The sequence below is a fragment of the Ixodes scapularis genome, unplaced genomic scaffold (assembly GCF_016920785.2).
Source record: "Ixodes scapularis isolate PalLabHiFi unplaced genomic scaffold, ASM1692078v2 PGA_scaffold3__209_contigs__length_174095766, whole genome shotgun sequence".
Classification (NCBI taxonomy): domain Eukaryota; kingdom Metazoa; phylum Arthropoda; class Arachnida; order Ixodida; family Ixodidae; genus Ixodes; species Ixodes scapularis.
In genome coordinates, this window is record NW_024609868.1 from 65,066,514 (window position 1) to 65,136,860 (window position 70,347).

At 44.3% G+C, this 70,347-nt stretch overlaps 3 protein-coding genes, 1 long non-coding RNA gene and 2 other non-coding genes across 8 annotated transcripts; 4 read left to right on the plus strand and 2 right to left on the minus strand.

Moving 5' to 3' along the window:
* The first annotated feature begins 1,451 nt into the window (after positions 1–1,451).
* Positions 1,452–35,431, plus strand: LOC115315832 (guanylate-binding protein 2). The gene is made up of 22 exons (XM_042292469.1): positions 1,452–1,606; positions 1,721–1,809; positions 2,091–2,252; positions 6,859–6,919; positions 6,983–7,131; positions 8,633–8,719; positions 11,525–11,639; positions 12,542–12,618; positions 13,779–13,872; positions 16,104–16,183; positions 16,322–16,459; positions 17,773–17,831; positions 18,733–18,862; positions 18,974–19,138; positions 20,055–20,145; positions 20,244–20,335; positions 20,539–20,607; positions 21,186–21,260; positions 21,418–21,503; positions 26,525–26,624; positions 32,994–33,140; positions 34,240–35,431. The coding sequence occupies exons 1-22, from the start codon at positions 1,513–1,515 to the stop codon at positions 34,429–34,431; spliced, it is 2,352 nt and encodes a 783-aa protein (XP_042148403.1). The 5' UTR covers positions 1,452–1,512; the 3' UTR covers positions 34,432–35,431.
* A 3,716-nt stretch (positions 35,432–39,147) lies between these two features.
* On the minus strand, positions 39,148–44,711 carry LOC8051659 (endoplasmic reticulum chaperone BiP). The gene is made up of 6 exons (XM_002433611.4): positions 44,522–44,711; positions 43,680–43,825; positions 42,832–43,096; positions 42,147–42,519; positions 41,434–41,705; positions 39,148–40,380 (listed from the first exon to the last, which is right to left on the minus strand). Exons 2-6 carry the CDS (start codon positions 43,811–43,813, stop codon positions 39,448–39,450), a joined length of 1,977 nt encoding a protein of 658 aa, XP_002433656.3. The 5' UTR covers positions 43,814–43,825; positions 44,522–44,711; the 3' UTR covers positions 39,148–39,447.
* A 90-nt stretch (positions 44,712–44,801) lies between these two features.
* On the plus strand, positions 44,802–48,375 carry LOC115315833. Its single transcript, XR_003917810.3, has 11 exons — positions 44,802–46,006; positions 46,388–46,434; positions 46,621–46,675; positions 46,845–46,880; positions 47,061–47,116; positions 47,290–47,318; positions 47,473–47,529; positions 47,699–47,733; positions 47,894–47,954; positions 48,115–48,147; positions 48,328–48,375. It is a non-coding gene; the product is annotated as an uncharacterized LOC115315833 (long non-coding RNA).
* On the plus strand, positions 46,910–46,995 carry LOC8051658. Its single transcript, XR_003917812.2, has one exon. It is a non-coding gene; the product is annotated as a small nucleolar RNA snR60/Z15/Z230/Z193/J17 (small nucleolar RNA).
* Positions 47,147–47,230, plus strand: LOC8051661. The gene has a single exon (XR_003917813.1). It is a non-coding gene; the product is annotated as a small nucleolar RNA snR60/Z15/Z230/Z193/J17 (small nucleolar RNA).
* A 4,502-nt stretch (positions 48,376–52,877) lies between the features above and the next one.
* Positions 52,878–57,578, minus strand: LOC115315834 (glutaredoxin). Of its 3 annotated transcripts, none has more exons than XM_029975166.4 (4): positions 57,312–57,578; positions 56,679–56,822; positions 53,127–53,231; positions 52,878–53,067 (listed from the first exon to the last, which is right to left on the minus strand). In XM_029975166.4, exons 2-4 carry the CDS (start codon positions 56,772–56,774, stop codon positions 52,954–52,956), a joined length of 315 nt encoding a protein of 104 aa, XP_029831026.2. In that variant the 5' UTR covers positions 56,775–56,822; positions 57,312–57,578; the 3' UTR covers positions 52,878–52,953. The 3 variants fall into 3 exon arrangements, with proteins under 3 accessions (XP_029831026.2, XP_029831025.2, XP_029831024.2); XM_029975165.2 differs by lacking the exon at positions 57,312–57,578 and adding an exon at positions 57,133–57,243; XM_029975164.3 differs by lacking the exon at positions 57,312–57,578 and adding an exon at positions 57,053–57,241.
* Positions 57,579–70,347: the final 12,769 nt, after the last annotated feature.

Sequence of the window (70,347 nt, forward strand, 5' to 3'; positions counted from 1 at the left end):
CTAAAAGTCTGGTCGACAAAAGTTCGCGACACCCCTAATATATAGACCTTTTCCACAAGGGCGCCGCTATCTTGAATTGTCGTCACTTCCAGTATGGGCGACGAAAAAAAAGTAAAACGTTTCAACCTGTAACTAGTAAAAAAATAGAGGCGAGCCAAAACGAGAATGTGTGACGGTTAGGCTTATATACTAAATGTCTTCTATTGGCGTGGCAACGGCAAAGTTACGTTTTCGCCCATACTGGAAGTGACGTCAATTAAAGATGGCGGCGCCCTTGTGGAAAAGGTCTATATTATAGTACACTGTACTGCTACGTCACGACTACGTAGCAAGTTCCCCAACGTTGCTAGATTACCTCCCAAATAGGCTCCGCATGCATCCACCAGGCGCACTTTGAAAGATCGTTTATTTAGCTTCAAAATTAGTTTTCTTGTGCCTTTCAACGGAAGACAGTGGTGTTTTTGAGGTTAGGGTGCAACATGCAACACATTCAAGCTAGAAAATGAGCGCTGGAATTTCGTTTCCCTAAAATTCGGCGCTTATTTTATGGCCTATATGTGTTCAAAGGAGCAGTATCACATCAAACATCTTGTTACAAAAGGTCACGAAAAGGAATTTTAAAACGAATTAAACAATTAGCTTAGAGACCTGGTGGATGTCGCTAACGCCTCGCTTGTAATGCCCATCTTGGAACCTTGACAGCTAGTGACGGTGAGTGTCTCGCCTCCGGCCACGACGAGAGAAGAGGGGAAGGAAAAACTCCCGTCTTCTCGAGAATCCCTTTTGAGTGTTCCAAAAGTAGCTATTGCCGCCCCACAAGATTATAGAAGATTAACCCGTCACTCAAAATTCGTACAAAAGCAGCCGCTTCGGTGGCTGGAACGACTAGGCCATCCCCTCGACGGTAGCTTCGCCGTAGCTTTGCTCGTCCCGAGACGACCTACGTCACGATTGCGTCGGATGTCACGTGCTCTAAGCTGGGCCTTCTCCGGGCAATCGCTAGAGTGGGCCGCTTATAACAAAAAATACTGCCACCAGGCTTAAAATACAAACGTGCGATTGTCATTTACGGATATTGTGGATTATATTCAACCTATTTTTGAACACAACCGATATATTTCAAATTTCGTTGAAGTATCGCTTGGACGCAAGCTATTTGACGGGCTTATTGAAAAGCATCCAAAAAGTTTCAGTACCGACAACAGCTTAGAAACGTCCTTGCAATATTCGTCGCCCTACTCCGTTTGTTGTTCGTTTTGTAGTAAAATAAAAAGAAAAGAAAAGAGAAGGATGTCAAACCAGATTTTCGCCACCTTTATTTCCGTCCTACAAGGTTAAAAATATGCAAAAGTCTGCATGTTATCACTAAAAATCGCTACTGATGACAGCGCTTAAGACTAGCAAGCGGCGAAAAATCAAATGACCGTTTCTGAGGTGGAGCTGGAGTACATGAGATTGTCTCACCGGATATTTCAAAATTAACATCTCTTTGCTGCTTCCGCACTTCGAAGCATGGCGACCGCGGCTGGTTCAAAAATATTTCAGAATATCCCTGTACCTATCTTATTCATACTTATTTCCTGCTTGGTTTCATTCGGAAAAGCAAGTAAGCCTGCTGAGATGAGTTCGCGTGCTGCGTTTATTCACTCGAACCAGACATTTGGCGTAGGATGCAGTCGGCAGTCGCATTCGACCCGCTTTATAATTCCTGCATTTTCAGATTTCAGACAATTTGCGGACGAGCCTCTGCAACTAGTTAAACCAGACCTAAACCACAAAAGGCTTGTGTTGGTGAAGGAAAATATAAAGGTAAGGAACTTAACTTACATTTCGAGGCTTCGGCTTCATTCATTCCGTGTTCGACCGCCGATGATGACAAATCTCTGCGCAAATTTGAAGAGTCTCTGCCGAGAGTGTCTTCCACGAAGGAAGATCACCGCATTGAGGCTCTTTGTGAAGAGTTGAAAACGTCTGAGTGTGGCAAGCTATCAAAGAAAAAGAAGAAGAAAGTCACGATGTGGCGCGTTTTATTGCTCTATGGCGGGTCTTCCACAATCTGATTCATGCTTCGTGTGGGGTCTTCCTCGCAGGTCGTGTCTAAAATTGAGGGGCCCGTGGCGACCATAGCCGTCGTCGGGAAGTTCCACTCCGGCAAGTCTTTCCTCATGAACCAACTGATGGGGAAGACCAAGGGATTCGGAATAGGCCCCACGGTCCGACCTGAAACGATGGGCATCTGGATGTGGGGACAGGTAGTCATGATGAGTAAAGCTATACGCACTCCGGAGTGCACTTCGGACGGAAATGGCTATACGCACTCCGCGGAGAGCTCATACCGCTTGGGCCACCCTTTCCGAACGACGCGTGTATCACTGGGGAGCTCGTTAACACAGCCCCTCGCCTGCGTTCACGCCGCTTCGCGGCTGCAGTATGCGGCTGCTAATTACAAAACTTAACCAGTACACGCCGCTTCGCGGCGTCCAGCCGGAAACCCAAGCCCCGCTGTTCCCGATCGCACCTACGAAAAGGGAGTCCCATACCATTTAGTTCTGTGAAGTTTCGTCGACAATAATGAAACATGAGGAATTACTGTTACGAACACGCTCGTTTCGTACTTAATCCGTCGACAACATTTGGTTTTTTTTAGTGTTCATCGCAAAAAAGAAATGTCGTAAATATTGCCAAATGCCTCGACAAAACAAAATGTTCGAGAAAAAAAAAAAAAACAGGCCCACCGGTGGATCGAACCTGCATCCACTTGCGTATAAAGCGGAAACTTTAACCCCTATGCTATGCCATCTCTTTTTTTTTTTTTTTTTTGGCAAACGAAACAAGTTTAGTTACATGTTATTTGCAGACATCCTTGCAGTAGGTTCCGCAAACATTATACAAGACCAAATTGAAAAATTCCGGAGACGAAAGCTACTTCCTCCGACCATGCGGCAAAGCTTCACGGTACTTTTCCCGAAGAAATCTAAACAGGGCCCTATTTCCGAGGTCGGGGACTTTCGGCCCATCAGTCTTCTTTGCTCTGATTATAAAATCCTGGCCAAGATCCTCGCAAGGCGACTTGACACAGGGCTCAAATCCATCATAGAGCCCCATGAGACTTACAGCCTTCGCGGGAGGGAAATATCCAGGAACCTCCACATCATGCGGGCGATCGGCGAGGCGACGGCGGAGGGTCACCAGTCCCTGGCGGTCCTGCAGCTGGACCTGCAGCAGGCCTTCGACCGGGTGTCCCACAGGTTCCTCCTGGCGGCGCTGGATCGATTCGGCGTGGGGGAGGAGCTGCGGGGGTGGATCGCGCTCTGCTACCGAGACATCTCCACGCGCCTTCTCATCAACAGTCAGAGGGGAGGTCCCATCTCCATCGGGAGGTCGGTTCAGCAGTGCTGCCCCCTCTCGCCCATCCTCTTTGCGCTGCAGTTGGAGCCACTCTGCCGGGCAGTCAATGCGGACCCATCCATCTCAGGTTTACGGCTTGGGGACAAAGACGTCCGCGTGCTGGCCTTCGCAGACGACGACTCGTCTATCTGCTCGTCCAAGGTGCAGGTGCAGACCATCCTGCAACACGTGGACCGGTTCTGCGCTGCCTCAGGGGCCATGATCAGCAAGTCGGCGGGGGCGTGGCTCGGTGCATGGGAGACTATGCCAAGAACTTTCGGAGGTATAGGATGGAGCACTTCGCTCGACGGCTACCTGGGTGCGCCTCTGGACCCGCAGCGATCAACGGCCGCAGTGTGGAGACCGACCGCCAACTCCGTTGCCGCCAAGCTGTCGCCCTGGCGGTGCAGAAACTTGTCTTTCTTCAGCCGAGCTCACATGTGCAACACAGTCAGCTACCCCGCCGTGCTGTACAAGGCTCAGGCCATCTGCTGCCCGGGCAGCCAGGACGGAAAGGTACACCGGAGCTGGGCCATGTTCGTGTGGAAGACTGCCATGGAAAGCACATGAAGTAGCAACCTCTTTCTGCACCAAGAGAGCGGCGGTCTGGGCCTCGTTAACATTGTGCTCAAGTTGCACGTGCAGTGTTTTCTGCTCTTCCGGGATGCGAGGGACCCGACCTTCGTCGCCGTGCTGCACCACCTTGGATTCTCACATCTCGGGAATTAGAGGGTGAGCACGAGTGGCCGTACGACCAAGAAAGCCGCCCTGCGGTTCTACAAGGAAATTGCCAGCTCCATTGAGTTTCTGCAGGCCCAATTTTCCTGGGAGTACCTGGTGACCGTCAGAAAGAGGCGGCTGTACTGGGATGCCGTTTCCGCATCCTTCTTGCCACCGCTCTACAGACAACCATTGACGTCCGACGACGCGGCGCAACTTTACAAACTCGTGCGAATCCTCCCGTCCCTGTGGCGACAAGGGACTTCTTCGTCCGGATGCGCATGGAGGTCCTTCCAGTTAAAACCTGGCTCAATCACAAGGGGTTCTTCATGCCATAGTCCCTAAACTGCAACCTTTGCGGGGCGCCCGAGACCATCCAGCGCGTCCTAGTCGAGTGTAGTAACGCCTACCTCTCCTGGGACGAGATGAGGACGACGTTTAAGCTCCGGGACTCCTTCGAAGTAGAGTGGAGCGCTTTCAAGTATCTGCAACTCGAGGAGAGGAATAAGACGGAGGTGGTGCACATGATGATGTTGCTAGGCCTGCACGCCATCTGGCAGTCGCGTACCTCAATGGTGCAATGCCACCTCGACGCGCTTCCAACCTGGAGCTACTTCGTGTCCACGTTGGGGTGGGTGCTCTCGGTGACGTCGTGGCAGGTGAATGCGGGTGATTGGGAGTGCATCAAGCGAGAACTCGAGGAAGGGCGTTGCCGATGCGTGAAACGACGTACGTCAAGCGTGGGAAACTGGCGAGTTCCTGTGAACTGTAGGCGCGTTGGCGTTGGCTGAGGTGCATGGTGCGCAAAAGTGGACCGTGGCTATTCCCCCTTATAATTGCACGTCTATATTGTTCGATTTATTTATATATTTTTTTCGTACAGATTGTATAACTGTTGACGCGGTCTCATACTGTATCGTTTGTTTCCTCTGAATAGTTTCCTATGCTATGCTATCGCTCAGAAAACTCGTTGTGACCATTTGTTTTATACGAGTTTAGCGGAGTGCATATAGCCATTTCCGTCCGAAGTGCACTCTGGAGTGCATATAGCTTTACTCAATAGAGTGTGATAATATTTATGTGCTTACTACAATGTGATTCTGGGTGGCGTGCAAGGCTGTGCAGAGAGGTTAGAACCCGTACGCGAGCACGTCTGCCAGCCCGCCACTGAAGAGGTAGGGTCCACGAACGTTTGTCTTTCGTGGTTCGCTTGCTTCCTGGTGTTTTTTTTTACATACCTTTTTTACGCTGCCTTGCTCTTTGTGTTTTTGTAAACAATAAACAATTTTCTCAGCGATATACTCGACATATCTTGTAGCAATACAGGTTGTAATCACATTTTTACTGGCAGCAATGTACCCCTCGGGTTCAACTAAACGAAAGCTGAACAGTTTTTTTAATCACAGTGTCTAGAGTTACGTCCGAGAGAACCCAACGTCGCTGTACATAAATTTTTTTTAATTGCATCCGACGTAACCCTAAAAAAACAAAATTAAAGTTATATCCGACATAATGTAAAATAAAAATTAAAGCTACATCCGAAATAACTCCACTTAAATATTTTGTTATGCCTGGCGCAATTCTAGTTTAGTACTTAAAATCATGTTCTGACTGTCCTGTTGTGAAATCTCTAACGTGAGGGTCCATGCCTTCACCACTCTTCAGTGGCAACTTGATTTAGCGTGTAGCCGTGACACAAACGCACTGGGGGTTCTCCGCTCTTTGACCGTGGTATTGGTATCGCATGCAGCAACCAGTTACCAAATCGTTACAGAAAGTTTGAGTATGTAACCTTCTAAGAACTGCAAAAAGAAAAAATATAATGTTGCCTCTTTTGCGTGTTGAAACCAACTGAATGCAACGACTTTGTCCAGCCCCCTCTGCCACGACGTCAACTAAGGCCCCGGCTGAGGGGCGTGGAACTACGTGATTTTATGATTACAACATCGTAACTTCATTTCAGTTTTGTTTGAATGATCTGACAAAGCGGGACACAAGACCCAGTTTCCTAGTACGTGGGACGTAACCTTAAATTGTATTGTAGGTTACGTCAGACGTAACTTTAACTTTTGTTTTTGGGTTACGTCGGACGTAACACTAGGCACCACATTTTTTTTTTAATTTTAAAAAGCTGTAAGAGTAAAAATTACATCAGATGTCACCGATTATGTGTCGACACTTTTTACAGTTAACGGGGGGAGAGAGGTTCATTGCAAGCCGTGTGGCAATCGGTGCAAGTGTTTTCTAATATAAACTTTTCAGTTTCAGTCCTGCCCAATTTTCGTGCAGGAACTGAATTCAGGAGCCAAACTATAGAGAGTCATTCCTGACTTCTTTGAGCTTCCCTTTAAGTTGCTATTTCTCTTTTCTTTCTTCCTTACTCATCAAACACTGTGTTGCTATATGATTGTGGCGAGTAGTATAATACGAAGCTATTAACTCTGAATTTTCTGAATAATGGAGAAATCTTTAGAATTATTGACCTAGAAAATTGCCAACCTTACCTATGAAGAAGAAGTAGGAAGAATATAAAGAAACTGACTATGAAGGCCCAGCATGTGCCATAACGACCACATATCATGGCACAGGCTACACGTGCGATTTATGGTGACCAAAATATTTTTCTTCCTCCTTTTCTATTAAAATATCTAGTTGCGAGTCAGCACTCTGTTCTATCCGGTGTGTCTCTTCCCTTTATGTCCTTTTGCGCTGTGTATTTTTTTATTATGTACAACCTTACCTCGTTTTCAGCCACTGAAGGTCAGGCTACCCTCAGGGCAGAATTTATCTCTAATCTTCTTGGACACTGAAGGCAAGTGGTTTTATATCTTGCATCTCATAGAGCCAAAGTTAAGCCTAATGAATTTTGTTGCAGGCTTTGCCGCAAACAATGTCTCTGAAAACTATGATGCCAAGATTTTTGCTGTTGCAACCCTTATCAGCTCGCACCTGATCTACAACTCAGTCAAGATAATCGACCAAGCTGACATTGACTACCTGGAGCTATTGGCCAGACGCACACAGGCAGGATACCTCCTTTTTATGTGATTAGATTTCCTAAAACGAATCTGCCATCAAGAAACATGCTCCACCCCCGAAAGATAACCCACCCCTATGTTTGGCACAATTTGATATTGTTTTAAAAACACCGTAAGATAGTCAACTTTCAGTAATTCCAGGGCCCTGGCCAATTCTGACCTCGGCAGAAATAGTGTTACTTAGCCACGACGGGAGATAAGCGAGCATTGTTGAGTGGGAAGGTCAGTCACTAGTTCCATAGGTCACAAAATCCAAAACTACAGTGAAGTTCTGAGAGAACACCCGGCCCTGGGAGATCGCCCATCCTGTTTTTCTGGCTAAATATCTGTAAAAATAAGAATTCCCAAACATCGCCTACCCCTTGATTCTTGTTGGACGTCGCGCGATGTTTGACGAGAATCTCATCAACTGCGCAGTTTGCTGTACCGGCACGTCTAACAAGCGAGTTCATAGCAGGTTCCCACGTTTTTGTCTGCGATCTGCGCACGCGATATCGGCTCTCTTAACACGCGAGTTGTTCCCACGTGTATGTTCCACCGTGAAATGCGAATCTGCTGCGTCTGCAATCTGGTATCCGTTCCCGTGACATAAAATTTGTAGCGGATTCCCGCCTGTATTTGCATCGTGAAATACGATTTTGCTGCGTTCGCAATCTGTGTTACTTTTTCCCTTAACATAAGGGTTTGTAGCGGATTCCCGCATTTTTGTCCGCGATCTGCGTGCACGGTATCGGTTCCCGTGACGGGCCAGTTCGTAGCGGGTTCCCGCGTGTTTATTGCACCATTAAACTTGAATCTGCTCCGTCCACGATTTGCGGTATTTGTTCCTGTGAGATGCGAGTTCTTGACTGGTTTCCGCGGGGCCTTCGCACCGTGAAGCTCGAATCTGCTGTGTCCACAACCTGCGGTATCCTTTCCCGTGACGCAGGATTTTGTAGCGAATTCCTGCGTGTTTATTGCATCGTGAAACACGAATTTGCGGTATCGGTTCCCGCATTAGGTAGTTGTAGCCCGTGCCGGGGTGTTTATAATTAATTTTCGATAAAGTTTTGCTGTGGCATCCCCAAAGATAGCCCACCCCATGTTTTTTGACTATTTATCTCTTTAATTTGTGTGGGCGTTCTTTCGAAACATTACGGTAGCATTTTTTTTCTCATTTTTTATTTGCACATTGAAAGTTAGCTTACTCCTTATTTTAACATGATTTGCCTTCGATTTTAGGTGGGCTATCTCTTGGGATATTACTGTAGCCTCCAAATGAATGAAACTTCACAATAAATGTAGAGGATTATTTTCAGTTTAGGTAATGGTTACTTTACCATATAACCATATGTAGATGTCATTCTCTTTTTAAAACTTTTGAATTGGCAGTTAGAATGAGTCATTCATTGTTGTGTTATGTGGACATGTCATTTGCTCTGTGTCAGTTGTTATACCTGGGAGGTGTCGGTTATTAGTGGTCCATCATTGGTTTTTCTCTGTTGCAGCTCTTTGCCTTGCGGTCGCAATTGTCTCGTGCCAAATGGAACGACGGTTTCGTCCATGATCTGCTCAGCTTTCCGCCACTGCTTTGGGTAAGTTTGTGAAAGCAATCTTCCTGTTTAATCTGTGCATTAGTCACGTTTAGTTCTTTGCACTGGAGGCGCTCGGATGTACTTGGTTTCATTCACAAGTGGATAAGCAGACAAAAACGAGCAGAACATATCCAACAAAGTGAACATCTTCTAAAATATTAATTTTTTGCTAAAAGTTATTAGCCTTCCAAAAGAAAAATAGAAGTGTTTTCTCGTCCTTTCCCCACCTTTCATAGGTATCTTCCATAGTCTCCTAATCGAGCCTCACTATTTGGTGTTAAACCCCCTATTTCACAAAGAAATTTATCTTTTATTAATGTATTGGGATGTACCTGCTATAATGCTTCAGCACCGTGGGTTTTTGTAAATAATTAAATAAAACTCGCGGGCACCCTTACTTTTGGGAACGTGGCAAACTTCTGCGGGAATGTTGACAGGAGATGAATCCAAGCTCGGTGGCATCCTCCATCTTGAGGAAATCAAAAGAACTTCACTTGGGACACTTTGATTGTACCATTGCGCATCGAGCTCCCAAGAGCACAACACTGGTGCATTTCTAGAGCGTAGCTCTCACCCAGTTGCTCGCTAGTGATCCAAGAGTCATCGCGCGCCCACCCAGAAACAAGCGAGAACAAGATAACCTGGAAGTATTTCTCACCTCCTGTCATGGCGGCCGGAGGCTGCCCGAATACCCTGTTAAGAAAACACTTTCTACTTGAAGATAATGGCAAGAAGTGTAATGAAGGAGCAATGCACAAAGTAATAAAACCCAAAAGAAACCCCCCAAAATGCAATCACCAGAAGCCAGATTCACGAACAGCTTCTTATTTTACAACAACTTAGCTAAGAAGTTTCCTTTGTAAGTTAAGAACATCGTAAGAAGAGAAGAAATCGGTGTTCACAAACACGCTTTGAAGTCAGAGGAGAAAAGCGACGTTCTTGTACGGAAAAACTAGAACTTACCGGTGCTATTGCTATAGCGTTGGCGTCTTTGAAAGCACAAACAACCAATCGGAGAGCTCGGCATGGTTTGGAGCACTTACATTTTTAACAACAAACACAGACGGCCTTTCCACCACTGATTGTCTGGGGTCCGTGTCCGTGCACGGATATGTCGACGCTAGCACAATTTAAACACGCCCGAATGCCAAGGCCGGGATGCATAACCGCTTCCGTTGACTCCTACGAACTCAATCGCTACGAAGTCAACACAACTGTCATCGTTGGTAAAAGACGGCCCGTGCCAGTCGTTTGCAAAGTGACGTAGATAGAAACAAATCGCCGCAACGTTTCTCGCAGCCTCGAAGATGCAGGAGTGATCCGACGTTAAAAATATATACGTTCGAACTACGAGAATGTCACCAAGAGCCACGTAAATACCTCTTTACACTCGAAGCGGACGCGCGCTTTTGATTGAGGTGCTAGATTCGTGGTGTTGGACCGCGAATCGGTAAGCGCTTCGGAACCAATCTTTTGCGATTGCAACTCTATAGTGCCGTGACACTCGGCAAAGAGAGGTTGGACCAACATTGAGTTGCTCCCACAAACTGTTATAGCTCGACAGTGACGTGCAGTTGTGTCAGAATAAAAACGGCATACTAATAACGAAGTGTACATACCGTGTTGCGAAGGTAATCCATACGGCAATTATTTGAGCTCTATATCACATAAAACAAGGAGATAAAATCAATGTGAGTCACTTTTCGACGACAGCGTTCGCCACCGCTGCCTCGGAAAACAAGATAACAATGGGTCCGGGGAGGAGATTAACCTCTTAATCTAAAATTGAGGTCAGCGATCAAACTATAATACGGGAAGGGTCCACAAGGGTCGCACGGGCATATTCCATTCAGCACGCCAGCCGGTCGTGGGCATACGGTCTTGGCCAAGGACCGTCAGAGCAATGTTGTGCCGAGTCGGAGTTCCTGCTAGGCCTATACTGCCGAGCTCGCTTGGTCGGGGTCTGTGGAATCGTGGCTGTTGGAGCTTTTTGCGGGTGTTTGGGGGTCCAGCATTCTTGTTCGTTGTTTCGTCGTGGTCTGTTTCAAGTACTCTTTACTTTTTTCCTGCTGCTTGAAGTCGGGACGCGCGAGAGGAGCACGTAGAAAAGTAAACATTTATTGGTCGTCGCGACCAAGTGACTGAGCGACGCTGTCAGCCATGCAGATTTGATCGTAAAAAGTGCGTAAGACAGCTCCGGAGCTGTCGTAGGATACCGCCGTAACCTGCGCAAAACTTACGATAATTTTTTTTCGTGAATACGAATTTGTTCTTACGTTTTGTCTTACGCACATTTTCGGCGTAAGATTGTTTCGTGAATCTGGCCTCAGTTCTAGAAATTTGCTAGAGACCCGGGGAGACAAGAAACCCAGGTCTACTTGTAGTAGGCGAAGGGAACTGGTCGTCACCCTGTGAATTGCGTGGGTTTGCATCTGTTTTCTTTAGCATCGGGTTCTACTGTTAAACTCTCCGCAAGGAAAGTGACACGTACAGGCATTTTGCTAACTCTTTGCATTCATTTCTCAAGTTGTGCCCAACAACTCATTAGGGGCTATGTGAAGCATGAAAGGCAATCTCATAGCTCGGTTTGTAATAAGCAATGTCCAAAGTGAGGCGCTTGTGAGTCAAAAATGAATGCCTCGTGCCTTTTGCAACGATGCACAAAGGAATCAAGGGCACGTGTGCAACTAAGACACCTTCCTTATTTCGCTGCTTGAGATCGGGGTGCTGTTCAGAGCTCTCGCAAATTGTTAAAGGCGGTGGTGTTAAGTTATAGACTGTTCCCTTTCCCGTCTGGAAGTGCAGGTGGTGCAGGACTTTGTGCAGACAACTCTTGACAATGAGACACCTACCCAGTGGTTGCACCGGCTCATGGAAACTCACAGCAGAGAGAGCGAAGACTACAAGATCAGCCTACTTGGTGAGAGAAGGACGCATACTTTTTATGTGCAGATGCCTTCTTCATCATCTTCATAAACTTCTTATGCCACCTCCATAAAGTTCTCATGCTTGCCCTTGTAGGTTGGCCATTTTCTTAATCTTGATTTCCCAGCAGGCTATTAATGTGAATGCTTTAACTGTTTCATGGAGCGAGCTGACGTCATCAGTTGGAAGCGCGGAAACGGCAGATAGTTTCCGCGTGCCTTCGGTTCCATTAGCTGGCGCGCGTCGACGGGACTCCCGTTGGCCGCTGCGTCATGGCCTCCAAGATACCGAAGCGCGCGCGCGCTAGTACACAGCAGAAGACAAAGGGAACGGACGAGTGGCTTGCATGCTTTCGCATTCAGAACTCGTAAGAAATGCTTAGGTGTACCTCGAGCTTTTTTTTTATGCTGTTGCAGGGGCGGATCCAGAACTCCGTTTTGGGGTGGACGAAAAAATTTGCAAGGATACTATTCTCCCATTCGACTGAGTGGTTCTCCAAGTTCAGAGTACAAGTGTGCCTGCTAGGTTGCGACCTACCCTATTCTGAACCCTCATCCTTAAGTACCGAGCCTTCTACCACCTGGCAGGCCGGTAATCTGTTTTATTTGGGGGGAGGGAGGTCGGGTTGGGGGTCGGGGGTCGGGGGTCGAAGTCGGGGTCAGGGTCGGGGGTCTACCCACTTAAAATTGCCCTCCGAGAAGGAGGAAGGGGGGGGGGCGACTTAGTTTTTGGGGGGGGCGGCTGCCCCCGTCGCCCCCTCTTGGATCCGCCCCTGTGCTGTTGATGGCAAAATGTACCCAGTTGAAAGAAAGATATAAGACGTAACTATGTTAGTGTGTGTTCATGTCGTGCCTAATAGGTGTCTGTGGTACAAAGTTTGTTTCCTTTGTCCTCCAGATATTTTTAAATCGCTGGAGTGTCACACTCTCTTTTTGCCTGCCGTCAAGCGCCTTCTTCTGACTGATTTATCCGAGGTAAGAGCATAATGACACTGATTTCTGTCATACTTTTTAATAAAGGCTCTTTCACACTCTTGCAGCCGAGTACGACCGAGAGTGACAAGACCGGTTTTTAATCCTCTTACGACGTCTTGGGACCAGCTCCGCAGCAGTGCACTTGATCCTAAGATGTCGCAAGAGGATTAAAAACCGGTTCTGTCTCTCTCGGTCTTACTCGGTTGCAAGAGTGTGAACGAGCCTTAACTGCTTACAAAGTTGAGGAGAGGGGGAGGGGAGGTTATTTAAGATTGGTCTATTCATGCCCTTCGTCGTTAAGCAATTACTTTGAAGTGCCTTCCTGAGCTCACCTGTCTAACATAGTGCTGACGTTAAAGGGGCCATGAAGCGAATTTTCGGCTGGAATAAATTAATTTAGATTGGGATTTTACTAATAGCATATTGTTTAATGGGCAAAAGAAAGAAGGTAGAAAGGCAAAAGCCTGCTTTTCAATACAAATTTCTTAAAACAAAGCGGACTATTTTTTCTTTGAAAGCTCTCTGCCTTTTCAGTGCGATACATCTGCAGTGCCCAAGTACTGAAATCACGTCAGCCGGCCCCAGCTCACGCATTGGACACAAGCACTGCATCCCTGTGCTATCTGACTGTACTCCGTTCACCCTTGAGCTGACAGTGCAGTGGGAGCTACACGCTTGCCAGATCAATCAGCTGCCTCCCTCTCATCACCTGACCCCATTTTGTGCACGTGGGTATACGTGAGGAAGCTTGATCATGTGGCAAAAAGATAGAAGTGTGACTGGCCTAACGAGCACGTAGCTTCCACAGCACTGTGAGCTTATGGGTAATGGAGGATAGTTGCGTGCAGTAAACTCGGCCCTGTACCTTTGTTAACACTGTGCAATTTGTGAGTTGAGGAGGAAAGCTAAGAACGAAGAAATAGAAAAGTCATTTCATGGCCCTTTAATTTTTTCGCTTACATTGAAGGCAGGAAAGAAAAAGTAAGCTTTTACATCATCTTGTTCACAAAAGTTGACAAAACAATAACATTAGTATGCAGTAACTCTTTGTATTCACAAATATCTCGCTACAAAATCTGGCAAGGTGCCCATAAGTATTTGTTAATAATTTTAGTTTATACATAGGGTACTTTTTCACAACAGTTTTTTTCTGTATGCAGGCCAGGGAAGAAGACCTCACAGAAGAGTACATTGAGGAGAGAGATGCTCTTTCTAAAAAGCTCCTTGCAACCTTAGTGCCAAAGACAAAGAATGGTATCACTGTGTTTCTATTGCTATTTATTTATTTTTTTTCTAAAAAGAATGTACAAGACTTTTTGCAGTGCAAAACTCTGAAACTCTGTCCAAAAGTGTAACCCTACCAGAGATGATAAAGTGTGAAAATGTTAGTCATCACTTTTCATTCAAGTATGGTGCCATGCACAAAAGATCAATTGTTGGGAAATACTTTAAGTATGTTACACTAAAAGTACTACCGTAGAGTACAGTGCATCCACCCATTCTACACTAAGTGCCCATTCCCAAATTTGTAAAATCTGGGAAAATACGCACAGTACATTTATATGTAAAAATGATGACCGGACAAGCGCCCATCCCCCTTTTTTTGCACTTATTTTTGAATTTTGAGTGGGTGCTTGCTTGGTATTTTGCGGCATTTTTGCAGAAAAAGTATTTTTTGCCGAAAAAGTACTTAAAGTATTTCTTCTGGTACTTTTCAGAGAAAAGTATAACTCCAGACTTCAAAGTATGTTCCCCAAATGTGGTCTTGTTAAATTTATATCACAAAATTATGCTTTGTCAACTCTGAAGAAATTCTGGGAGGAATATTCTACTCTCACCAAAACGCGAGGAGACGTTTTTCTCTTTTTCTGCGGGGGACGACTCTCCCGTTGCATTTCAAACTCTTACTACTACTCGCTTGGTCAGCGGAAGCAAGGAGGTTATCCTTCACTTGAGCATTGCTTGCGGAAGCTACTGGGCTGTTGTCATGCTCTCTTTATTAGGAAAGGCTGTGTCAAAAAGTACTTATTTATTTTATTTACAGAAACAACCTGCAGCGCCGAAGCATTATAGCAGGGAAACACAAAATAAAACACATACTCACGAACATAAATGCAATGGCAAAATACAATAAGTACTGTTAAATGAAAGAACACGCACAAACTCTTTGAAAGGTTATTGTATTTATAGTACTTTACTTGAAGTACATTGTGCTTGGCATACTTTTTTATTTTACTACTTTACTTTTTCTACTTAAAGTACATGACCTTTCATTTACTTTGTACTTTATGTCAAGGACTTTTTAGATGTACTTTACCCAACGCTGGAGACGTTACAGGAAGGGTTACCTAAAACAGCGCACAAGCACAGGAGGAAGAAACTAGAACACAGCTAAGAGTGCTTACTTCCAGCTTATGTATTGTCAAAGAAAAAGAAAGAAGCTTCAGACATAAAGCCTACGTGTACCCACAAGGTAAAAAGAAGAAAGAAGAAAAAACGGATACATTACTAAGTTGCGGTAGAAAAGGAGAAAACGAAGACATTATGAGGTCACAACAAAAAAAAAGAAAGAAAAAACAGTAAGAAAAAAAAAAAACATTTGCATAAAGTACAGGCCGGCCCCGCTGGCCTGATTTTCGGATGTTGTAGCCTTCTAAAATTTCTCTAGTTTGCCAATTTCAAAATCGTTCTAATATTGTTTTGTCCGAATACATAATTTATTTATTCACAATACCTTACAGGCTCTTTTCCAGAGCATTGAGTAAGTTGGGAGTCAGCACTTTTTCCTGTGTTCTATTTTCTTCCTCCTGTGCTTGTGTGCTGTTTTGGATATGTCTTCTTAGTGCCAGGTAGCTTAACTCTCTACATTATTACAGAAAGTTTCTGAAAAGTTTGAATGAAAGAGTGGTGCTTATAGAACCTGTGAATAAGTGCAGTATTATACCAGTGAGGGACACCATCTTTTCATTTCAAATTTTTTTTCAATTGCTTCAACTTGTTCCTTATGTAGCATTGCGGGATGAAAAACTTTCACATACCCAGTGTTTTTGTCAAGACTCGAATATTTCTAAAATGAGGGTGGTTTAGAAGAAAACAAACTTTCCAGGAACAAACTGCCAGCCACAGCAAGTGTCGGGGATTGCAAAAAAAAGATACTAATTTGCAAAATATCTAAAAATTATGTTTTAATTAGGGAAAATAAACATAAGGTTCCAATTAGAAATTTGCTGCGTGTCATTGAAAACCCTTAAATCTGTCAATTTTAGGACGACTTGAAGCATGTGGGAAGTGGGGGTTGCACTAAAGTTAGCACTCATGCAGCAGGTGCAAGGTGGACGATGCGAAAACATGGATGATATTCTTATTATTTGTGTTTTCATGTATTTGATTATTTGCTCCATTATAATTAAAAAATTTTACCCCAGAACCCTGCCTTGGTTAAGATGAAACCACCCTAATGTCTTCGTAATGTATACCTTCTTCAGGAAGACCAATCACAGGAGCTGAACTCGTCACACTTTTTGAGGTCCTTGTGGAGGCCTCTAATGATGGCTCTCTTGCTGATGTGAGTGAAGCTCCTCTGCTTTATGTATTTGTGGCAGATAAGGGCCAGTTTCTGAGTCTTCATTTTGTTTGGGATGCATGGTGCAGTTCTTTTTTGTCGCAAACTAACTTGGCCATCTCAATAAAACTGCACGAATAGGTACCAAGCCGTTGGACTTCCTTTGTCGAACGAATAATGGATTCTTCTACCGAAGACTGCACTCACTTCTATGAGTCTGAGATGCAAGTCCTTTTTAAGAAAAACGACGACGGACCTGTCAAAGAAGGTGTCCTTGTGGTGAGTGAATGTTGGCATGGCAAACTGCAAAACTCTGGCTACACAGTACCCTTATTATTGGCCCTAGGGTGGTAGGCCCGACACACACGCTGCTCAAAGAGGGTAGTTTCATGTCTGGAAACTGTAGAACACTTTTTACGGAAACTTCATGCATAAGCTGAAGGGGATTAAAGACCTCGCCATAAAATGGTCAGAAGACCTTCTACCGTCGAATACAGTACTGGTATACAGTTCTAGACATTAAACTCGCCCTCTCTGAGCAGCATGTGTGTTGGGCCCACCACCCTAAGGCCAATAGGCCCTTGTTACCATACGACTCATCCCACTCAAAGCTGGTTAAAAAAGGAATAGTCAATTTGTGTTTCATGAGCACCTTAAGGTCTTGCTACCATGCCATGCGCTCGAGTTTAACTGAGCAGTATGAGCGCTTGCTGTGTGCCGGTTTTCCAAAGGCTGTGCTTGTATCTGTAGCAGAAGGTGTCCTTAAGAAACTGCGAAGGGGTGTTAGTACACGCTCAGATGCACTCCAAAAGGAGAGACAAAAGGTGGCAGTTGTGCCGTACATGCCCAAAACAGCGCACAACCTAAAAAAGATAGCAAAACTTGTAAACACAAAAGTTGTTTTATCTGCACCTGAAAAGCTCGCCGAGATGTGCAAATTGACAGACCCGTTTCACAAAGCACCGGCGGGCAGCTTAAAGAAGCACAGGAGTCCCTTCGTCACTTGCGCAAAAGGTGTAGTGTATCAGACTCCACTGTTATGTGGAAAGAAATATGTTGGCCAGCCAGGCAGGTATTTTAATGACAGAGTAAGAAAGCACAATCAGAGATTTCGGAATGGCCATCTTTAGTGTCATTGTCATGACTGCGGGTGCAAACATTTATATGCCACATGTACTGTTCTCGCCAAACATAAAGACAAGACGGAGAAATAATTGAGGCTGACATCATCAAAAGTTCTGGCATCAGCGTGGCCTCAATTGGCTTGGCAGAAAAAGAGATAGCGTACTTGCAATCAGTGACGGGGCGTCGGATTGGTTGAGGGTTTTGCAGTTGCGCAGTGTGAATGCACAATGTTCTCTGATTAAGCAGTTGAAAGTTAGCATTTTGTGTTGTCTATTCTTCCACTGTCCATGTTCTAAAGTGCAATCATGTTTTCGAATTCACAATACCAATTTGCCAAACAATCAGCACTTAATCATTTATTGTGAAAGTGCATTTTCCAAGTTTTATGTGGGAATTCTTTTTGTTTATTTTAATCTGCATGGTAATCATTTACTTTTTTTTTTTCCTGATTTGTTTCATGATCTTAGGAGTGGCATGCTCAAGCAAAGAAGAAATCATTCACTCTTCTCACACAGTTGCTGCATGGGTAAAACACTTTATACTTTTCTTGGTTGGTCTTGTTTTGTGAACAGTCGTGTGTAGCTCTCTGTAAAAAGGCAAATTTGAAGGGATGCTGCACAAGTTTCTTTCGGTTTCCTAAAAGTGTTGTATTTTTGCTTGATTAAAGAATTTTTAGGATTAATAGCGTTTATTTTTTAGCATTCCTTCCTACTTTTGAGGCGGTGTCGTCAGTACGGTTTGTTCATTTTGTGATTAATTTGTGGGACAAAACATTACTATTTGTATAGATTAGGCCTTGGACAGTGTTTTCTGAGGCACCTTTGCTAAATGCATCCACTAAAAAGATTCCTAAAAATCACTTTAGCTTTTCCCCAAGATTGTGGGGAGGTGTGTGTGAAAGGTAGATTTTCCAGCACGACTGGCTGTAGAATGAAGAATTTTGATGAAAACGTTTAGACCTGCAGTTGTTATTTTGCTTAGTGTCTTCTTCAGTGAGATGCTTATACAGCTCTTCTGAAGCTGTCCAGGGTTTTCCTCTTTCTATGGTCACTGGTAGGGTGAGGACGGCAGAGGGGAGTTTCGATCGTCCCTTCTCCAACACGAGCTTCAGTCCTTCGATAACGCTTCGGCGTCTCGTGCAACTCCAGCACGCGCGTGCTGGAGGCCAGGCACTCGAAAGACACGCCCTGCCACTTTCATTCTGTTGGGGACTGTAGTACCCCCTTTCAGCCGTGCCAATTTATTTACGAGTTTCACGTGCGGTTCTAGAGGCGCGCTCAGACAGGTGTTTGCAGTACAGTCCTCCTTTCTGTTTAGTTTTAGCATTCTAGTTTTTAATGGGGAACCCTTTTTGTCTAGCCTAGGGTAGTGTACAGAGGCAACCTGATGCCAGGGTTCATGGTAGTATCAAACTGCTGCATCTCCAGGTTGTCAGATGCCCTCGAGTCGGCAAGCACTCAGCTAGGAAAGAACCTGGAAAGCCTTCATGCCAGGCAGCGAGACTTGAACTCCAAGAAGGTTCGGCTCTTCTGCTCCAACCAGGAACAGAAATATCTGGTCAGTATTGCCTCTCCAGAATAATTGACCCTCTGTATTGAAGCAACCTCCCACTCGTTCCTTCCTTACTTTTTTTTTTTGTAATTTTTTACATGTCCACGCATTGTGTAGCTCACTGCTGAAGGTCATGCCAGGGGCATTGCCCTCCCCATCAACTCTGCCATACTTGAGCGAGACCTCGGTGCCTACGCAGAGAGTCTAGTCACGGACTTTGCCAAGGAACTGGATAGTGTTCTTGAGGAAGAGGACAAGAAGACATACACCAGATCACTCAAGGTTTGCTCCTGCTTTGGTGCTGTTGTTCTCGTATGAAAGCTCAATCGTGCCTCGATGCAAAACAAGACATCTGCTGGAGGGTCTTTACAGTGATGGCTCGTAGCACACCTTCGAGTTAATAACGTAGACCCGCATGTACGACCTGCGGAGGCAAGAAACTGGGTGGAAATTGTTGTTTCAGCATAATAACAAAGCCTGTCCAGATAGCAGTGGTTGCTACCTTCCCATGCCTTCCTTATATTGTTGGGGTGAGAACGACAGGGCATCTCTTTGGAACACCCAACGTCCAGCACTCGCTTGTTACCTTTTGCCATACATTGGCTGCACGCACACGCTCTAGGTTCTTGAGACGCCGCTGTCAAATGTAGGGTGCTCGCGCTGGAGACGGGACAACCGCGGTTCTCGCCCTGCCGTTCTCACCCTTTCGGTGACCATAGGTTCTGCTGTGCCGTTTTTGAGCAAGTCGATAAAGTGGATCCTAAATGTACGAAATTGTAGCGCTAACCTGTTGCAAGGAACACTTAAGTTGCTAGTTCCAGAAAGGTTAATGTCTAACATGTAAAGCTGTGTTAGATACACTGGTATTTGTGGCAAGTTCTTATATTTCTTTTACATAGTGTAAAAAAGGCTGTTTATGCACTCAGTAATGCCAATGTTTGCCTTGTTGGCTCCATAGCTGCCCGATTTTGCTTTTATGCTGCACTGACATCAGTAACAACTGCTTCATATACCCCAACAATGGTTAACCGGACAAAATGTAAAAACAAACTCCCTATACCTTGTACTTATGCCCCTTTCCGTTGTAACGTTTTTTGTGTTATGATCTCTAATTTGTGAGGGCTTCTGCTCTAATGCTGTTTTATATCCATTTTTTTTCGCCCCATTTTCCCTTCTGACTTTTTGGGGTGAATCGCAGCAATCACTTGCGCATTTGATCGATGCCACCCAACTCCAGAATGAGCGTGCCTTGGAAGCTGTCTTTGAGAAAGCTGTGGCTGCAGCGTCTGGTGAGAGAGTGCCACCTATTTTTTTAATGAGTGAGATGTGACTGAAATGCTCCACGTTTGAATAAAAATGGATTGTGTATTCTCCTTTCATTTCTCAGATACCTTCTCATCTAAAGCTGCTGTATCAGAAGCTCTAACTGATCAACAACTGACGAGAGCAGCAAAAGAAGGGATGGACGCTGCTTTTCAGGTACATGCTTGTTTTTGTTATAGATGCCATGTTTGTGTCACAACTCTTGAATTTAGGCCATGCTAAAAAAGGGGCACAGCTTCAGTTTAGTCTTGGGAAGGTTAGTGTCTTATTTAGACAGCCTTTACCATTTTCTTGGTGTTCTATCTCATTTAATGTTTTTCGACAATTGTTCTGATTTGAGTTGTACCATGGCTTTATAGGTTTTCGATTCGGAATGCAAGAGGTTCTCAAGCGAAAAGAAGTATGGTCTTCATGAGGCACTGCTGAAGGTGAGTTTTTATGAGCGGTACATTTTGCAGCGGAGCTGAGTGCTTGAACACAAACCTGCTGCTACCATTGGTTTATGGCTTTGTGGCAACAGCTACCAAGCTGGAATGTATTTTGAGCAATCTGGGAAAGTTCAGTGAGGAGGAAGGGGAGGTGGGGGGGGGACTTGCACTGTGCATCCAGAATAAGGCTCGCGAAAATGCTAGATATCCAGTCATTTTTCCTTGCTTTCATTTGATGTATATAGTAGTATGCATTTTAATGCAGTCTTTTTTTGCATGTGCCTATGTGTTTGTGGTTTTCAGCTTTGTACATCCCAAGCTCTGTAGCTAATATATAATTTCTGGTCAAACAAACATCATTGGGCCGAGTTTTTTGCCTTCTTGTTGCCTTGTCTTTCTTTAATGGAGGCACGGCAACTGGTGGGCGCTGTTCAGGCATCTTTTATTTTATGGATATTTAGCCAAAACAATCGGCTGGGCAATCTCTCTAGGCTGGGCATTTGCTTGGGATTTTTTTGGTATGGTGCTTTGGAGTATGTATTCCAAGACCTAACTGTTCTTTTCTTCTTTGCACTCAGGATGTTATAAACCGTCGAATGGAAGACCTTAGAAAAGAGAATGATCAATTTATCTCAAAACTGATGGCTGATACTGTAAGTCTTGTTTTTTGTATAGCGTTTGACTTTCTGTCTATGCATGTCCAGAATTTTCCTGCATATCTTTAAGAGAAATGGGGCATTGAATTCATTACTTAGTTCAGTCGAGCATCACAAGTCCACTCTACAATGTGCCTGTTGTCATTTCTTTCAGACAAGGAAACTCGTGGAAAGGTTTGCTGAGAGAACTGGACCGCAGCATCTGTCCTTACCAGTGAATGATACTGACCTTGATCTAAGGTACCTCCACCAGTACATTGCTTGTGGTAGTTCAAGGGAAACTCCTCCCACCTCTTTCCACTTCAGCAGAGCGAATGCTGGAGAGGAGGTCATCTCCTCCCCAGCGTTTGCTCCGCTCCGACTATTCGGAACTCCAGCGCACCGCTCGCCCTCTCGCGGACGGAGATCAGGAAAGCGGACGGAGATCAGGGGAGCGGGGACAGCAGTGGCGGCAGCGGCGCGGAAACGGTGGCAGGGGCTGTTGGCCTTGGCGCATGAAGCCGTTTAAAGGCCGACGACCAGACCCGAGATTCTGCAAGTAAGAAGATCCTCCTCACCGTGGGGAAGGAGGAAACAGGCCAGGGTGGACAGGGTAGAAGGGGGGAGAGGAGGAAGCGGGGGAAAATTGGAAAGTGCGATTTGGTTGTCGGTCTTTAAACGAAAAAAAGTGAGCGTGTTAAAATAGGGATTCTTGTGCTCTGCCTTGCAACAGCGTTGTACGAAGGACAGGGATGTATAATTTCTAGGGGTGTGCGAATAATCGAAATTTCGAATACAAATCGAATATTTTCCTTATTCGAAACGTATTCGATTCGGAAATTGCATATTCGGAAGTTCCCGAATATTCCGCAATACTCGGGAAAAACAGCGAATATTTGCACACACTGTGAATTTTCGAGTAACGAATAATCTGCCTGCCATGCATTACCCTATGAATATGTTTATTCACTGAGAAAGGCGTATCATGCGTGCGTTTTTGGTCTGCTCTGTTTCTATCTGTCCGATGGCAGCAAGACAGGATTAGTTTCGTGTTTTTTTTTTTGCCAAGCCCTTTGTTGTGGGGCATTTTTATAGCAATATGTGATGTAATTGCACATTTTATAAATTGATACAGTACAATGAGCCTCGAGAGTGAAATATAAATATAAAATAAATCTCGAGTGTTATCTAAAAAAAATGTTTGGAAATTAAAAAAAAAAAGCTAGGTGCGAGCAAAACATTGCATCGCCATTGACAACAACTCCTGCCACTTCCGCGCTGTCAAAACTATGGATGTCAGGAACCTGCCCAGGTTCGAGCCGACCAAGTTAGACTTTTTCGAACTTTCAACGTGATGTTTGACAAAGGTTCGAGTGAAGTTCAACTTTTGTGCGCATGCACAAACATAAAAAAAAAAGCTAGTTGACTCTACCTGGCGGAGGGAAAGTGCAATATTTGTTCGGTTTATTGGCATCACTGATTCACATTAATAACTAATGAAAGCGTTAAAAGTGCATATTTTCACCTTTATATTGTGTAAACATTAACCATTTTATGAAATATAAAATAGAGTACTTTTTAAGTTATTTGTTTCCCAAAATTTGAAATATTTGTGTAGCACCTGGGCAACACTGTCCGTAAGTCGAACTCCTTCGAACTTTAGTGAAATTTCACAGGTTTCCCGAGTGAAAGGGTCATTCTACTGGTGGAAATGTTGTCACGGCGCGTAGGGAGCGCTTACTTTCTCAATACGTTGAGCAGTTAATTTTCCTACATGATAATTTGTAATGAGTATCTCTAGAGGTATCTTTAGCCTGCCGCAGTCAAGTAAAATGCAGTTGCGTTGATTTATTTTAAAAGGCAAAAAAACCTACTGTTTGCCATAAGTAGGAGAAAACTCATCGCCAAACAGTATGTCGAGCTATACACATCGTGAATGGGTTTGCGTTTTAAGGTTATTACAAGGAACATGCACATTTACTCTGAGCACTTTCAAAAGACAGAATACCCGTACTTGCTTTTAGGTAATTACAAAGAAAATGAAGAAATGCTCGAAGAATTTTAAGCGCGTCTGTGTTAGACAGCCGTTCGGGATGAGAGCTTAGAACGGTCACTTTTGGTGAGAGGGGCTGCAACGTTGCAAATATCAGGCACAAAAAATGTATGGTATATTAAAATATTTATTTTTGACAGAGTCATAAATATAACCCCTAAACACGCCGATTATGTTAAAAGGCAGGCATAGCGTTACTGCAGGCTACCGGCACGGCCACGCTCCTGGCGCACGCTGAAAATTGTGCTTCAAAGGCGCTTCCGGTTGTAATGCTACACTGTACGGTAGCCCGCGGTAACAAACTTTTGTATCAATAACCATAGAGCAGTTTGATTACATGTTGCAATACACTAAAACCAAGACGGTGATCAGCGAGTTGCGAGCCTGTGACACAAAGACAGCAATACTGTGAACGCTGTTCTTCCGAAGCTCAATGGTCACCGTGCATGTGTGGGTCACTTTTTGGAGCACTAATGGCCAGGCAAAGTGCAAACATAATATCTTCATCACCCTCGAAAATATTCTGCCACAAACAGGGACGTGGCCTAAAATGCGCTCACCCACCATAGTGCTTCGCAAGTTGAGGTTTCTGCAACTTCTAAATATCAGCATGCTCATTTTCCTATCGTACATCAACATCTCCGTCACCTGTAATATGATCCCTCCCTAACCGCTTCGCATTTGCAGACAAATCATTTTTAGCGCACGGGAAATCCTGGGGAGTCTATCCCCGTCTCTTTCGCCACCTTTGAACTACCGCGTTGGAGTTGCGAATAATCTTCTAGGTCTAGTAGAGGGATAAAATGCATGTCATTGTGGAGTGTTGTGTAGTCTTAAAACAATATTTTTTTGTCTCGGGTGATAATATCAATAGTGTATCGATGCCATCATGCAGGCACAAAGTTATCATGTATTTCGGGTAAAGAGTTCTTTGTAGTGTCAGAAATGATCGGCAGTTATGGATTGTCTTGACTCTGACTTGGTCAAAGTCAAGACATAAAATTACTTGCTTTTCAGCAGTCATTTTTTGTCAACACTGATAGCTGCTTTGCGCACATGTTTTAGTACACAAAATCTGTAGCAAGCATTTTTCCTCGACTAAGATCTTTATATTATCTAATAAAACCTCCATTTCTTTTTCTATTTTACCATTCTGGCGAATTGCTTCAGTAACTTCACCAATCATCAATCGAATGCAAAACGTATCTATCAAATTCTGTGTAATCAGTTCGAACAATGAAAGTATAGAGTTCTTCATACATTTTAATATGGAAAGAAAATGAGTCTGTTTGAGTTTTTCAATATTGATGCTCGTATTCCCCATCTCGAAAAGGGATGTGAATCAACCGGTGTTGTGGAACAAGTAGTATGAGCTAACATTTTGCATGTCATGGAACAGAACCATTTAATGTCTGATGTGGCTCCCATCTCATTACTTTATTATTATTCACAAAGTAATACCAGGCTGAGCAATTTTGCATCTGGCATGTGGCACAGGTCATGCACTTGTGACACAGTGCTCAGGGCTTTTGGGAGAAGCTTGGAGAGTCCGTATCCATGAAGTCAGTTTCCTTATCCAAAGCAAGATCATTTGCAAAGCCTCACAAATGTGGACTGTTCTATGTCATCTTGTTTGGGTAATGCTGCCGACTGCATTGCTTTGAACATAATTTAAGTTTGTTTTCTGCAAAGTTCTATGTAGCCAGACGAATGCTACAACGAATTAGCCCTGCCATGTCAACACGTGACAGAAAGAGTGCTCAGGGCAGAATCTCTCTGCAGCCAAGCTGTGGGAGGAGAAAGAAAAGTTGGGCTAGTTGGTATGGGTGCATGGTAGAAACAGCAGAAACCAACTCTTTCCTTAACATATGAAAAAAGGCTGTTATGAGGTGGCCTCAGTAGAAAAAATTGTTTAGCTGCAAATTTGGCTACTAAGTGTACTGAAGCATACCAAGATGTAGCTAAAGGAATTTTCTTTTCAAAAATGTAAATGTCAAACAAGATATTGATTATATATAGGGCTGCAGGTTTTCGGATAAATCCGAAAAACACCCGCTGGTAAAATTTTTGTCAATTCGGATTTATCCGATAAACTCCAGATTGTTATGTGCCCATGCCACCCCCCACCCCCCCCCCCCCCACACACACACACACACACACACACATATACACACAGAGCAAAAAAAAATTAATCTACGTATATATATTTCTTTTTTTACAATTTGAGTAGCGTAGGATCAATGGTCCTGGGAAAATGACACCATAATTATCTTTCAAGCCTCGGACTGTTGTCAAAAGGGGGTCTTACGGCTTGTCTCGTCAAGGTTGGTTCAGGGAAACAGGTCATCGTACCATTCAAGTCGGGACAAAAGCCACTCTTTTGGTTTCCAGTTCGGGCCATGGGATTTGGGATTTAGAGAAAGGAGAGGGTATGTTTCTGGGGGTAACAGTGAAAGCTATGGACCGTAAAGGTTGTATAAAATAGGGAAGAGGGGCAGTTGAAACTTCTCTGTTACATCCTTAACCACTCCACCTCGCGCGGCCGCGGGATAGATTGATGGGATGATTACGAGCTTCCTTGTGGCTACCTCCGTCAGTTTATTGAGTTTAAGGTATCGACGTTTATCGAAGCCACACTTGTGTGCGACTTTTGTCGTGGGACAAATTAGTATTGCCAATGACGGCAATGCCAAATTCAACTGAATTTGGCGTTGGCGTCAAAAATACGGGAGGCGCACGTCACAAATGGTTTGGAAGACCCAGCAAGGTGGCCAGCGATTACTTGCAACTTGCTGCTTGCGACATGAAAAATGGTTCTTGGCATAGCTGCGCGAAGGTGAGTACGCAAGACGCAGTTGACCGCTCGCATTGCACTCTCATATTTGTAAACAATAATACATGTTACTTTTTGAGAAGAAAGCTTTATTTCTTTCTCAAGTTACAGCATTTCGTGCGTGAAATAAAACATTTTGCTGTACCTTTGTGGCACTACAAGTGTGAGATGCTTAGGTTTTGGGGTCACAATGGGGAAACACTTTTAACACTTCCTTGCGTAGCATGAGCCGACGCAAGCTCTAAATTTAGAGCTAGTGTGCACTAAAATTGCCTATGTTATTCTAAAACTCCCTATTTATGGTTCTAGGTCGAGTCTATTTAAAAAATCTTTTCAAGATGTGTTTTAATTTTCATTCATGCAAGTTTACATTTTGCATGATTATGCTTTGCTTAGGCTCCTACAAGAGGCCCGTACCTCGCACGCAGAGTTCAGACGCTCCCTGGATGCCTTCCAGACTTCGCCCGAGTACAAAAAGTCTTCACAAGAGCTGCTGGTATGTGTATGCAGCAGTTGAACCTGTGCAACTGAAAGAAGTCTAAAATCAAATTTGTAAGATCTGAGAAAATATGCACAGGACGTTTATACATAAATTTTTTATTTATTTATTTATATACCTTAAGGACCCCCGTAGGGGGTATTACATAAGGGGTGGCATGCAATAAACATCAACAAAAGGGTACAATGTCACAAAAGTAAATTATGCATATAGAATAAAACAAAATCGTCAAGACAATTAGTATGCAAACAAAAACAAAAAACAAACAAGAAAACTAAAAATACCTAGAACGCGATTGCACGTATTAATTCTTTAAATCTAATGAGTCATGAGTAGTTACAATGTTCTGGGAGAGCCCGTTCCAATCGGAGGCTGTACGTGAAAAAAATGAGTTCTGAAATGTGGTGGTTCTTGCTTTTGGACGCTGTACATCAAGATTGTGACCCGTGCGACGGTTGAGGCCTACAGAAAGAACGATGTATGATAATCGGAGGCACGGGCTGTAAAAAAATTTTTGAAAAAGAGATAAACTAGCTAAACGGCGGCGTTCAGAGAGGAGGGGGAGATTGGCACGGGTTCGAAGAGATGTGACGCTAGTAAAAGAAGAATAATCTGAGTAAATAAAACGTAATGCTCGACGCTGAACTGATTCAATGTTATTGATGAGGTAGGCTTGGTGCGGATCCCAGATAGCAGATGCGTATTCCAGTTTAGGGCGGATAAGGGATGAGTAGGCAAGTTGTTTTATGTGAGGAGGGGCCAGTTTCAAATTGCGCCTTAAAAAACCTAGAGAGCGATTAGCAGAAGATATGGTGTGACTGATATGAGTAGCCCAAGAAAGATCAGATGTAAGATGAACTCTGAGATACTTGTAAGAATTAGTTTTTTCCAAAGGAACGCTGTTAAGGGAGTAGGAAAAGATAGAGGATTTAGAGCGACGTGTAAACGACACAAGCTTGCACTTATTGACGTTGAGACACATCTGCCATGTGTTGCACCTTGCTTGGATGCGGTTGAGGTCATCTTGGATGAGTATGTGATCTGATGGGTTAGTCACTTGGCGATAGATGACACAGTCGTCAGCGAAAAGACGAACATGCGATGTTATTGATATAGGCATGTCATTAATGTAAATTAAAAATAGAAGGGGTCCGAGGACCGATCCTTGAGGAACACCGGAAATGACTGGAGCAAAAAAAGATGATGACTGGTTAGCGGTAACAAGTTGCTGTCTGTTAGTTAAAAAGTTAATGATCCAGTTCAGAATCGAGGAATCTAAGTTGAGTTTAGAAAGCTTGTATATGAGTCGTCTATGAGGAACCTTATCAAACGCTTTGGCAAAGTCCAGGAAGATAGCGTCAGTCTGAATGTTTGAATCAAGGTTAACATGTATGTCATGAGTAAACGATGCAAGTTGAGTTTCACATGAAAAATCTTTTTGAAAGCCGTGCTGGGATGGGTTGATGAAACAGTTGTCTGACAGAAATTGAATGATGTTAGTGTAGATGATATGCTCCATTAGTTTGCATGATACGCTTGTTAGGGAGATGGGTCGATAGTTAAATAGGGAGTATTTGTCACCATTTTTGAAAATCGGGACAATCTTTGCCACTTTCCAGTCATCAGGCAGAAGACTACTAGAAAGAGATTGCGAAAATATTTTAGCTAATATCACCCTCACCAAGTCTTTCGTGTTTTTTAGAATTTTTGCATTTACGTTATCCATGCCTGCTGATGAAGAGATTGACCAGAAAAGCGCCCATCCCCCAGTTTCTTGCAATTATTTCTAAATTTTGAGTGGGCACTTGCCTGGTATTTTACAGTATGTTGAAGCAAGACACTACTGCCTCTGTTGTGCAACCATCTTGTGCATGAATTACGTGGTGCTTTATTCAAGCCTCACAAATAAAAAAAAAAAAGCCATGAAAGCTACAATAATGTGGTTCGTGCAGGTGAGTTGTACGGCCAGGGGGGCATATTCAGTGGTGTCACTAGGGTCGGCGACACCTGGGGTGCCCTCCGCGACACCCTCCCCTCCCCCCCTCTCGTGGCCGACCGCAACACCCCCCTCTTTCACTGCCCAGCTGCACCCCCGTGAGCGCTGCACCCAAGGAGGTGTGTGACACCACAGGACATATCTAGCGGCTAATTGTCACGATAAGTCAGATAATTAACTAAAATTTGTTGTAATCAGTGAAAATAAATATATTGTTCCAGATGTAATCCATTCACCCTTAAGCCGAGAGTAGAAGCTGTGCCTTCAGCGCAAGCTCGCTGGCTTCTGCAGTGCTTTGGTTGCGCGTGCCTATACGTTCACACTTGTGTTAGCAAGGGCAGGAAGCTTGTGCTGAAGGCAAAGCCCCTGGTCTCACCTTAAAGGGACACTGACGGGGTATTTATGCCCGCCAATGTTTTTATTTCTACATTACATTTGAAAGCCCAACTACCCAGAACACAATTTGCGGCGCGAAATTCATTTTCTTTTCTGCCCAAAAACCGCCGATCGAGAACTTGCCGGTTTAAGTCACGCTCACTCTCTTTTCCGTCGTCAGATGCCGTTTTCTATGATTTGGACACAACCACCAAAAATAATTAGTCATGGTCATCGAAGGCACATATTCAATATTAAAATAGAAAAAAAAATATGATGCCAATTTTTTGTGGCTTCTAAGAAACTGCAAATACATTGACTGAAAAAAAAAAAAAAAAAACTGTTGCAACAGCTATGTGACGTTCGGTGACTTTCTCCTCTATATTTCTTCTTGCTTTACAGGTTCGATTTTGAACAGTTGCGTTTTTTTACTTATTAAGAATTAATCTGATGTTGGAGCAAAATATTGACTGTGTAGTCTTCTGACACCATAATAAATTGCCTGGCGAAAAATAAAAAAAAAAAATTTTTGGGGGGTGTTAGTGTCTCTGTAAGGTTAGACAGAATATAGAAACTTGCTGAGCGTCATTGAAAACCACGAAACAATTAAATGAAAAAGATTTGGCGCATGTGAGGCATAGTGGTGCACTGAAGTCACCACTCATGCAATAGGTACACGGTTCGCGGAGCAAAAATGTGGATAATACTGACGTGTTCTTGTCATCTGTGCTTTTGCATTGCCAGCCTTGAGCCGGTTGCACAAATTGGAATGTTAGTGCACAACCATGCACTCAAAATCTTCCTAAAATTGACCCAGTTAGTGGTTTTCGACGGTACTCAGCAAGTTGTATGTTTATATGTTTATTATCTCTAATTAAAAAGTTAAGGGAGAAATTGTAGTTAGTTGTCCAGCCTATTGCGACGATTAGTTTTTCATTTATGCCCCTTTGGTTGTATAACTCACCTGCAGAGACCATATTATTAGCGTAGCTTCCACGACCTTTAACGCATAGAGCTAGAAGCTTCTGTCGCAGAAAATCCGGTGTTGGCGTCGGTGTGGCCATAAAATCCCATAATGCAGTGTGCACTGCCACCTGTGACTTCACGTGTGACATCACACGTGGCTGTGATGTCACGACCCTGTCAACCCGCTAAATTTGGCGGGAAAATTTGCAGCTAAATTTAGAGGAAAAATTTCCCGCCGAACCTAGCAGAAAGATTTCCCGCCAAATTTAGCCGAAAATTTTCCTGCCAAATTTAGCCGAAGAGAGAGATAAAGAGAAGGCTTGCGAAAGAGGAAATAATAATGTGTATGTCACAGCCAGAGTCCAGAAGTTCATCATTAGGTGGGGAGGAGGGGTTAACAGCTGATAGAAGGAAATATTAAGAAAGACCTGACTAATTTAGCTGAAAATTTTCCGCTAAATCTAGTTGGTTGATAGGGTCATGGCATCACAACCACGTGTCACATTGTGCGTCACGGGACATATCACACATGACGTCACGTGACATGACATGACACGTAACGCTACCGACTAGACTACGCACACACGCTTGCACGGCTTGGAAACAAGCGCGGGTTTACACGAAAAGGCTTTGCAAACGGAGCCCGATAACGCTATTGCGTTCTATTCTTAAAGTCGAAGCTTAAGCGTCCCCCAAATTTTTTATAAAGTCTGTAAAGGCTATAAAAAATACCCTGTATAGCTAGCAGAGCCGCTTGAATAAGCGACAAGGCTTAATCCCGTGAAAGGCACAACTGCTCACCAGCCGTGCCAAGTGCAGCACGCAGGTGCAGTTCATGGAGGATTAATAACTTTAGGTGCATATCCAAATTGCTTCCAAATTATCAGGATGCAGAAAATGAAAGTAGATGCTTCAAAGCTTCCTTCTGACAATTAGTTTAGTGACTGTCGACACTGCTCGAGTACTTTTGAGCAGAACTTTCTTAATAAATAACAAATTAATTGTGCTAAACTTTTCATGGCTAATTATTTTTATTTAAAGATTTCTAAGACCTCTCCAAGTAAGCTCCTGGGAAATTACCACTACATCATGTTCTTTTTATGAAATTTAAAATGTCAAATTTTAAAACCTCCAATAATGCAAGTGGCTGGCGGAAGTGGCCGGCCAGAGTCATCTACGTAATAAAAGTATGTTATTAGTATATGCCATGCAGTCTTTTGCATAACTATGAAATCATATTTTTGCTTATATAGTCATGTCTTGTTAATATGGGCCCCATTAATATTGGTCCTGTAATATGGATACCCCTCTATATAGATCAAATTTACGGGGATGAACTGCATAAATACGTGCATTTTTGTCTCATTATTATAGACTGCTGATATTATGGACAATTTTCTTGGGGGTACAGAGGTGTACATATTAACGAAATGTAACCGACTTTGCAGAATATAGACCATTTTACTGAGTGCTCTCAGGGTGGCACCATTTTGTTACATCCAGGCATTTGAACAAATTGAGTGGCGTAAAAGAGGGAGAGTGCACCCAACCAATCCCGGTAGCGGACGACAAACCGGCCGTTTTCCATGTTTGGGCAGTGCCCGTGGGTTGTACGAACATTTAACACTTACTCACTGCTGCCATTGTGAAGTGGTTCGCATCTCTAGAGCACTTACGCCTACTCAAGGAGCAATCTGTTGTGCTCTATTGTCTTATTTAAGTAAACAATAGACTAGCATACTTTCGGTTGGTTACTTCAATAGTAATGGCTTTCACCATCAGTACAACCCTCAACCGCTGTATCTCTCGCATCAGCAGACAATAGAATCCTGATTATACAGTTCTGAGTTTGAAAGAGCCTTGCTTGGTTTTTGTGAAAAGCCATGCAAACGTACAATTTTTCCTACTCTGGGGTCAGAAACATTAAAACCCAGATTTGTTTTCCTTCCATGTTCCCAGCCATATGTAAAATAATTTTGTTAGCCAAGAAAGCACCTTCGCGTCAAGGGTAGCTGTTTTTACTTTTTTATGAATTGCAATACACAACCTTGCACAAACATTGCTGTGTACTGTGTATTGAAGTCAATTGTGCACTCATTAGCCATTTCCTGAGTGCCGCCTATGCGTAAACATCACAGAAAGTTGGGTATTTTGGTTACATAGAGATTACTACAAACATCTGCGATAATGTAAGCCCAATAAGGTCTTCATATCCAAGGCTAACAGGCAATTTGTGTAAACCCGTACCAAAAAAAAGAAAAAAAAAATGTGCTGCTATTTATATTAAAAAACCTGTTTTGCTTTTTTTTTCATCTATACTTGTTTTCATCTCAAGAAACAAGCAAGTTTTGCACATTGTTCACACGCGGCACGAAGTAGTTCTTACAAGATTCGGCTGTTGGAGGAAAAAGCTATGCTTTTGGCATTTGGATCATATATGTCCTGATAAGATAACATAGTATATCTAATCTAATATTCACCCACATATATCTTGATTATCAACATAAAGGGGGAAATTAGTACTGCTCCACAAGTATCCTGTCTTTTTTTACTACGGTTTTTGAGGTGAAAATGGGTATAGACTTATCACACATAGTTGCTAAAGGTCCAAATCAGTTTGAACAATCTTGCATAAAGCTACTGCAACTGCATGAATTTTTTGCGAGAGATGACAAACCAATCACACTGTTTACAGGGTTACATTCACTTTTCTTTTTTATTTGCGCAACAGGTGACATCAGGATTGTGCCCGTTCGGTCACTTTATTGGATATAGTAACATTTTACATTAACTTGCACATCTAAATCCGCACATTTGCGCCTAATATTGCCGAAATGACGCGATTTTCAACAGCGTTTGCACACCAACTGGATGTTTGGTACCGCCCAGTCTATGAAGCAGACAATGTGCCGGATAAGAGGAAAGAAGCCTGTTTTCCTCTCTGTTCTTTTTAGTGAAATGGTCTATAATGTTGCCCAAGAAAAATCATTTGGTGTCTGTGCTAAATATTTGTTGCGGGCCAATTTCAGGAAAAACTGAGGTCCGTGGAGAAGCAACGCAGAACCGAGAATGTGGCCGCATTCACACGTGTCGTCGGAGAACCCCTGAGACGGGCCAAGCAGATAATCCTGCTCTCTGCCGACAAGTTCGGAACCGAGTTTACTCTACGTTCTTTTGTGAGCGTTCTTGCTCTTCCCTCACTTACTCCTCACTTTCTCGTTCGACTCTGCACTGTCACAGTACCATGGGCCCTTTGTTTTCGGGTAAAACCTGATATTTTTCTGTATTTACACACCGATTTTTTATTGAATTTGGAACAAAAATTTTATGATTTTAGTGTTTTTTGGCGATATAGAAATGTGGAGATCATTAACGGAATTTATTGAAAGCACGCATGACAGAAGCGCCATCCCAGACTACCGAATGCCACGCTGACCTTGCTAAGCGTTGCCAATGAAAGCTTTGATACTGAGAAACCATTCTCTCAGTTAGGATATGTCTGAAGACTGGATAGCTTTATCGGGACAAATTCTGCTCATACAGACACTTATGTTTGTCAACAAAAATTTGCTGAAAATCGAATTGACCAAATGGGCTCTTGTGCCACGTTTTAATCCGATTTTTTGCACATTAATGACTTGTTTCTGTAAATCAAACCTTCCATGACCTAAAACCAATCAATGCTTTTTGTCAATTATAGTTGTTGATCTTTATATATAATGCAGAGAGTTCCATATTAGTTTCTAGAGAATTCCTATTCCTCCCCACTTACGAGCATAAAAAATACCACCAGATTTTTACCCCCCCCCCCCCCCAATTTTTGGAAAATTTAACTCTCGACAACAAAGGGCCCTACTTATATCTAGGACAATGGTTCTCAAAACTTCTTTTTTTTTATCTTGATGAACACTCATCTCAATTAATATTCATAGTGGAGAAAGGCAGTTGAGAGGCCCACATACCTTGCAAACAATAATCCACATAGTACCAGGGATTGTTTGGCTCAAAGCTATGCATCAGTGGAGGGCTCGGATCTGCTGAAATAGTGCTGAAACTGCAGAAATGTGCACCTAGGGGCAGGAACAGCTTAAGGAACCTATTGGGATACTTTGGGGAACCCAATAGTAATTCCTCCATCAGGCACCAGGATTTTTCAGCCCTGCAGAATTGCAGTTATCAAACCTGTAGTAAGACTCGCCGATACAGTGTCAGATGGGCGTGGTGTTGACTTGATGAATGCGCAATAAGTGCAATAACCGTTGTCCGACTTTTCAGATCATGGACGTGTGCCTTCTTCAGCTTGGGGACGGAAAGCCAAAGTTCTGGCAGCAGGACCTCAAGAGGAATATTGTGAACAACTTCATGAACTCTGACCCCGAATTAAGGCAAAGGATAGACAGCATCAAGGGTTTTTGGTCGAGTGTGGTTGGCTTCTTTCTCTGGATTCTTTGGCTGATTGGATTCTGATACTTTGCGAAATTTAAGTGCGACATATTTTATTCCTTAAAGGGGCACTGACACCCCAATGGTCGTATTTATTTTTATTGTCTAAAACGATGCAAGTTGCAGCCATAGACACGCAAAAAAAACCGCATCGCGAAAAAAAATTTTCCCGCGCGCACGCGCGCCTTTTTATTTTTGGCGTTTGATTTTCCCGCCTCTCGCCTCCTCGCTTCTTTTGATCGGTGACGTCAAAAATCAGGAAATTTAGAAGCTTTGTAGGCGGCATCTTTATAACATTTAATGACGGCAATCCTAAAACATGTTTTTTAACGCAATTGCGAACGCACTACGGCCCTTCTTTTTGAAATACCAAAAATCGGGAGTTCGTTGTGGTGCCGTCTCCTGGATTTGTATCCTCCAACGGAAAACAGGCGACACCGCTCAAAACCGGTCCGCCGCAACGCCGGCGCTAGCCGGCGCTCGCTCCTTTCCTCCTCGCTTTGGGTCGCCATGGCAACAGCAGGGAGTGGTGACAGGAAAGGGGACTCTCAGGTCTCCGCAATTTTTGACGTCAAGGCACCGGCGCCGATCGCGCGGGAACTTCGAATTCGGCATTTGGAAATTGTTTTTTTACTTCACGAATACTGAATTTCCAAATTTCAAATTTTGAGGGTAATGTCCCGGCATCGTTTTCGACCGTTCCGGATAATAATAAAAAATATGATTTTTATGTGTCAGTGCCCCTTTAACATTTATGGAAGTCCCGTATCTTCAATGAAGACTTGTCTTATAGCAAGCTACTTTAGGTTTATAGTAAATGATGAACATGTTATTGATAAATGGCGGATTCTGATACTTCAAAAAATTTTAGTGCGACATATTTCCTTTTTTTAACATTTGTGGAAGTACCTTCAATGAAGACTTGTCTTATAGTAAGCTATTTTTTGGGTGACACTGTCTATAGTATATGATGCACAATGCTATCGATAGATGGCTACAATAAAGTGCAGATGTGATATCTTGATATCTCTGAGGATATGGTTTATCTGGATGTGGAAGGTCACAGTATAATGCAAAAATGATGTATAATATCCAAACTCCTTGTTTGTGGTTGTTTTTGCTCTGCAGAATTCTTTTGATCTATGCAATTTTTCTGATGTTTATGGTGGCTGGAGTTGCACCAATCAACTCTCTCATTCTGCTGATGAAATAAACGCTACATATTTGATTATCTTGTGAAAAGGCTCGAAATACACCTAAGCACTTCTTATGAGTTTTGAATGCAAAAGCATGAATGCCGTTCTTCATGCCGCGGCTGCTTCTGATCCTCTCGGCACCGAAGCTGCTTCTGACCCTTTCGGCGCTGTGTGCCCGCGCCGGAGCAGGAACGGCTTAAGGTGCTGAGAGGATCAGTGGGCGCCTTGACCGTTTCTGCTCCGGTGCGGGCACGCAGCGCCATGGGGTTACTCTAATTGAAACTGATGCATGGCAGCTTCATAGCACTGCCGTTTTGCATGGCTTTTGCATGGTTTCAAAGCTGAAATACCTCAAATTGCGGCTTTGGCAATTTATCTGCCGTTTGGCGTCATCAAACGTCAGCTCGCTCCACAAAACAGTTAATGCTTTTGCATTAAAAAAAATGAATCCTGAAAGCTACGAGGCTGCTGATATTGGCCTCAAGTACTACAGTCACGATAATCCATTCACCCTGAAGTTGACAATACGGTCGAAGCTGTTCGCTCATTACGCCAGTCTCATCTTCGGCCTATGATCACGCCCACTCCCATACCCATGCGCAGGGAGCAAGGTTGGGTGATGATTGGTTCGGTGGGCGTGTAGCTCCCACCCTGCCATCAGCTCGGGGGTGTGCGAAGCATAGTGTGTAGGCACATTGTTTTTGTTTATCCACTGTCCCCTGCGCTCACACAGCAGGTAAGGACCAGGCATCCACAACGCTTAAACAGAACGCAGGGAACCATAGGACTGCAAGCTTATAGTCCACGAAAACTGCCTCTATTGATGAGCTTTACTTACAGAACCAGTGTCTCCCAAGGCAATGACCTCGTGCCTGTAACTTTCATGGGCTGCAAGCTAAGTTATGACAGACTGTAGTGTCGCTGCACCAAAGTGCGTATGGAGGTCGAACCTTGCAGCATCTACTATTCAGAAAATTGTCGATGCTAAACTCTTGAGCGTTGGAGGCTACTTCCATGGTGCAAGCTCCTACATAGGGTAAGACCCTCCAAGGATATCGTCACACACACATACTTTCTTGTGCGCTACTAACTAATGGGGAATTCCCTCGGTGGATTCGGAGCGGTCCAAAAGTGCTACATGCTCGAGTGTTTAGAGCAGTTAATGCTACAGCACACTTGCACACCCACTTCCCTGAGGGAATTCCCCATAAGGAAGCATAGTTCTGTTCATCACTAAAGCCTGTGGACAGTAGAATCTCAGACTATGGGCCTCTAGCACAAAAGTTGAATGATAAAAGCTGTGCAATGTCGCAGCAATTTAGCAGCTACTTCAATGGTTTACACCAATTCAGTCATTCGATTGCTGCACCTTTTACGCCAAACTGCACCAAAGGGCTTGCCCTACTACATACTGCTAGATTTAGCCCAAATGTGAGGAACTTGCTCCAACATTGCACCAAAACTTGATTTTGCTTTATTAATATTGAAGATATAAGGGCTCGGGCACTGCTACATGTCCAAATTGTTATGGTAGACTTGTGTGAATGTTCATAACTTTCGATTTTAGCTGCAAATAACCTACCAGCCTATTTTATCTCTCTGTCAGTGTCAAACACTGACGGTACTCATACTTTTTGCAATTTCTTATGTTCCCAGTCTGCTCAGGAGTGTATGTTAGCTTTCTTGAGTGCGCTTCTCATCGCGCTCTTGTGTACTGCGGTGAAGCTGCAACTGCAAAGTAAGCATTGCAGTTTTGCTAATCTTGCTTTGCCGCAGCGCATCAGAGTGCTAAAGGGAAAGCTTTCCCTCCGAGCGGGACGTTAAACATGCAAGCGTCGGACATGTATTAAAAAAGAAACTTCAATAGTGTTAATGTAATGGCTCTTAGTTGCAGTAAAATATTCTGAATTAACCTGCAGCTATTATTATTCTGGCGATATCTTTTTTCAGAATTGGGATATAGCAAGGGTACTCGCAGGAAAATTTACATGAACTGCTCTATAGGTTTATTTTAACTCCCTTTGTTTTTGTAGTGGTGCACAGTGGTACAAATAAAAATGAAGTGTGCACTTGTGCTCCAAAAGTGTTCTTTGCTGCTCCATAATAAACTTTTGGCTGCTACAAAATGACTGGTCAAGTGTATCATTGCAAATGTCAAAATGGCTCCAACCAGCATCCAACAAATTATGGTGTGTTCCAATACTTTCATTATACTGGTGTAGCTTTGGGACCTTTTTTTTTTTTTTTACCACCCGAAGAGTGCACAAACATTGCCAGAGGTGGCACTGTCATGCGATGTGTGGCAGTGCTACCTGAATGCCCATGGACTATTCCAATTGCAAAAAAGTGAAGTGGCCTGCCAAAGCCAGTCTGCAGGCATGATCCCTCTACCTTGGCCAAGGAGGAAGCATGCCTGAAGTGAATGAACACCTAAGGTCAATGACAGGTCAAGAACAAAGTGAAAGCTCCTGCCACCTCTTTCCACTTCAGTAGTGCAAACGCTGGAGAAAAGTAGACGTCCTTCCCACTGTTTGCTTTGCTGAGGTGGAAACGGGTGGGAGTAGCTTTCACTTTGTTTTTGACCAGTTTTAGACTTTAGAAGGGTATGAACCAAAAATACTGTGTGTTTGGGGGAAAAGGAGACAATGTCTCACCACAAAAATAAAGTATGCATTGCAGAATGCTCAGTCTTTGCCCAAATGTAATACCAGATGCAAAAGTTTCAGAAATCGCAGATATCAGATTAAAAAGTTGCAAGGCGATTTTCGGAAAGTTGAAATGGGGCCCGTTCCAGTTAGCAGACACCATTAAGTCCATGTATACCATATACGCAACCATTTATGTCATGTAAATTGACAAATCTTGAATAAGCAAGTTCCAAACTGACATCTGTTCCCAACAGCTAGCACACAATTTGACAGGGACTGAGCATTTTGCAATCTGTAGCCCCCTTTTTTTTTTTTTTTTTTTTTTTTTTTTTTCTACTTAGAAACAAGCCGTCTTTAATGACTATTTTTGCAGGCTCAATATTTTGCAAATTCAGCGAAGTGTGGTTTTCGGGAATATTTTGCGGGCAACAATTTTGCAAATTGGGGTGGTAAGCTACTTATTTAAAAACAACTCGTGAAAGTTGGGTGCTTGTGAAAAGTCATTTACAGTATTCCCAAAAAGAAACCAGTACCCTGCTGCGACTATTATAGGCGAGAACCAAATTAACAACCTACAAGCCAGATATTTTCACAAGAGCAAGGTGAACCAGTATTTGTAGGAAAGGTTCTTTGTATTGGTGCATGTTTGTTAGTTTGCTATTGGCCTCCAGTGGGAGATTAAATTTCCTCACTATGGAACTCCACCCAGCACAGTATTTATCCCATAAAATTAAACAGATGTAAATATAACATTAGACTTCCACCAGGTCACCAAATGACATTTCATACTAATGGGAGTGAAATTGTGCTACTACACAGGTCATGTAGACACTTATAGCTCAAAACCTAAACTCTTCACATCCAGCACGCAGGATTTGCAAAAGGAGGAGCCATTATTTAATAGAAACACTTTTATTTGACACCCAGCCCCCTCCCACTCATGGAGAAAGCCCACCCAGTAGAAGACATCTGTATAACTTAAGTTACTACAACGAAAAAAAAAAACACAGAAAGAATTGTTTTTGTACAGAGAATGATCATGGTAAATAGGTCCAAGAACACTCAACCAGCCAAAAGGCAGGCAGCAGCAGCACTGTAGAGGTGGTGAAATGATGAGCTCATGATCGTAACAGATGACTTGTGATAATGCTGCTGCCCCATGCCTCTCGCTGTACCCAAGAGATCTGGCCTTGTTTTTACAACTCGTCCTTTGTAGAGTCATCTTTGTCCGTCGGCGGTGGGGTGCCTCCTGCAGGGTACAGCTTGGCTACAATCGGCTGCACAGTATCAGCCAGCTGTTTCTTCTGTTCCTTGAGTTCTTCCGCATCAGCGTCACTGTGCTGCTCCAGCCATTTGATTTTCTCGTCCACAGCTTGCTCAATAGTCTTCTTGTCCTCGTCGGAGAGCTTGCCTCCCATCTTCTCCTTGTCTCCAATCTGGTTCTTGAGGGAGTAGGCATAAGACTCCAGTTCGTTGCGGGCCTCCACCTTCTCCTTGACCTTCTTGTCCTCGTCGGCAAACTTTTCGGCGTCCTTTACCATCCTCTCGATGTCCTCAGGCGTCAGCCTGTTCTGGTCATTGTTGATGGTGATCTTCTGCTTGTTGCCTGTACCCTTGTCCTCTGCACTGACCCGCAGGATACCGTTGACGTCAATCTCGAAGGTCACCTCGATTTGGGGCACACCTCGAGGAGCAGGTGGGATGCCAGTCAGGTCGAACTTGCCCAGCTGGTGGTTGTCCTTTGTCAGGGGACGCTCCCCCTCAAAGACCTGGATGGTGACAGTGCTCTGCTCGTCCGAGGCCGTGGAGAAGATCTGAGACTTCTTCGTGGGGATGACTGTGTTACGGGGGATCAGTTTCGTCATGACGCCTCCCACTGTCTCGATGCCGAGGGTCAGAGGGTTCACGTCCAACAGCACGAGGTCCCCAGTGTCTTCCTCTCCGCCGAGGACTCCAGCCTGCACGGCGGCACCGTAGGCGACTGCTTCGTCGGGGTTGATGCCACGGGTGGGTTCCTTGCCATTGAAGAACTCCTTGACCAGCTGTTGAACCTTGGGGATCCTGGTGGAACCTCCGACAAGCACAATCTCGTCCACATCAGTCTTCTTGAGGTCACCATCCTCGAGTACCTGTGCACAGCAAGAAAGGAAAATATCAACAGCTGCCCTTTCCCAAAGCTGTTACCAAGAAGTGACAAGGCAATTTTCACGTCCTCTGCACTTATGGTGCATACTTGTTGAGGAAAGTACTAGTCTGTTGCAACTCAAGAAGGTAGGGCGAGGGAAAGCAGGCAAAATGCTGGAGAGGTGGTTTCTCCCTGTCCTCTCCAGCATTCCAACTGCTCCTCCTCCCCAGCCTTCTTTCCCTTGCCCTACCCTTCTTGAGCTGTAACCTACTATATAAGGATAAACCTAGCATCGACGGGTCATGGAAGTTAAAGGGACGCTGAACCGAAATCTGGATTCACAAAACAAAGCGGCAAAAGCGTGCAACGGGATGCTACAAACACCAAAACGTCACTCATACAGTGATATCTTGAACAAATGACTGTATTAAAAAAAAAAAAAAAAAAAGCACATTTGACAGATACGTTTAAGCCTTGTTTCTCCAAGAAGGAGAGGGAATCGCCTCGTGTCTTCTCCGCCTCACCACCTGGAGGGGGCGAAACGAAGAGGAGGAAACAAGATATCTTTACGTCACGCGCCTCGTTGGCCTGGTTCAATCTCGACCTCATTTTCCAAAAATATGGCCGTCCATTCAAGATATCACCTCAAGAGTAGTGTTGTAGAGATTGTAGCGTCCCGCCTACATCTCCTGCATTGTTCTTTGGAAATCCAAATTTCGGTTGACTATCCCTTTAAGTACACACATTATGTAGTCGGAGGGATGTAGTCAAAAAGATGGTGCGATTACATCAATATATAGTCACGTTTTCATGTATACTTGACAAGCCTCAGACTTGGCAGCTAATGTTTTGCTAAGAGACTTAGCTTAACTAGCTTGAGCCTCCCCAAGAGATCTCTTGCAGTTATCTTCTACGACACTCGTCTTTCGTTTATAGCCCGATGTATTAAAACAGTGCACTAAGGTTTGCTACTTTTCATCCACTACTGCCTCAATGAAACAGGTTTGGTGGCTTTGCAGCCCCAATAATGCTTTTGGACTGACTGAGCTAGGCTTACCTTCTGAACAGGCTTCATGGTGGAACGGAAAAGGTCCATGTTCAGCTCCTCAAACTTAGCACGAGTCAGGGTCTCACTGAAGTCCTCTCCCTCGAAGAACGATTCAATCTCGATCCTGGCCTGGTGAGCAGTGGACAGGGTCCTCTTTGCCTTCTCAACCTCCCGACGCAGCTTCTGCACGGCGCGGTTGTCCTTGCGCACATCCTTACCGGTCTTCTTTTTGTACAGCTTGATGAAGTGCTCCATCACACGCTGGTCAAAGTCCTCACCACCTGAAAATGACAAAAAGCACTTGTTAATACACAAGTTACACCTCTATAAACAGAAAACTGAAATTAATACAAAACAAAAAAAGCTCAATAAATTATTGGTAGAAGTGCCTTAATGGACACTGATGTAAAGGGTAGGAAACATAAGACTGCCCATTTAGATGTTAATAGCCCTGCATCCACTTATATTTGTCACCTATGCACATGCCAAATCATCAGCAACCCTACACCAAGTTGCTGCACCAATCCTCACGACTATCTATACTCTACTTCAAAGTAGAAGTGTAGCAGAAGCTACTATAAGAGTGAGCCTTGCACTTTCAGCGTCCCTGCCAAGCACTCGTAGATTGAAAGCATCATTTATGACAACATGCTTTTGCTTATAACTTTGGCTTCACAACAGAAAGTGAAACAAACTACAGAAGACCTAACAAGTGCACTTACCAAGATGAGTGTCACCATTGGTAGAGACAACCTCAAAGACGCCGTTGTCGATGGTGAGAAGGGACACGTCGAAGGTTCCTCCTCCCAAGTCGAAGACAAGAATGTTCTTCTCGCCCTCTTTCTTGTCCAGACCGTAGGCAATGGCAGCAGCTGTGGGTTCGTTGATGATACGCATCACATTGAGACCAGCAATGGTTCCGGCATCCTTGGTGGCTTGACGCTGGGCGTCGTTGAAGTAGGCTGGCACGGTCACGACAGCGTGGGTCACCTTCTTGCCCAGGTAGGCTTCAGCAGTTTCCTTCATCTTGGTCAACACCATGGCAGAGATCTCTTCAGGGGCGAAAACCTTTTTGCCCTCCTTGCCAGCATTCACCTGTGCAAGAGAGAAATAAAAGTGAAATTAACATAGGCAGCTAGTAGAACCAGACGCAGCTATTTGACCAGCAACTCAGTTACAGGAATTCGAAGGAAACGAGATCATTATCTCAGCTGTGATCTCTGCTTTTCCCATAGCTGGGGTTAAAGTTCCCTCATCTACCCTATTGAACTAGAATAACCGTGCTTCGGATGCTCACTTTTGAAGACTGCTCTTTTGCATTGAATGGCATTCATTTGACTGAATATCTCTTAACTATTATGCACTGCCATGGGGGAAAGGAGAGGCTTCAGGAATTTTATAACCTACCTCAATGTGAGGCTTGCTGTTCTTGTCCTTCACTGTGAACGGGAAGTACTTGAGGTCATGCTGCACGGAGGGATCCGTCCACTCGCGCCCAATGAGACGCTTGGCATCAAACACTGTGTTCTCTGGGTTGCTGGTCAGCTGGTTCTTGGCAGCATCACCAATCAACCGCTCTCCCTCGGCAGTGAAGGCCACGTAAGATGGCGTGATACGGTTTCCTTGGTCGTTAGCGATGATCTCCACACGCCCATTCTTGAAAACTCCGACGCTAAGGGGGAAATTATAAGGGGCGGTCAAGCTGTGTCGGGACTTTATTACCCTTTTTTTTTTAACTTTGAGGAAATAAATGCAGGGACAGAAGGGTGTGGGCTTCTCATTAAAATATTTTGTAAAATTGCTTCAAAATTTCGATTTGGGAAATGTATCTAGTTGAAAGATTTGCATCCAAGCTTTACAGCTGGGGTACCTTCGATAAAGTTTAAGCATTCTGTAGCGAGAGCTTTATCTATGCACTGCAGAAAACCCCTGAATGTCAGGCAGATTAGACACATCCTCACATGGCAATAAAACCCCTAAATGATACATGCTGCCTGGATGAGAACTTGTTCCACCAAGTCAACATATGGTACCATCGAAACTAACTATAATACAATTCTGCGACATTAACAGAAAAGACCGGCAGTGGCATGCGCCCTCCCCCATACGTAGGGCAATGCTATGTTGTTTGCTGTCATCACACCGCTAAAACGACATTCGACACCTGGGCAGCACGAAGGGTCGCAACTTTGTAAAGTCGAGTGCATACACCTGCAGATTGCGCAGGCGACTAGACATTTATCAGAAAAACTTACCAAGAATACGTCGTTCCAAGATCGATACCGATGACTGTGCCGACATTATCCTTGTCCTTGGACTCTGAGTCCTTCTTGGCGCCGACGATAGCGACAAGCAGCGCTGCCGCTAGACACCACACGATTTTGTGCATCTTAGGAGGGGCCTGAAAATAAGATCACGGGACGCAATTAAGCATCAGGCGATCAGGTCCATCAGGCCGCGAACGAAACCGGCTTCGCTACAAAGGTCACGCCGGTGCCTGGAGCGGCACGGCCCAGCGGCTGCGCCACGTAAAGAAGACGCTGCTCCAGATAACGGCTCAAATGCGCGTTATGACAGAAAATCCCCAGAACTCTTAAACTTAACTAAGCAGGCAGCTGCGAAAGAACTTTGGTGGGACGGCAACCAACAGCTTTCTCGAAGTACACGTCACGCCTCGCCTCAACGCACACCGTGGTTCCCATGGTGTGGTTATTTGACGGGAGAGTTGTTACAGCAGACTGGAGTAGATGAAGTTGCACATTACAGCTATCCACGGTTGATTCAAACCCTCGGCTTGAATCAGCTTGAGGTCATCTGCGAATTAACAAAGTTCTCTAGTCCGCGGGTCTACCTCGCCCGTTACTAAAAAAATGACGAAAGCAAAGCTGGAACTCCATTAACTCGTACACCACTAGCCGCAGTAGAATTTATACGGGTACTAACAAAGCTAACACCTCAAATCTGTCAGAATCTGTCGGAGAATAGGCATGTCCGGCAAACCCGCACCTCGCCGGCGGTAGCGAAGCTGAATGAGACAAAACGGCCGAGGACGCCAACAAGCGTCTTTTGAAGGGAATGAATATGCGTTCATACGTACGATTTGCTTGGAAAACGCCGAAGAGATGTGGACAGTGGATACCCAGTAGACCAAAACTGACTGAGAGCACGACTCAACCCACTTTGATCAACACGTATGACAGGCTGGAATTACAATGAACGCATGTGGTATAAGAAGTGCGAGTCTCGTCGTGTCGAAACCCCATTGGTCCGATGAAAAAACCACCGGCTCTCTGATTGGTCGAGCCGGGAGCACGTGGTACTTCCAGTAAGCGACACGTAGCATGAAACATAAGGACACGTAATATTTCGGTCACACACATTTGCAAGCATATGTTTGCTAGAGCTAGAGTGAAATTTGTAGCTATTATTGCGTGATATTTGACATTTGTATGCAGATTTTTTATTTTTTTTTTAGTTTAAATGCTCTTGGCGTTTTGTGTTTTGTTTTTAGCGTTGTCGGCTGTGCCGTTCTACCTTTTCCAGGTGCATCCAAAGGAAAATAAACCAAACCGGCTTGGCATAAGAGGGAAAACAATTTTTTTTAAACATTTCTTTTCCTGTTATGTCAAGGGGTTGTGCCTATTTTTCTTGCGATGTCTCCCAGTCTTTGGAATATTTTTTACAATGTTTCTTCCGTGTTTTTTTCCGAACGTCGAACCTTATCAATTATCAACTCTGCCGCTGATGACGACGAAGTCGAACGACTTTAGTATAGTAACGCTTCGATGGCATGACCAGGAGTGACGTTCATGTCCGTCAAAACTTCAAAACTTGCCTGCTTAAAAAAAAAAAAAGTTTACAAGCGTTACAAGCACCACCATGCTGCATTGAACTACACGAGTACGCGCGCGCGCTCGTCAGGCAAGGGAAGCTGCAGTCGCAGGCTCGCCCTTGTAACCACTTCTGTGCCCATAGTACTGTTTAGTTTTTCTTTCAGCAGGATCAATTCCTGTATAATACAAAGGGCACGCACTGTCAATTCAGCTACTGAAGGAGCCTGAAGACATGCTAACGTTCAAATAATCAAGGGTCGTCTTTGACGCGGCTAAGCAGGTGTTTATCTATCACGTGCCTTAATTGCAGATCAACGTTAAAATCGTAAAAATAACAAAACTATTGTGACTAAACTACTAAACTTCTCGTGTATATGTGACAGGGACCTCGTTAATTTTGGCAAGCTGAAATAACTAAATTAACCATAATTTAATAACACAATCTGGACCCGTGAAGATTCTCGGCCATGTAGAGTCAGACGAGTCGGACAACTACAAGAACAAAATAAACGAGCGCACTTATCAATCCACTAGCCAAGCTAAGCCAACCTGAAAACATAAAAAGCTCTGCCGGTGTAAAAAAATTCCTAATTTCTTCGCATCTCGGCGTCGTCGGTCGCAGTTACTCGTTCAATTCCGAGTTGCTTTGTTGAGTTCGCAAGTGACCATTTTTATACCAAAGCTTGTAATCGGTTTTGCAGTTCGTTTTGTGACTTGACGCTTGTTTGTTTAGTGAAGCCAAGAAAGAGGTGAGTTATTCCCCACATTTCCCGCTCCATTCTAACCACGTCGAAATTCGTGTTCGATTATACCCCCTGTAGCACATCCTGGGCACAAATAACGTTACATATTTGAAGAATTACCGTTTCTCAGTACGTTGTTCAAAATATTTAAAGGTCAGTGGCTTATTTTAAGGCTGATTGCAGTAGATTGAAAATCTGAAAATTGTGTTGCATTCAATCTGCATGCACACGTGTGTGCATTGTAGTCACCCATGATGAAAGCTTTTGTCGTTTCTGACCTTCATGATGACAGGAACGTATTAGCTCTAACTGAATCTTTGTGTCTGTGGCTGCCAAGTGCTGTCCGCTCGTCAAGTTTTGCTCACGAAATCTTGTCTCCGATTGCAGCGATGGCGAAGGTGTACCGGGGATCGTCGCATCGCAGCTCTTGCACGGTAAAGCTCCGAGACAAATGCCTTTATTGAGTTCAGCCGAAATAGCTTGACACGTGATGAAATCATGTGGGAATCTATTTGATTGCCGTGATATTACAACTATACATTATCTGATTTATGTTGCTTGTGTGTTGAACACTCCTTTTGAGGTTGTGTATTGTGCTAACTAGCTCTACGAATTTGCAGTGCCTCGAGCTTGACCGGACCTACAAGCGATTTGCTGAAGAGTTTGGATGAATTGGTGAGTTGTGACCGCTGTTCTTTGTCTGGTGAATGTAATGATGTGAAATTTGAACTCTCTCACTGAAGTTTATCTGTGGACAACCAAAAGTCTGACTACTGTGCATTGGAATTTCTTTAAATTTATTTCTATTTGAGGCAGCATTTTAATCAATGTTCTTCCTTTTCAGGGGATGCACTTTTCTTGCTACAGTGCGATCTCTGAGGTATGCTTCTTGCCAATTCGTTCCCTCTTCCTTTTGAATGATGATTGCATAGTTCAGCTGATTGCCCCTGACGACTTTGCTAGCTAAAGTCTTTCGCTCCTATCTGATCCAATCTTAAGCTAGCCTTGCAGTCTTGTGGGGTTTCCTTTGCTAAACCTCTCATTTTTTTTTTTCTAATAGCCATACTTCAGCCTGCATGGAAACTGCTGCCAGACCTGCATCACTTGCATAACCAGGTGTGTAGGAAGTGTTTGGTAATAATTGTTCCCTGCTCCTGATGATCGCATAGTTCAGCAGATTTGGCTCTGACGATTATGCATCTTGTCTTTCGCTCCTATCTGATATTTGTGTCCTTTGTTGCAACTTGTGCCCTTCGTAGTTCCCTGTCTAATGTTGTCAGCTTTTTCAGGTACTTTCCAATCGTCTGGCTCGGATAATGTAAGTAATACTTTTTTTGTTCTATCTCGCTTAACTTATGATGATTTATTTGCTACTTCAGAGTGCTTGTGAAGAAACTTGCTGCTGAGCTAAGCTCATCTTGTACAAAAAGGATTTCTGTAATCTTGTCATTAATGACTGCTTTTCGTTTTAGGTTGGACTCTGATTCCAGTAAGGAAAGCTCCAAAGTTTGGGAGCTGCCTCTGCAATGGTACGTTGCTGTTGCATAGTTTTTTCCTTTTTTGGTTCTTTCCTTTGATGACAAACCCCTCCAATGTTGATATCTGTGAGAACATCACCAAGATCTCTGATTTTGTATTGCATGTTAGTCTTCTGTCTTTTTGTGTGTTTGTTACTTATGGATCATTCTTTCTTTCAAGGTATTAGGTTTCCTGTCCCCTGTGCTTTAAGCAAGGTAGGTTCCACATTGATTTCTTTGTATTTTTGCATATGATGCAGACCTACTCCAATATTGATTTCCTGATACAATCACCAAGATCTCTGACATTCTTCTGATGTTCTCTTCCATGTTTGCTCATTATTTGTTGTGCTGATATGCTTCCATTTTCCCTCAGGATTGGATCACGGCCAAGTGTGGCCAGGTATGAGGCTCCCATAAAGAACCCAGAGACTAAGGTAAGTTGTCAACTTAGTTTTAACTCTCTTTACAATTAAATGATGCCAAGTATTTGCTACTCCGATATTGTGTTGGGGATACATGTTGTTTCTGATGTTCTGTGTTCCCCTTTATTTCTACTGTACTTTTTTCTGTGCTGATTTTTGCTCTTCTTTTTAGGTCCGTTGCAACTGCTGTTCTTTTTCATGCCAGGTGAGGAGGCTTGTATACTAATGCTAGTTTTCAAGTGTGTCTCTCCTGATGAAGTTCCAGATAGGGACAACTGAATCCTTGTGATTGTACTTGCAGTTCTGTGTTCTGATACTCTGGCTGGCTCACTAGCAACTTTCTTGTCTTATGCAGTCTTTGATCATGTCTGTATTTTCCTTTCAGAGTTCTTCCCTCAAGCTGGTTCACTGAATAAAATTATTTTCTATTGACCTTTGTCTTCTCATGCAGTTTTGTTTGCCGAATATACACGTGCCAACTGCGCCTGTGCCCTGCACATCCAAATAAACATTTCCAAGTTTTTTTTTTTTTTTTTTTTTTTTAGTGGGTGCCAGTTATGTGCTAGGGAATTCTGTTCCAAGAGCTTGGGTTTGACAGGTTGAAAATTTGCAGTGGTGGAATTGCTGCAAACAAAATGTCCCATAAAAACTGCAAAAGTTTTTTTTTTTTTTTTTTTTTTTTTTTTGCTTCCTTTTTTTTTTTTTTTTCTTCCCGATTTGTGTTGCACTTGGGCCCAGATGGGCTTGCACTGCAACCTGATCTGTAATGGACCTTTTCCGAGAAGCGTTCTGTGCTTGTGCGAGCACCCGATGCCAAGTGGCAGAAGTCAATGAAAAGTCGAAATTTGGAAGGAGGCTGTGGATGGGCGAGTAGATGTAATTCCAGTATATATATAATTGTGTTGCACAAAAAAAGAAAGTGGACGGAACGAAAAATGCGACTTTTCGGTGGGCGCCAAGGATTCCCCCCTTTAGTCATGTTGGGCATGTGCTGCAGCTCTGAGAACTAAGAAACTGGTAGTGTAGCTTCGATTATCAATTGTTCGTGCGGAGGGTTTTAATTTGTGCAGCCACTGCCTGGTGCCATCAGTTTCTGGAAAAGGTCGCACTCTGGAAAGGTCCTGGATGTACGCTGCAGTTGAGGATTCCAGCGTTGCGAAGGCCTTCAATGACCAGCTTTAGCTTGCGGTATGGCGGCGCAAAGTGGCTCCCGTTCTGGACTGATCTTTACCTTGCGTTTGCTGTCATTTGTGGCCAATGAAGTGTCGTGCCGAATTTGAGCTTAATCGCGCAGCAAATACAAACAATGCGAGCTGCCCTGGCTGCTGCTTCATACAGCCTATCCAGAACATGCTTTAGTGGCGCCCCCTCGAGCCGTTGAGTGCGGCAGCCGTGAGCGCCCGTTGAGCTCGCTACTCCTCCTCTACTCCACGGCCACTCAAGCAACCAATGACGTCATGAAGGAGGTTATTTTTTGCTTGTTTATGTAATTTGAATTTGCCTATAACTTTTCAAATAAAGTAAAATTTTAGAAAAGTTTCATTCAGTTACTACGTTCAGTGCGCTCATGGTTGGTGCAAATTAAGAACCAGTAAAGTCCTTGCAGGGCCCCCTTAAGGTGATGACTCCCAAAAAAATTAGATGTCATGGTTTCAATTTTTGCTGTTAGTTCAGCTTGCACCCTTATCCTCTGAAAAATTGCAAAATAGTGGGATGATGGCTACTGTGATAAGACGACCTATGCGATTACTTCATTATGCCTGCTACATGCTTCTGCTGTGGCTACAATGTACTGTGGCTAGGTTGTGCAACTGGTATTCAGTACATCCTACCATTCTAGCACATCCTATTGTGGCACTTGAGCCACTCTCATCAACCTTCACCAGCTTGCTCAGTGTGCGTTATGCTTCATTGCTTTTGCACAGGAGTGCTAGGAGCAGTGGCTGACATAGGGGCGAGATTGACACAAAAATTCGCTACAAGAACTTCAAATAAAAATAAGCACAGCGAACTTCGACTAAACTCCGGCTCCAAAGTCACTAAAGTAGTTACTTTTAATGCGAAAGCATTAACTGGTCCCATGGAGTGAGCCGACATCATCAGTTTGAAGCACGCCATATGGCACCTTAAATCCTTTTTCCAAGTGAAGCCAGCTCCCAGTTTTGAAACCACATGAAAAGCCTAGACAACGGCACCTAGTTTCTCCGATCCCAAAGGAGCGGAGTAAAGCTGATGGATTTCGGCTTCGGTCCCATTGGCTGGCACGTGTCGACGAGGCTCTCATTGGCCGCTGTGCATCATTTTCAACGACCTCCACCCCATGGCACTGCGTGTCTGCAAGGCAGCAGCTCCACGCCCATGTTCAGCGCGTGTGCTCGACTGTCAGCACAAGTATGAAGCAGATGACAGAAGGGAGAGGAGTGTGCATGATTTCACATTCACAACTCGTAAGAAGTGCTTAGGTGCACCTCGAACCTTTTTAAAGCACAACTGTAGATATTTTGTTGGCATTTTACGGTGATTATCTTCATAAGCTAAATAAGCTATCGTGTAAAAGGGGAAGGTGGTAGGCTTCATTTTCAACTTTTTTTTGTAATACCAATTGTAAGACGAATCTAGTCTGACCTGAGCCTTCTTTCTAAAAAGAAGGCCGTGTGTTCCATTTAGCGATGCAATCACTTTTTTCCATTTTCAAGTGATGAGCAAATAGATGTCGGCGTCTGCTCCAAACCAATATTTTGCCTGCTACAAAGTTCAAATGCCGCTTCCAATCACTGCAGTTGTGTTGCTTGCGAGTGACTGAAATGAACAAGTCATCAGGAGAAGTGTTCATTGAACACAATGTGCCAAGCGATGAGACAAGTAGCCTCATGAAGCAATCGTGAGTTCTGGTTGTCTAGCGTTTAATATAGTGTATTTAGCCTCCAATGAGCCCGCTGGCCCGGCAAAACAAATGAATATGAAAATGGCTTTCTGAAAAATGTCTTATTATAATTTAATGTATTGTTTCTTGAATTTTTTTCCTCCCATTTTCCTCCTTTCTGCAGAAGTAGTATCCAATAGGTGTCGTCAGCAATTCATAGGTATTTGAATTTTGGGTTAGGTTTGCTTTAGTGTTTGAACCTCTAATGCACAAGTATTGTATACTTTTTTGAAAAACAGCGCGAATAACAGACGGACAAGCAGGTAAGAACACACAGGAGGAGGCGCTGTTTTTCAATGCCTCATCCTGTGTGTTCTCTCCTTGTCCGTCTGTTATTCGTGCTGTTTTTCAAAATGGATTTATACCAACTCTCCCAACTTTCCTTTGTATACTTTGCCTGCTCGCACTTCATTTCTGTCACTGAACTATTTTTGTGTAGGGCCCTCAATATTCTGAGGAACAAGATTTTATGATTTAGACTGATATGCTATGTATTTGTTATTATGGCATGATGTATTCACAGGGTCAAATTTTTGCAACATTTTTGAAGTTGTGCATATCGCGAAAATTAACTTTACAGTAGTCTCGTCAAAACTGAAATTACCGATTGCCTCTCCACACCTGAAAAGGTGTACGACCCGTCTGCCCAAGCACTCCTTTGTTTAGCGTGTTTGCAATGCTAATCCACTCTTGCACTTCTGTGCATGATCAAACTTTGACCTTGTGTGGGAAACTGCATAATCGAAGAAGATACCGGTCCAATAACCCTCGCCTTTCCAACTAACAACTTCATACCTAATATTTATGTATATCGTGAACAACAACATTTTGATCCTTAAATTCACACTCCATTCCTTTAACCTTCTTCAGCTCTTCCCACTCCCAAAGCCGGATAGCAACCTGCCCATTTGAGGAGGCCCATATTTCCCACAACATTCCCAAACATCGAGGCAGGATGACAAGTGAAACAGAAAAACAAGAAAAAACGTAAAATGGTATCCATGGTTTCATGCGCCACAATCACCCACAATACTTGGCAAGGAGGATGACTTTAACTAGTGAGCGAATTGTTTTCTTCATTCACATATGTGCAGGAAAGAATAATGAATTTCCAGATATAATTACATTGGGCCTTGTTTCATAATAGTTGGTTTCTTTTTTTTTTTTTCTCCAGTATATTTCATGATATACAAATTTCTCTTCCTCATCCAGTCATGCTGCCCAATCAGTATTCACACCTCAGTGGGCAGAAGTGATTTTTCTGCCCATCAATTCGGATGTCTGCCAGCATTTATTTTTTTTTGTTATAACAATGTGCCAGACCATTGTGCTGTGCTCGGTGAACTCATACAGGACTGCAAATGGGTACAGATCCCTGCCATCTCTAGTACAATGGGCATGGGAAGGTACGGCTGCCTGCTGGAAAAAGAAAGGTCGAAACACCCTTCTTTCTCGGGTAGTTGTACAATGTTCAACTCTAAAACATTTTCTGGCAAAAGTCTCATTCCGATACTTGTGTAACTCTGCATGTCCTAAGTGTTGCCTTCCTGTTCAGATCCTAATTCCCAATACATCACAGCTGCTATCCTCGAAGAAGTTTATTTACTCTTGCCTTCCTCGATATAAGTGGCATCAAAACATAAATTGCAGTTGTAATATTTTCCCTATTTCACTCAACTTTATATAAAAAAATTGGGGATAGGTGGGTAGCCCTAATTATATTGATGGTTGTTCTATTGTTGTACCTTTGGAAAAAACCTAATTAAAGTCATGTCTAAACTATACCTCTTCTGCTGGACCCAATCTTTTTCTAACTTGCAACACCAACTCTTAATACAAAAAAATTATCCACATAGGTCTCACTCATCATTGCTACTTCTATAGATTGAGTTATAATGAATAATTGAAACTGTGGCCTTCTATCCCTTCAAAAATCATTTTAGGGTTTTCCTAGAATTTGCATACTTTGTACCCACTATATAGTTTTCACAGATGGGGAAAATGCTCTGAAAACAGCGTGTGCAAGTGTTTATTTTGGCACTGCAGATCTGTTCCATATAGACATGGAGATAGGTGGCAGACATATAATCATTTCAGGACACCAGCCTTCTTCAAAAGAGGTTCTAGAGCCTCGTCTTGGTGCATCTTCTTGACGTCGGTACCGCCTCCAATGCACTGCTTGCCGACAAACACCCTTGGGACCTGGATTGACACACAATTTCGGCATTTCGTCCACTTTTAGCTTCGACAAAGTAGCTTACCGTCGCTGCTCCCGTCATTTCCCTCAGCACCTCTTGGATTTCGTCGGCATCCGGCCGATCATCCAGTTCAACCGTAAGGAAGGGAGCCTTGACGTTGTTGAACACCTGTAAAATCGGTGTTCGTGTAAAAGTTTCTCACCACTAGAAAGTACTCTGAGCTGAAATTAAATTAAATTGCAAATCGGTACACCCTCAAACAACATGAATGAACAATCCATTAGACGGGACAGTTTTAGGAAGCATTGCAGGATTCTTTGGCCGGGCCCAAACAGACCATTCCGGAAATATGAAGCGCCTAGCTCCCATCGTCTTTTCGACGCGCTGCGACAATCTGATATACGGCTAGTGAAAGAGTACTCATAAAAAAAAAAGCAGCTCATGTCTTTTTTTTTTTTGTTATTATTTTTGTAGTGTTCAGCCAGAATAAACATTTCTAATCACATATCCACCTGGCTTCTGGAATAGTTTTGCATTTGTTGAGCATTTCACGAATGCAAGAAAAGCGTGACTAACAAAATAGGGTGCGTGTCGGCTTTGTGATGCATTCTCTTTGTTTTTGTTGTGATCACAGTGGCAAGAGAGAAGGAATTCAGCCACTTCCAGGACGTACGAAGTGCTGAACTCTGCCTGGGGGTACACATCCGAATGGCCCTACAATTCCCAGCTCCATAAGGTGCACTGTTGGGTTTGATGAGAGGCCTTGCAGGAGTTTCCAGAAAGGTTTATCGCTACGGGTAAGAAGATAAATTAACCTTCTTTCCCTCTAGGAATAAGTGTCTTCGTCCAAAGTGCACTTAGTGCCGCCACATAAATTGCCTCGGCGAATGGGTATTTCATATTGTGGGAACTGTACGTTCTCGCAACTGTATCTGCGGTTCCAGTTAGTTGCAAAAAGTAGCTAAAGAGAAGTCTCAACTTTGCAAATATGTCGTAGCATCAAGGTGTGCTGCAACAAACCCTTTCTGAAATTCAGTCTGGCCATTTTGATCATTTTCATCATCTGGGTATATGGCATCTAAAGACCTTTTCATCCTCAGTCACATGGATGCTGCCATCTTTTGAGTCATGTGACGTTGCCGCCATTGGATTGCTTCGACTCGTCACTCCGCTTTCCCCTCTGCGGCTTGACAATGCATTGCATTGATAATTTCCGTAGCATTTGACCGCGCTTTCTTGCCTTACTCCATAAAGTGTAGTCCGATACTTATATCTAGTTCTACCTAAATGCATTACATCATAATGTGCATAACTACAGCGGATAATTTTTTAACACGATCTGACGATTTCCAGTGTCCGTGTAACGAATGCACGTGGGATGAGGCACAGGAATTGGCGTTAGCACTAAGCCATGTTATGTTCATGACTAAAACAGCACGAGGGCTCAAAGATCAATTACTTATGACAACTCAGGTCTGCCTACTAATAGTGCATTTAGGGTGGAAAATGACAAGAACAGTCAGTGAAGGAGACTATGTGTTTCCTGAAAGCATTGTCCTATGTATTCATAAAAGATGGAAAACAGTTTTTGTAGACTGTGTCAGGGAACTCGTAGGGGAGATAGGGGACAGGCTTCAACTGCTTGTCCCCTCTTCTGCTTTCAATGAAATCCCTATGGTTCACAACTTTCACAGTTACGAAAACACAACCCTCTAGGAAGCACTATGGCCCAAACTGGAAACTGGAACAGTGGCTTTTGTTGTGACCCGAAACACACATTGTCCTGATGAGCCTTGACGAGATAGGTAGCAAGATTCCTTTTGTCAGTGATCGGAGATTTGAAAGCAATCTGGAGCAACATTTTCTCAAGACCATTTACCCTGTGCGCTGTCCCAACTTAATTGTAAAATACCATATTTTCTTCTTTTTGATTTGGCACATCGAAATTTGGAGTTTATCGGTTAAATACAAATTTACTCAAATTTTACCGGTAGGTGTATCTCAGTTTTTTGGATCTATCCAATAACACGGAACTCTACTTGGATCATACCTTGAGTGTGCCGTAAGCAAATGCAAATATAAACATGGTTTATTTCTTTAGACCAATATTGTAAAATGCTGCTAATGTGTACTTAACAGGTTAGATAATTAAATAAATTGCCTACTTGGCATAGGTCGGACCGCCGAGACAATATCACTTGCTTTTAAAAATTCTCTGCGTCATTACACAAGACTTTTTTAGTCTGCAAAGTCACAAAAGTTGAGTGTTCACAAAACCCAAATGGTGAGTACCAAACTTGTGAGCTCATCTGTTCTTCCAGATTCAACTCATTGCTAATAAAGCTGTCAACCTGCTTCTTCACATTCATGTATTAATCTCTTCATTATTTTATTTTTCTGGAAACTAGTGTCATTGGGTACGGCTGCAGACAATGGTAATCTTCCCTGTACATTAGTTCAACCATTTCACCGCGAACCCTAATCGGATGCATCAAGTGTTAGAAAAAAAGCTTGCAATTTTGGCTTGAAACCACTTCATAGCCCTCAAAGTGGCTCAGTAGCACTGTTTCCTTGGTTGCGTGTTACAAGGGTCTCATTTGTATCACAAAATTAAGCAAAATCTACATAGAACAGCTACACAGTCATGCGCTCATTGAAACCGAAACCAACAAAACTGAAGCAACCTGATGGTTGCAAGTGCGTCAGTGCCCTCTATCCACGGGTCAGGCAACCAGGATTCTAGAGCGTGCACCCGTCGGTTGATCACCCTCTGGATTACCTGTGCCACCATGGCAAAATAAGGCAACGCTGGGAAGGCTAAAACCGGAAGCGCTGCCGGTGTACGCTTGTGAGATGACGTTTTTATCACCAACTCCGAGCGTTGTGTTGTCGCACTACAATAACAATTAACTGTATTCAAAATGTATCAAATGCTAAATATATTAATGTGTATGCATGTATGGTTGTGTACATGAGGGAGGGAGAATCAATGGACAAGTTGGCTAGCGCACACCAGCTTGGAGCACAAGCATTGCACATGCTTGCATCAGCGCAGAGGAAGTTGAAGTATCCTCACTCCGGGTTGTGAGAACATTTTAACTGGTGGCGTTACCCAAACTTCTCGCCGTGAATAGCATGTTAATGGCAGCCTACTGGTGACTCACAAAGGACGAAGGAAGGACAACAATGCAGCGTGTGCCCTCTAGACCTTAGCCCGATGCGCCACATAAATCAGATACAGGCGCCATGGCAGCTGGCACGCACTCGGCGCACCAGCTTCTTGATGTGGTCAATTTTATCAAGGGCTTTTACTCAGATACGCATTTCAGAGACCTGTAGTTTGTCACTATCGAAACTGAAACGAATCGAGGAAGAATTGTACGACGAAGGGCACGCAATCCTGTCTGCTATCGACATACAAATGTGATAGTGACAGATGAAATAGCCAATTTTTAGCACCACTGCCATGACCAATGTTATGTGACATGTTTCTCCAAACATGTAACCAGGTTACAGTTGCAGAAATTTTACTGCAGCTTAAGGAAACTCTGGTTATTGAAACTGACTGAACCAACTTAAAACTTTACAGCTGGGTAGGTGAATTTCAGCACTTGCCTCTTTGGCCATCCTGCAATACGGACAGTAGGACTTTGAGAAGATCACCACGGGGTTCTTCTCGATCGTCTCCTGCACAAAGCTTCTGGCAGTCATGCTGACTGCAACTTGGTAGCCTAGAAGCCGCCTTAGTGGCCCGAACAGCTGCGAAGAATGGGGGATGAGTACAAGCAACACAATCGATACGGTTGAATTCCGATGCACTCTCAGAGGAAGCGGCCATCCGGCCGAAAATGATAGCGCCTAGGGTTTCCCGTCAGCGAGGAAATATCGCCATCCCGCACAGCAAATACATGTGCTTTGAACAATTCGAGAAGCATCGTGTACTACGTGCGAATGAATGAAGAGGAGGGCATATCCGGCATATTCCTTACTTCGGTAAACCACATCGTTTTAGTGGTTTTAGACGAAGACCGTCAATGAAAAACCAACGTTGGAATAACTTTGAACTGACCGGTGTGCTAGCTGAACTCCAGTCACAGCGTTCGTAAATTTAAACCGCAGTAAAGCGTATGATAAAATTGCGACCCTTCGCTTACGCCAACAGTAAAAAAACCATACACAGATAAAAAAAAAAGATATCAATAAGTGGGTAAAACGAATTCGTGACTCCTTGAATTAGAGGTTACTTACCGTCACCTAGCGGATTGCGCCAAAAAGCAGAAACTAAAAGCCTTGGTGGTGAATAAATATGACTGAATTCAAAATTACAATCCGTCACACGAACTTTTAGAAGTATTGTCACTAACAGTGACGCGGGTCACCGCCCGATTAAAAATATTTAACCGCGTGTGATTCTTCCGATCGAGAAAAGTAAACCCGCATAAATTAACTACGCTGCGCAGAAAGCTGAAAGTTCGACAGAGTGTGACGTAAGAAATATAAGCCAGAATTAGAAAGTTTGAGACGTTTGAGAGCATAAACTTGCGTGACTGTCTCTACGAGCAGACCAAGAGCCCCAAGAGCAGACGACGAACCTGGAGAGTGAGTGGAACAATCGCGTCTTTGCGTCGCAACGCATAGATGGCGCCACCGCTTCGTCAATGTGTTTTGGTTTGGTTTTGGCGGCAAAACGGAATCGTTGTTCAATACTTTGTAATGTTTTACTTACACACTGCTTTTTATTTCAACGAAAACAAATAAAATAAAATGTATATTGTGATGCTGACGTGCATTTGCTCATATATAACATCTGTCAAAATAATTATTCCAGCAGACGTCGTCTGCTTTGCTTGCTCTTCTGACTTTCGGACACCGGCCCACCCGTGGGCCGTCGGTCGCTTTTATCTTCCGTCCTGTTTCGCTGGACATCTGTACCTTGAGATGAGGCAACTGACTCAAAAGCAACACTCGGATGTCGTGCTGTGGCACTTAGAGGACACAAACTTCAAGAAGGTTTGCAGACGATACCGACGCGAGCAGCGCAACCGGCCACCGGGGAGGTCGGTAGCATCGCCAACAAGAATCACGTTTTCGCCAACACGTGATCCTGGGAGCGCTCGAAGCTGACCCGTATCTATCGACAAAAAGAGCGGCACATTTGTATGGCGGCTCCAACTCTACTGTGAGTCGGATTCTTCACCAGAACAACATGCGAGCCTACAAGGTGCACGTTCTGCATGAGCTGAAGCATCAATGAGCGAGGGCTGGTCTTCTGCCACGAAGCGATTCTTCGGGTACATCCCCTCCCATCTGGACTTCATTCTCTTTACAGACGAGGCAATGTTTCCCCTTGACGGAGAGGTCAACTCACAGAACCGCCGTCACTGGAGCATCAGCAACCCGCACTGGACACTCGAGAAGGCAGGCGCGGATGCAAGGGGGGGGGGGGGGGGGGGGGGGGGGGGGGCGACAGAGGCGGCCGCCCTCCCACCCACCCTCCCCCCCAAACCAAGTCGACCCCCCCCCCCCCCCCCTCCCCCTTTCTCGGAGGGCAATTTGACATGGGTGGACCACCCAGTGGACACGAAAGAATGCGAGAATATCATCTTTACAAACTGCCGTCCCCGCTCCTCTGGTTCTCCGTTCGTCCGCGAGAGGGCGAGCGGCGGGCTGAAGTAATTGAAAACCCAACGAAGTCAGGAGAGGCACCCAGGGTTAAAAAGAGGAGAAAACGTAAGAACAGGTTTAAAAAAACAGCACAATCAGACATTGGATATATTAACATGCAGGGTGGTAGAAATAGGTTAAAATGGGAAGAGGTAGAGGAGCAACTAAGAAAGGAGGATTTAATGGTGTATGGGTTTGTGGAAACACATCTCAGAGACATGGAGCAGCCACCTTGCAACCCTGACTATGTGTGGGAAGATTGCAACAGAATGGAGGGAACGAGGAAGGGGGGTGGTATTGGAGCATTTATTAAGAAGAATATGAACTTTCAAAGGATCAGAAAGGAGTGCGCCGAACATTTGTGGCTGAAAGGAAAAGTCGCTGGGGAATCAACAGTCCTTGGTGTTGTTTACTTATGGACAGGGACAGGTGCTAAAGAGGAAAACAGAAAAATGATTGATTGCATATCAAGAGACATTAGTGAACTAGGGGAAGGCTCCGAAATAATTATTATGGGAGACATGAATGCCCATATTGAGGGTCTGGATGGGTATACGGACTCAACTGGAAGCATATTACTAGAACTGGTGGAAAAACATGACTTAGTTTTATGTAATACCAGTCAGAAGTGTGACGGGCACATAACTTGGGAAACTGGCAATCTGCATTCAACTATAGATTACGTACTCATGTCACACAAAACATATGGTAAGTTACAAGTAATGAAAATAGATGAAGAAGGTTCCAAAAGTCTTGGTAGTGATCACAAACGTATTAAGCTGAATTTTGCCAGAGAAGTAAATGCTGAAACTAGACAACATAATTCAAAGCAAACTTTCTGCAGCGACAAAGAGTTGGAAATAGTTGTTGAAAGAATAGAGGCAGCAGTTTCAGGGCAACGGTATACAGATTGGACCTATGAGAGCCTAACTAGGCTTTTTGCTCTAGAGCTAGACAAAGTTAAGAGTAAACGAAAGGGGAAGCAAGGACATAGACCAAAAAGCTGGTGGGACAAAGAAGTGAAGCAAGCGATACAAAAACGTCAGGAAGCCTCTAGAGAACACAGGTATTCCAAGCGTAGTGGGGAGTCCGAAACGGAAGTAAAAAGAAAATGGGACAATTTTATAACATGTCGCCGAGAGGCATCCAGTTTGATCAATGCGAAAATTCAGAGAAAGGGTGAGGAATGGATGAGTAATGTAAGTAAGAAAGATAGAAACGCTGCCAAGAAGTTTTGGTAGCACTTGAACTCACTCGGTGAAACAACGCAAGCTAGACAGAGGTTCATACCCTCGCATCAGGGAGATCAATTAGAGGGAGATGATGCGATACAATATATAGGAGCAGTGATGGAGGAGAAATTTCGGGAACGGGTACATGTGGAAGATATGAGAACCGAAGGAAGTAGCAGTCCAGTTTGTGACATCGCGGATTTTGGACAAAGAGAATGGGAAAAGGTGGAACGAAGAGTCCCTGGCACGTCGACAGGCACAGATGGTATCCCTGTCAAGCTGGTGAAGAATTTGGGTCCTAAATCTAAGGCAAAACTAAGGGAGGTAGTGAGTACCATGATAACAAAAGGAAATATTCCAGATGTATGGAGGCTTAGTAGGATGAGCATGATATATAAAGGAAAGGGAGATAAGTCTGATATTAGGAATTATCGTCCTATAACCGTGACACCGGTTATTTACAGGTTGGTAATGCAGATTATAAAGAACAGACTGGAGGAATGGGTACATTGCGAGGGCATACTGGGCGAGTTACAGAACGGGTTTCGGAAACAAAGAAGGTTGGAGGACAATTTATTTTCTCTAACACAGTGTATAGAAATAGCGAAAAAAGAAAACAGACAGCTCTGGCTGGCATTTCTGGATATCAAGGGTGCCTATGACAATGTGAACCAAAGAAACCTGTGGGACATAATGGAGAACTTAAACCTAGATGAAGGACTAACAGCACTGTTAAGGAACATTTACAAAGATAACAAGGTGATTATAACATGGGAAGGCAAGGCGACAGGGAAAATAGAGATAAGACGAGGCCTTAGGCAGGGGTGCCCGTTATCGCCTTTGCTGTTTATGTTGTATCTGAGAGGATTGGAAGATAGACTAGAGAAGTGTGGGCTTGGATTCAACCTTTGTTACAGTAAGCTAGGCCAAAAAATTCAGCAATCCTTGCCCGGATTGATGTATGCGGATGATATTGTACTAATGGCTAACAACAGGACAGAGTTGCAGGAGTTAAAGAGCATCTGTGGTAGGGAAGGAGAGGAATTAGGCTCAGAATTCAGTAGCGAAAAATCAGCAGTCATGATTTTTAACAATGATGAAGTTGAGAGGCTGAAGATACAGAATATTACAGTTGAGAGAGCTAGTAAATACAAGTATCTAGGAGTATGGATATGTGATGGTGCAGAATATCTCAGAGAGCATGAAAAGTATATAATAGGTAAGGGCAACAGAAATGCAGCTGTAATGAAAAGTAGAGCACTTTGGAATTACAACAGGTACGAGGTGGTGAGAGAGATTCGGAAAGGGGTCATGGTGCCTGTTTTGACTTTTGGAAACGCAGTGCTATGCATGAAATCCAAAGTGCATGCGAGGCTAGAAATAAAACAGCGCGGAGTAGGTAGACTGGCTTTGGGGGCACATTGCAAAACGCCAAACCAGGGAGTACAAGGAGACATGGGATGGGCATCATTTGAGAGCAGGGAAGCGGTGAGCAAGATAGAATTTGAGGATAGGTTGAGGCAAATGGATGGGGAGCAATGGGCACGAAGGGTTTTCAGCTATTTATAGACGAACACGCGTCCCTGATGTCACGCAGCTGCGGTGGCGCTGTCGACGGCACTGCGCATGTGCGGACGCTTCACTTCACGCGAATTCCGTTTCTGCGCACGCGCAGTGCCCACACCTGGTGTGGGCAAACGCAGGCTTGTTTGTAAACAGCGTGTCGGTCTATACATGAGGAGTGTAGACACAAAGTGGAGACAGCGCACTAGGAAATTAAGAGGAAAGTTTTTGGGTTATAGCGAAGATACGGAAGAGCAAGTCTCAGTTAAGAAGAAAGTTAAGGCCACAGAAAGAGATCGGTGGCTAGAGGGAATGCAGACAAAGACGGCTCTGGAAAGCTATAGATTAAACAAAAAAGTTATTGCCAAAGAAAGCATTTATGACAATTCTAGGGGAAGCTCATTGCTGTTTGAGGCGAGGACGGGTGTTCTGCGAACCAGAACATACATAGTGAAGTACCAGGAAATTGATACAGTGTGCACTGCTTGTGGAGAGGAGGACGAGACGGCTGAGCACTTGATACTCTACTGTAAAGGGCTTCACCCTATGCCTACCGAAGACAACATAGATTTAATAAAGTCACTGGGTTTTAGAGACAGCGAAGGGAGAGTGGATTTCAAGACTGTAGAGATTACCAATTAAGTGAATGGTGGCTGAAATCGAGAGAAAACTAAGTATTTTCTTATTCACTGATGGCAAGGGGGTTTCATAGCCTCACTTTCTTTGCACTGCGGAGTGAATATAGATTTCACATTTAAATATTCTAAGCTTAAATGGTAAAACAAAATGGCTAGGTGGCGTAAGCTACCGCCCGATCCAAAGGGCTCAGCCGTATTCATCCATCCATCCATCCATCCATCCATCGGAAAGAATCTTCGTCATACTCTTTCCATCCTCTTTTCACCGCGCGAAACATCCCATACCCCAGGACCCCAGGCGGGCCCCCCTGGGCCCCCCAAGCCCCTAAGGCGTCGCACCCTCGCGGTGTTTTGGGAATTTGGACTAAAGAACCATGGCCTCCGAGATCCCGAAGCGCGCGCGGAATCTCGGAGGGCATGAACGGGCAGAAAACCGATACCGGCTTCCCTCAAAAGTACGTGTTTATTGCTCGAGTGAACATCTCTGTGTCACCTTATAATGGACCGCAGAGGACGCTACGAGCCAGCCCAGCCAATCCAGCCAATCCAGCTCTGAGAGAGCGTGACCTTATTGCTCTTTTAATGACGAAAATAATCCCTGGAGGAGGGGAACAAGTGGTACAAAGGACAAACTCAAACCTCTAAACACAGTGACTGGTGCGCGACCGAAAAAATTCGCCTGGTCCGGGCATCGACCCCGGGACCTCTCCATTTCCTTTAATGAAAGATAAAGTAGTCTGTCTCGTTTTTCAGCGAAAAAAAAAATAAATAAAAAAATAACAAAGGAAAACTCGCAGCATTCTGTGCGTGATCCGAATGTCCTGTCCACGTGAGAAAAGTGCGCACGGTAGCTCCGGTAAGCGTAGCATTCAGAATTTTCTTATCTGTCACACAACAGCGGCACTGCACTGCGCGTGCAGTGTGTAAGATAAGCCGGATCGACTCTCAGCGAGGACCGGTCCGGCTGTGCCCCCTTTGTGCTGGCGACGATCGGGGTGCGCAATGCGGGACGTGCTTGCTCGCGCGGCGGGAACCTACGACCCGCGGGGGTCAGAGGCGCAGCAGAGACATTCGCACTTCTTCCCGGAAGCACGCAGCGACCGACGGACGGGCGCCGGATCCCGTTGGCCGCTTGGCGGAAGTTACGATTAGTCCGGGTGGCTTTATCGGCGCTCCATGAATTCCTTCTATTGTACTGTGGGTGCTGCCATTTTGATGCTTAGTGCAGAGTAGGATTGAAAAACGCGACTGCCCGAACTTCAGATACGGCGTCAGGAAGCTCGGCCGACAATGCTCTGCTCTGTCACGAACTGTCTACATTTATGGAGGATGGAATACCATTTCCTACAATTTCAGAGAGAGCTTTAGATAACTGGCAACGCCGATTTTAGGTACTAAAATGCCTGAACTGTCGCTACTGTGAACTGAAGCTTATTCAGTGTGGCTTCTCACAATAGGGAGTTTTCGTGGACCGTTTTCGCCATTCCGCAACGCCCTCCGCAACCCGCTACGATAGCCGGAACTGTATACAGTCAAGGCTTTCGGCGCGCAGGCGCAGTAGCAACTTCTTCGTTGCGGATGGCTTAGCGGAGGGGGAAACGCGGTCTACGAAAACTCCCTATTCACACTGGCCTATGGCGATCAATGAAGTTAGGTCGCACCGAGCGCGTCGCGGTTACAACTCGCCATTGCTGTTGGTCGCCGACCTCTGAATGCTCGTCGAGGCAACCAGGAAGACTCGCGATTAAAGGGGGTCGTGCAGAAATATTGGGTTGAATCGTTCTCAATTCAATGTTTATTTGATGAAGTGAAGAGTTTGGTCCCTTTTTCCCTGGGACCGGCTATTTCAAATCAATAATGCACGGTATGAATGATATATAATCTCCGACTGTAAAATCAGCACACCACGAATAATACTCTCAGTGAACATACGCACAAAAAGAAAACCTTCAGATGATGAGAGAAGCGATTACGCGATAAATACGTATGTACATATGTATAATAGATCACTCACTCAACGCAAGCACACTGGCACCACTGACCCAGAAGCTTCCCTTTCCTGGTGTAAGGTCAAGGAAGAAAGCGTATAATTTCTTTCGGTCTGCACATCGCAAAGAGGGATGGCGTTGTGTAGGGATCACAATGTTCACGTAGCGGGTCGGGGAATTTCTGCTCTGTGTGTTATGCTTTTCGAAAATGGACGCGTTCTCCGCAATGGACAAGACATCTAGCCAGTGCAGTACAACCGCTAGCCTGGGATCTTTGAGGTGGTTCACGCAGTAGTGACACACGACCGCACGCCGGTGGTATACGCTGCTCATCCGAATCGAAACGGGTTGCAGGGGCGGGGATTAAGCCCAGAATCCCTGGGTTTTGCAGCGCAAGCTTTCGCTCCACGTGCTCCGAGCTGCGATGAGTTTTTGATACACTCAGCCACCGATTCTCCTAGGTTTTCCTTTCCTCCGAGAGGCGGACCGACCAACATCTCCTGTTATCAGGAAAGCTGCCAGAGTTTCTATATCAGCCATCGGAGGTCAGCGCGGGGCGCCGATTGGACACGAGTCCACGAGTGCTGAGTTCGGCTGGGACTCGTGTCCTCGCCGATTGGGCACGAGTCCCAGCCGAACGCTGACGTGGCACTCGTGTCCAATCTGTGCCCGGCGCCGTAATATCTATACTCGTTGTCAAGTAAAAAACACACACACACACTTAAGACAGCTTAATTGTAGCAATGCGAAAGCATTCCTACACTCAGCGCATTCCTAAAAGCAGCGCGCCACGTCCTCCTTTTTCACGCGGCGCTGCGGCGGTGAAATCACGCTTCCCCACTGCACAGACGCGGCGCGTCGCCGGCTGGGAATTCAGGTGCCGTTTTCGCTGCTACAGACAGCAGCTACCGACAACACCGGCTTCGCTCCACGGGACAGTTAATGCTTCCGCTTAAAAAGAAAAAAAAAGTTTTTGCATGATTGTTTATACGCCGCGCGAAGTAGTTCTTAGAAGATATGGTTTTCAGAGAAAGAAGCGACGCTTTTGGCGTTTGAAACGTGTACGTCTTGATAAGATGATCTATATCTAAGCTAAGAAGCACCTGCATGTATCTTAATTCTCCGCGAGAAAGGGGGGAAAGAGTAATGCTCCGCGAGGCAGCCAGACCTCTTTTATTACGGTTCTTGAGGTGAAAACGAGCTACACCGCTTCACCTTACGGTCGCACGCAGCGGACGCTACGAGCTATCCCAGCCAATCCCGCCCTGTGGACGTAGCCCGTGATACGCTTTCCGCGCGTCGCTGTGCCCCCTCTCCAAGGACACGTGACACTCACACGGCCTTGGATTGGCTCCGATGGCTCGTAGCATCCTCTGGGATCGGACATATGGCGAAAACGAGTATACACCGACTCATGTTTACAAACAAACCGGAGCGCCCAAAGTGCCCCTAGCGGACGCCACCGGCACCGCGCATGCGCGATGGGGGTGTGGGCAAGAAGCTCGCCGTCGCCCATAAACAAACCATTGAAATGCGATGTTGTCGCATTTCAATTATTTCGAAATATGCATATCCTATTAGCCCACCTTAATATTTTAGTGCGATGTTGTCGGCGTCGGTGTGAGTCCCCGCGCTCTTTTTGGCGTTGGAATTGTTGATTCTACGTCCTCCTAACAATAGCGAGTTTTAGTAGACCGTGTTTCCCCCTCCGCTAAGCCCTTCCGCTACCCGGAACTCTACAGCCAAGGCCATCGGCGCGCAGGCGCAGTGGCGGTTTCTTCGTAGCTGGGGGTTAGCGGAGGGGGAAACACGGTCTACTAAAACTCCCTATTGTCTGACTACTTGAGCGGCGTCAGCGAAATTACAGAGGCTCGTTACACCGCAAAACTTCGCGTGAATCATCTGACTTGCGGCGATTCATTCCGCGAGGACGACGCAAAATGTACGCCAAAGCCTGATTCACATGATGAGATTTCGCTCGCAATTTTCAGTAGCGACGTCGCTCGGACTGCAAAAGCGTGAACCGTAGCTGAGATGTCGACGTCGATACTGAAAATCGCAAGCAGAATCTAACCAAGTGAATCACGCATAACAATTCGGTGATGGCCACTGGTAACAATGATCAACATCTCGTACCTACTGTTTACGTCCAGCCTGCTTACCAACCTTCAAACTTAAGTCTTTTGAGGCCTGCACTTACTTCTTATCGCAAGTACCGGGCCCACGTTTGGACTACGGGCCGGTGTCCTCTAAAAGTGCAGACGACAAGCTGAAACGTTTGAAAGAGCAGACGACAGTTCGAACGATCAGGCGGCCGTTTGAGCTTGAAGACGCACTGAACGTAGTCCGCAGGTGGTCCGTACAACTTGACGATTTTCCGGTGCTCATTTTGGAACAAAACAAATAAAGTTGATGGCCAGAAGTATCCGTGAATTCAACCCAAAATGCTCCCCCCCCCCAAGCAATCGTGGTCCGACGGCGTCTGGTTTTCCCTTTTAACGGCACATATCCACGTTCTCGGACGAACCAAGCGCATGAAAACTGACCTTCAAATCTTTCTCGACACTTTTGGTACAGCCCCAGTCGCAGCATTTTGACGAGAAGGCATGTTTTTGTCTGGTTCTTTTCAAAACAACGCAGGAATACACGTCTCACATGGGCACTTCCGCCCACAGCCCCGGACCGGAAGTGCGTCCGACGCGCCACCATCGCAGCGTGACGTAACAGAGATGAGTTCGTGTATAGGAGGAGTTGGGCCGGGCCCGTTTTGTCCCAGTCGACGTGGGGTGAAACTATAATATTCGTAATAGCTCGTGTGACAATAAGCGTAGTTTCCAAATATCAGGAGATACAACGAAGGAAAGTGACGAAATAATCGTTTTGCTCTGCGGGGCGGGGGGCCTGAAAATAAATAAAAAGCACAGATGATAATTTGTAACGACTATGAAGGTTAATCACGAGGGGTCATCGAAAGTAAAATAAGTCAGTAAAAAGGTTAGACATTTTTGTTACGAAACACGAAACACACTGGCAGGTTAGGGCTATACACGTTTGCTGGGCGCCAAGCTTCAAAAACTGGTCTGGCTACCGTGGGTAGACAACGCTTTGTCGGGGCAGCAGTCCGGAAACCGTGGGCGCGCCTGAGCAATACATCAAATACATAACTGTCAGACGATGGATGGATGGACGGATGCTAACGGCTGTATATATGTATATACCGTTTTTAACGGGCGGTAGCGTGTACCACCCAGTCTAGAAACTAAGAAAACAAAATCATGATTCCTTCCCTCGCCCTTCTAAGCAAATTTGCTTCCCTTTGCAATGTTGTAACTATCACCTGCAGGCGATGTGGGATATCACCAAGATGACCTTTGTCCTTTGGGGGATTCCAGATCAAAATGTCCATCGAGACGAAGTGTCCACCGAGTCAAAATGTCCAATATTTGACATTTTGAATCTATGGACATTTCTTCTAGATGAATGTTTTGACCTGGATGGACATTTTGACTCGATGGACTTTTCGTCCCGATGGACATTTTGACCCTTTAGACAGTTTACCTCCTTGACTCCTATTTCAACACTGGTGCTGAGACCGACTTGTATCCATTTTCAGTAATATACACACGCGTTCTTGCACAAACGGTCAATCTGACCACCTGCGCAAATCTAAGTGACTTTTTAACTTTGTGACAAACCATATTTTCATGTCCCGGATGTTTAGAAAAAAAGACTTTTCTATTCGGAAAAAAAAAAACAAAAAAACATTTACGGCTCTTTTGACCTCCGCCAGAACATGCCCAGTAGTTGGAACAAAATGCCGAATGTTTCGAGAAACGTGGTAGAAAATTTTAAAAGGTGCAAGCGATTCCCTCCCCCTCCCCCCCCCCCAAAAAAAAAAAAAAAAAAAAAAAAAAGTGGAAATGACAAAGTAGGTTGCATTCGCCGACTTAGTTCTCAAATTTAGCTATTTGAAAACAACCACGAACAACTGATCCCGCGAATCATGCATCCCACGCTTATGAATACCCAGTGTACAACTCTAAATCTCGAAAACCCGTTGGAGAAATTGCCGCGAAGAAACTCTAACTATCGGTATGCATGGTCTCTGTTGGTCGTTAGTTCAACGTGGAGAAATAGCGCGTTCTTCGGAAAACCTCGGCTACGGTATCGAACTGCTGGACTTACGTTCTGGCACATTTTAATTATGCTTGCGCTCAGAAATATTTAAAATAGAGCTCCAAAATAAATGGCACATTGTTGCTTCAAGCAATGTTACACTTCACCCCACATACTTGGAGGACTGGAGGAGGCGGGGCGTTTGTTGAAAGAAAATTCGTTAAATGCAACTCGTAGAGGGGCTATTGGTTACTTTTGGGGGAATTCGTCATAGGACACTTCGTCACTGGGTCTACTGGTCAAACACCGAGAAAAGGGTGGTATAGAACGTGTATGGGTAAAGCTAAAGTTTCAAAGACAACTTTGTTTTTTGCACATTTTTGTGGTTTTAGGGTTCTCAGTCATTTTTGTTTTCTGGGGTCGAAGTTTCGGTTTCGATTTCCGCTCGTGTTTAAAATCAGATTTAAAAATATATATCCCATTTTTTGCGAAGCAAACGACGTAGTGTGTTTTACTAGGGCTTTTTAATTCGAAATCAATCATTATCCCGAAATCTTCGGAATTGAGCGGAGTTGCCCTTTAAACTCTGTTTAGGAATATGTTTTGTCGAAATTCCAAAACTTGCAAAAAAAAAAAAAAAAGAGAGAAAAAAGAAAGGACTCGATGGACGTTTTGACCCGATGGATTGACTCGGTGGACATTTTGACCATATTAAACATTTAGCATCGATGGAGACTTTGATTCGGTGGACATTTCGTCTCGATGGACATTTTGACACGCGTCTCGGTTTCTGGTCAAAATGTCCAACGACACGAAATGTCCATCGAGTCAAAATATCCAATTGGACACGTGTCGCTCGTGCCAAAACGTTTATCGAGACAAAATGTCCAATTGGATGAAAATGCCAATTGAGTCAAAGTATCTATCGAGGCAAAATGTCCAGTCGGGTCAAAATGTCCAAGGAGACGGAATGTCAAACAAGACAAAATGTCCAACGAGACGAAATGTCCATCCACATCAATGGCCACGTCAATGTGCTTAATCCTGATTGAATGACCGCCCACACCCCTATGTAGTACCTTCGTGCACTACAGAGGGGAGTTTAACACAAAGGCGCTAAATTCTTTCGTTTTCTCTTTCGTCGGCCAAGGTTAGTGGAGGCGCAATTTTGTTCCGCGGATTTCGCCCCACTGTCGGGGACAGTCGGTCCGATCGGCCGGTGACCCCGTTTAACACAAAATGCGCTTCTTGGCGCGACAAGATTCGACCTGGTTTGCGCTCGGTCTGCCTTATTTTTGAGCACAATCTGCGTTATTCAAGACTGCTACATAGAAACTGTTCAGAACAAGTATCCCAAGTGGCAACAGTTCCTCGATTCGACATCGGCCATCACCCTCCCACGTTTGCTGATGTACCTAATTACGTCGACAGTGTTGCCACTTGCCAGCATTGGTGCGCTCCCAGTGTCACATTGAGCCGACGAACGGCGCTTGAAAAGGTGACACTATTTTTGCATGCCTGCGAATAAACAAACTTGTATTAAACTAAGTGTCATTTTCAATCCTTTCCATGCATATATACGCAGTATGGTGTGCTGCTTACGTTAAGAATACCTATTACGAAAGCTCTTGCAACCCTGTCTAATGTTGCTTATATCAAGTACGATCGAGTCTGGTACGAATTAACACGCAAAAAACTACGGGAGGCACAGGATGCGCCGACCCCTGTATCAGGTCTTCTGTCACAAGCAGTGACTTTAATTCTGACGAGGATGGCAGCGAACAAAGTATGCTGTGCCGAATTTGAAGCATGCTGGGTTTTCATGTACACACTACATGTGCTCGCGATGTCCGGGGGAAAGATTCAGGGTGGACGACTAAAATAAGGTGATGACGAATGCACGTGCAATAAATAGAACACGGCCGTTCTTTTTCTTTTTTTCTCGTTCCTGTCTTTTTTGCGTTTTTCTTTTTTTGTTGTTGTTGTGAACCAACTAGCTTATTGAAAATTTTAGTTAGCCTATTTAACTTTGCTCTGATCACCTTATTCTAATTACGAAACGTATTATTGTATTTTCTGCGGT

What these genes read in the sequence shown, in the direction of transcription:
- LOC115315832 (XM_042292469.1), top strand. Translation starts at nt 1,513, where the DNA reads ATGGCGACCGCGGCTGGTTCAAAAATATTTCAGAATATCCCTGTACCT. An exon ending in ACCAGGAACAGAAATATCTG is followed by an intron (nt 18,863 to 18,973) that starts GTCAGTATTGCC and finishes CGCATTGTGTAG; the next exon opens with CTCACTGCTGAAGGTCATGC. An exon ending in CAAAACTGATGGCTGATACT is followed by an intron (nt 21,261 to 21,417) that starts GTAAGTCTTGTT and finishes CATTTCTTTCAG; the next exon opens with ACAAGGAAACTCGTGGAAAG.
- LOC115315834 (XM_029975164.3), bottom strand. An exon ending in ATTGCAGGATGGCCAAAGAG is followed by an intron (nt 53,232 to 56,678) that starts GCAAGTGCTGAA and finishes CCGATTTTACAG; the next exon opens with GTGTTCAACAACGTCAAGGC. An exon ending in AAATGACGGGAGCAGCGACG is followed by an intron (nt 53,068 to 53,126) that starts GTAAGCTACTTT and finishes GTGTCAATCCAG; the next exon opens with GTCCCAAGGGTGTTTGTCGG.
- LOC8051659 (XM_002433611.4), bottom strand. Translation starts at nt 43,813, where the DNA reads ATGCACAAAATCGTGTGGTGTCTAGCGGCAGCGCTGCTTGTCGCTATC. An exon ending in CAATGGTGACACTCATCTTG is followed by an intron (nt 41,706 to 42,146) that starts GTAAGTGCACTT and finishes TGTCATTTTCAG; the next exon opens with GTGGTGAGGACTTTGACCAG. An exon ending in CCATGAAGCCTGTTCAGAAG is followed by an intron (nt 40,381 to 41,433) that starts GTAAGCCTAGCT and finishes TGCTGTGCACAG; the next exon opens with GTACTCGAGGATGGTGACCT.